Source organism: Hyla sarda, chromosome 6, assembly GCF_029499605.1.
Source record: "Hyla sarda isolate aHylSar1 chromosome 6, aHylSar1.hap1, whole genome shotgun sequence".
Classification (NCBI taxonomy): domain Eukaryota; kingdom Metazoa; phylum Chordata; class Amphibia; order Anura; family Hylidae; genus Hyla; species Hyla sarda.
In genome coordinates this window covers 225,976,848-226,048,936 of record NC_079194.1, presented here as the reverse complement: position 1 = coordinate 226,048,936, position 72,089 = coordinate 225,976,848, and the positions used below count along the sequence as shown (strand labels likewise).

General features: G+C 43.9%; 1 protein-coding gene across 5 annotated transcripts; it reads left to right on the top strand.

The window, feature by feature from the left end:
* The first annotated feature begins 24,086 nt into the window (after positions 1-24,086).
* Positions 24,087-51,580, top strand: RCN1 (reticulocalbin 1). 5 transcript variants are annotated; one of them, XM_056526636.1, is made up of 7 exons: positions 24,087-24,222; positions 27,028-27,276; positions 33,046-33,239; positions 33,420-33,598; positions 37,775-37,835; positions 49,837-50,036; positions 50,875-51,580. In XM_056526636.1, the coding sequence occupies exons 2-7, from the start codon at positions 27,056-27,058 to the stop codon at positions 50,980-50,982; spliced, it is 963 nt and encodes a 320-aa protein (XP_056382611.1). In that variant the 5' UTR covers positions 24,087-24,222; positions 27,028-27,055; the 3' UTR covers positions 50,983-51,580. The 5 variants fall into 5 exon arrangements, with proteins under 5 accessions (XP_056382611.1, XP_056382612.1, XP_056382608.1 ...); XM_056526637.1 differs by lacking the exon at positions 24,087-24,222 and adding an exon at positions 24,239-24,273; XM_056526633.1 differs by lacking the exon at positions 24,087-24,222 and adding an exon at positions 24,333-24,379.
* Positions 51,581-72,089: the final 20,509 nt, after the last annotated feature.

Genomic DNA, 72,089 nt, shown 5'->3' with positions numbered 1-72,089 from the left:
CCTTCTCCAGCTCCAGTACAGCCTCCCACTGCTGCAGTCTCCTCCGGAACCAAACTCCATCTGTCGCTTCCTGAAAAGTATGAGGGGGATTCCAAGTCCTGCCAAGGTTTCGTGACCCAGTGCTCCATGCACATTGAGCTCATGGTGGCCCAGCTGCCCGGGATGTCCTCGCTGTCCGGGAGTTGCCATCTAACCTGAACGAACTAATACAATTGGCATCCTGGATCGATATTCTTTTCTCCGAGCGACAAGAGGAGCTACGTCAAGAAAGGGAATCTGCACGACCTCGGTGCTTCCCTCAGTTGGCGCCAGTCTTCCAGCAACCACTGCAATCTTCTACGTTGCCCCCCGCAGTGGAGGCTATGAAAGTGGATCGGTCTCGCCTGACCCTGCAAGAAAGGACTCGCCAATGAACCGAAAATCTTTGTCTATACTGCGCCAGTGCAGACCACTTCCTTAAGAACTGTCCTCTGCGTCCTCAGCCACAGGGAAACACTCGCACCTAAGGATTGTTGGAGAGGCCTCCCTAGGTGTGAATTCTTCCTCTCCCCGCTTGAATATGATGGTTCAGCTTCTTCTTCCTTCCAAATTGAACCTCTCAGCACTCGCCTTCCTGGACCCTGGCTCTGTGGGAAACTTTATTGATGCCTCTCTAGTACATAAGTATCGTCTGCCAGTTTTACGCCTTCTGAAACCATTGTTCATCTCTACGGTCAATGGAGAAAAACTGGACTGTACTGTGCTATATCGCACTGAACCCCTGTTGATGCAGGTTGGAGTCTCCCATAGGGAGAACTTGTCCTTCCACGTACTCCCACACTGTACTTCTCCTCTCTTGCTTGTTCTACCTTGGTTGCAGCTCCATGCCCCACAGCTGGATTGGAAAACCTGAGAAGTCCTTCGCTGGGATCCGCATTGCAACAATCACTGCATTCACGTACGTGTGACCAAGTTGGAACCTTCGTCTAGACCTCTACCCGTGTTACCTTCCTTCCTCCAGGAATTTGCTTATGTCTTAAGTGAAAAGCAAGCAGAAGTTTTGCCTCCACATCGTCCCTACGATTGACCAATAGACTTGCTGCCCGGCACCACACCTCCTAGGGGCCGTATCAACCCCTTGTCTGTTCCTGAAACGCTGGCCATGTCAACCTATATCCAGGAGAACCTACAGAAAGGATTTATCAGGAAGTCCTCTTCTCCTGCCGGAGCTGGGTTCTTCTTCGTGGAAAAGAAAGATGGGTCCTTGCATCCTTGCATCGATTACCGGGGACTAAATAAAATCACAGTTAAAAATCCCCTTCCGTTAATCTCAGAGTTTTTTGACTGTCTGCGAGGTGCCAGGATTTTCTCCAAATTGGATCTTTGAGGTGCCTATAACTTAATTCGTATAAGAGAAGGGAACGTGTGGAAGACCGCGTTCAATACTTGAGTGGACATTTCGAATATCTAGTTATGCCTTTCTGACTTTGTAATGCTCCAGCAGTCTTCCCTGAGTTTGTCAACGACATTTTTCGGGACCTTCTCTACTCCTGTGTCATTGTCTATTTGGATCATATCCTCGTCTATTCACCCGATCTCCACACTCACCGTCTCCGACAAGTTCTGCAGCATCGCCAAGATAAACAACTCTACGCAAAACTAGAAATGTGTACCTTTGAAAAGACCAGCCTTCCGTTTCTGTTATATATTGTTACCAGTCAAGGACTACAATTGGATCCTAACATGTTATCTGCTGTACTGGAGTGGACTCATCCAATTGCACTGAAAGCGATTCAGCACTTCCTTGGCTTTGCCAATTATTATCAACAGTTTATTCTCCACTACTCCACCTTGGTTGCCCCCATCGTAGCTCTAACCAATAAAAGCTACCAATCCTAAGATCTGGTCTCCAGAGGCTGAAGAAGCCTTCAAAAATTTAAAATCTGCCTTCGAATCAGCTCCGGTGTTGTCAAGACCAGATCTGGACAAGCCTTTTACTTTAGAGGTGGACGCGTCTTCTGTGGGTGCAGGTGCAGTCTTGACACAAAAATCCTTCAAGGGTAAGACTATGACTTGCGGATTCTTCTCGAAGACCTTCTCTCCAGCGGAGAGAAATTATACTATAGGAGATCGAGAGCTCCAGGCTATTAAGTTGGCCTTGGAAGAATGGCGTCATATCTTATAGGGCTCTGTGCATCCTATAACCATCTATACGGATCACAAGAACTTGCTTTATCTTCAGACAGCCCATCGCCTCAATCCACGTCAGGCTGACTGGTCCCTGTTTTTCCCCAGATTTAACTTTTTAATTCATTTTCGCCCTGTGGAGAAGAATTTTCGGACTTATGCTCTATCTGGATCTTCAGAGGTACAAGACCCGGAATCCCATCTGCAACATATCGTTCCTCCAGATCGTCTGCAGCAAGTCTTCAGCGTATGCCCCCTGGGAAGACTTATGTTTCTCCTCGTTTGAGACTCCGGATCTTGAAATGGGGTCATTCTTCTCTGTTGGCTGGTCATGCCGGTATCCGTAAATCATTGCAATTAATTTCTCGACACTATTGGTGGCCCACTCTGAAACGAGATGTCATGGACTTTGTTCGTTCCTGCTCTGTTTGTGCCCGGGACAAAACACCACGCCCCAAGCCTGCCAGTCTACTGCATCCCTTGCCCGTTCCAGATCTGCCCTGGTCTAACATTGCTATGGATTTTATTACAGATCTTCCTTCTTCTAGCGGCAATACTGTCATCTGTGTAGTGGTGGACCGATTTTCCAAGATGGCTCATTTTGTGCATTTGCCTGGCTTACCTTCCACACCACAGCTAGCCAAATTGTTCCTTTCTCATATCTTCCGTCTCCACGAATTGCTGACACATATTGTCTCTGACCGAGGAGTTCAGTTTGTTTCTAAATTCTGGAGTTCACGACTACAAGTTAATTTGGATTTCTCCTCTAGCTATCACCCCCAGTCTAATGGTCAAGTTGAGAGGGTGAATCAGATTTTGGGGGATTATCTTCGCCATTTTGTCCCCGCCCGCCATGACGACTGGTCTGATCTTCTACCCTGGGCTGAGTTCTCATACAACCATAGGGATACTGAATCCACAGGAACTTCACCCTTCTTTTTTTTTTTTCAATAGTAAAGTTTATTAAAGATTTTAAACATACAAAGTAGTAAATGTGCAAGTGACCAAGGGGCCAAAATATGTGGTGCACATGCGCCCAAAAGAAATAGACAGGTAGTATGGCAAACAAGTCATATTAGGAGCTGTAACACTAGTCTTTTAGGACTCCAACATGACAACAATAAACACTTAGGCATACATGGCAGACAATAAAATATCAGCACCTAGTCTGGCACAAGTGTTCCTACAAGAGAACTTCACCCTTCTATGTAGTCTATGGACTTCATCCTCATCCTTCTCTACCTTTACCTTCCACCTCCGGTGTCCCTATGGCTGATGAACTGGTACGGGACTTCACCGCCAATTGGAAGAAGACTCGTCTCTCCCTTCTTCGTGCCTCGACCCGTATGAAATCCCAAGTGGACAGGAAAAGGCGTTCTCCTCCTGAATTTTCACCCAGGGACAAGGTATGGCTGTCTTCTAAATACATTCGCTTCAGAGTACCTTGCTACAAACTGGGACCACGCTATTTGGGGCCTTTCAAGGTCAAGGGACGACTTAATCCTGTGGCTTATTCGCTACATCTGCCTTCCTCCCTCCGGATCCCAAATTCTTTCCACGTCTCCCTCCTAAAACCCGTCATCTATAACCGCTTCACTAAAGAGGACATCACTCGCACTCCCATCTCTGGCACCTCTGATGTATATTCTGTCAAGGAAATACTGGACTCCAAGCTCATCAGAGTTACCGTATTTATCGGGGTATACCACGCACCGGCCTATAACACGCACCCTCATTTTACCAAGGATATTTGGGTAAAAAATTTTTTTACCCAAATATCCATGATAAAATGAGGGTGCGTGTGTGCGCGTGTATACCCCGATACAGCCCCAGGAAAGGCAAAGGGAGAGAGGCCGTCGCTGCCCGCTTCTCTCCCCCTGCCTTTCCTGGGGTCTAGAGCGCTGCTGTCGGCCCTTTTCACCCCCTGGTTATCGGCGCCGCTGCCTGTTCTGTCCCCCTGACTATCGGTACCGGCGCCCCATTGCCGGCGCCGATAGCCAGGGGGAGAGAAGCGGCGCCGACAGCCAGGGGGAGAGAAGGGGCAGCGGCACCCATTGCCGGCGCCGCTGCCCCGTTGCCTCCCCCCATCCCCGGTGGCATAATTACCTGAGTCTGGTCCGCGCTGCTCCAGGCCTCCGTCGTGCGTCCCCAGCGTCATTGCTATGCACGGCGCGGCGCTCTGACGTCATGCGCCGCACCGTTCAGCGCATAGCAATGACGCCGGGGACGCACGACGGAGGCCTGGAGCAGCGCGGACCCGACTCAGGTAATTATGCCACCGGGGATGGGGGGAGGCAACGAGGCAGCGGCACCGGCAATGGGTGCCGCTGCCCCCTCTCTCCCCCTGGCTATCGGCGCCGCTTCTCTCCCCCTGGCTATCGGCGCCGGCAATGGGGCGCCGGCACCGATAGTCAGGGGGACAGAACGGGCAGCGGCGCCGATAACCAGGGGGTGAAAAGGGCCGACAGCAGCGCTCTAGACCCCAGGAAAGGCAGGGGGAGAGAAGCGGGCAGCGACGGCCTCTCTCCCCCTGCCTTTCCTGGGGGTGTATCGGCGTATAACACGCACACAGACTTTAGGCTAAAAATTTTAGCCTAAAAAGTGCGTGTTATACGCCGATAAATACGGTAAATGTTTCTTTCTTGTTGATTGGGAGGGATTCGGTCCTGAACAGAGGTCTTGGGAGCCACAGGATAACATTCTGGATCAGGATTTTCTCCAAAAACTTCTTTAACCATAAAAGGAGGGGGAGACCAGAGGTAGGGGGGTACTGTAACATGCTGTGCTCCGGCCGCTGACTCCGGCCGTGAGCGCAGCGTCCCCGTGTCCCCGACTTCCGGCGGGGCCGGGATTTGCATTGTGGGACAAGCCCGCATGCGAATCCCAGCCCGTCCATTACCTCGTTTCGCTCCTGCTCCTTCCTCTCAGCCCTGGTGCACGCGTCCCCGTCCCTTAGGGCCCGCACGCCGGCCGGGGCTTTGAAATTTAAAGGGGCAGTGTTCTCATATTTGGTGAATGCACCTGCCATTATGTTATAAGCTGTTTGCACCTCCCACACTTCCCTGACGGATCTTCAGTGCTCATTGTTTAAGAGAAAGCGTTCCTATTGTGTGTTTCCAGACCTTCCTGCTATGTTTTTTGACTCTGAACCTTTGCCGCCTGCCTAGACCTTCTGCTACGTTGACTACTCCTCTGTCTCATCCTCCGGTACCTCGCTTTGCCCAGTTACCTGTGTGGTCGAGCCGTATTGGGGGTAGCGACCTGGGTGTTGCCTGCTGCACCAAATCCATCCTCCTTTCGGCCGGCTCTGGTGAAGACCAGCGGCACCTTAGACTCCACTCCCCAATACGGTCCGAGTCATCAGCCACACAGGTAGAGGATCCACATCCAGCTCTGTGACAGCTCGCATTCAGGTGCGTGACAATGATCCATAGACCATAATGGTACAGTCCAACATATATAATGCAGCAACCAGTAAACCGCCTCCTCTTTCTTTGATGGTATATGATGAGTAGTAGAATAAGCAAACAACAACATGTCAAGATCTAAAGAACAGGAATGATGGGGAAGAGATAACTTCTACTGTAGAAAAATCCACTCTAGGCTGAAGAGTATTAGATAACTGGAACTGAAATTCTGTTAAAAGAAAATATGCAAACCAGCTCTTTACACCAAACCTTTTCAGGTAGTGTTCCCTGGTATCAGCTTAGCTCCTGTTAAGGAATATGAAAAGCTAATCAGGATTTCAGCCAAGCCAGACTACTTCCCAAAAGGAAAGTTTCTACCCATCATGTTCACCTTGATGGAGTTCTGTTTGGTTAAAGTGGGACTCATTGTGACAGTTGAAGAAATTCTCTGCTCCTGTAATTGGCCCCATGTGCAGGACACTAGATGATTATATGAATAACTTGAAGGGGTACTCTGGTGGAAAAGTTTTTTTTTTTTTTTTTAAATCAACTGGTGCCAGAAAGTTAAACAGACTTGCAAATTACTTCTGTTTAATACTCTTAATCCTTCCAGTATTTATCAGATGCTGTATGCTCCAGAGGAAGTTCTTTTCTTTTTGAATTTCCTTTCTGTCTGACCCCAGTGCTCTCTGCTGACACCTCTGTCCATGTCAGGAACTGCAAGCAAATCCCCATAGCAAACCTCTCCTGCTCTGGACAGTTCCTGACATGGACAGAGGTGTCAGCAGAGACCACTGGGGTCAAACAGAAAGGAAATTCAAAAAGAAAAGAACTTCTTCTGGAGGATACAGAAGCTGATAAGTACTGGAAGGATTAAGATTTTTTTTTAAATAGAATTAATTTTACAAATCTGTTTGACTTTCTGGCAGTTGATTTAAAAAAATTGTTTTCCACCAGAGTACCCCTTTATTTAAAAAAAAAAAAAAAAAAGCCTCGGAAAAATAAAATGAGCAATCTGGTTGCTATGGGCAACTGGTCAACTTTTCCTCTGCACAGGTTTTGATTAATTTCCCCAGTAGTTTCTACACACGGAACCTGGCCTCGGCTTACTTTCTGTTTGCAGAGACTGCATTGCGCCACATTTTGGTAAGTTACACCCTCTGCAATCTGTCTATTAATGCAGGTACTACAGCTCCCAGCATGGAGCAGAGTGTGCTCCATGTTGGGAGTAGTAGTACCTGCAGTTAATGAAAGATCACAGCGGGAATCACTACTGACATCAGCTGCGATCATCCTATCTATTTCAGAGATGCGGAGCAGCTTTCTCCTGCGCTCGCATCTCTGCACTATACTCCGGCCAGCCAGTGATATGAATAGAACATCACTCATTCCTATTTCCCACTGAGAGCTGAGATTGGCAGCAACCATCCGGCCATTCACCACACTGGGCGGAAAATATGAATGAGTGATGTTCTATTCACATCACTGGCCGGAGTACAGAGCAGAGATGTGAGCAAGCGCTGTATAGAGCCGATCCGTATCTCTGCTATATTATGGACGATTGCATCGGGTGTCAGGAGTGACACCCGGGGCAATATGTCTCTTAGTACAGGTACTACTACTCCCATAATGGAACAGTCTGTTCCATGTTGGGAGTAGTAGTACTACCTAAAAAATATTTTGAGAAAAAAAGTGAAACACACACTTTATTAAAAATTAATTAAAAGTTCATTATAAAAAATAAAAATTTCCTTAACCCCTTGGGGGTTACATAGTTACATAGTTAGTACGGTCTAAAAAAGACATATGTCCATCAAGTTCAACCAGGGAATTAAGGGGTAGGGGTTAAGTCCTCCTATCCCGTCCTCCTATCCCGACCTCCTATCCCGACCTTCTATCCCGACCTCCCATCCCGACCTCCTATCTCGACCTCCTATTCCGACTTCCCATCCTGTCCTCATATCCCGACCCGTAATATGTGTACCAGGTATTGAAATATCTCTAGCCGTACGGAAGTTATATGGGAACATACATTTCCCATTGATTTGCATGGGACTTTAAACAAAAACCCTGACCCTCATAAATGGGGGTAGTTAAGGGTTAAATTAACTATTCTATATTTTAAGTGGACATATAAGTAACATGTGACCAAGTATTATCGAAATATCTTCAGCCGTTTGGAAGTTATGTAGTAACATATATTTCCCATTGACTTACATGGAACTTAAAACATAAGTCCCGCCCCTGGCAAATGGGGGTGGGTAAGGGTTAAATCCCCTATCCTATGTTTGTTGTTGACATATAAGTAACATGTGTGCCAAGTTTCATGTTAATATCTTTAGCCGTTTGGACGTTTTTGTGGAACATACACACATACATACATACACACACACGTTGAGTTTTATATATATAGATAGATAGATAGATATATGGCACTTTTTTTTACAGCTGTTCTGAAGTCATTTATTGGTTTTTGCTCATGTGTGCTAAAAAAAATGTTATTCAAAAGTGATTTATTGGTTTTTGCTAAATATGTCATACATAAGCAAAACTAAAAGCAAGAAAAAAATGCCTACAGAACTCGCTTACCAAAGCAACGATGATAAATCTCCCCCATTGTTCTTCTTAGCACTGGGGGGGCTGGGGGGCAGCAAAGACAGAGATGATGAAACAGGCTGTCTAGAAATGCCACGTCCACCACACAATGTTATTGTGGATGATTAAGAATCCACTGGACACCTGGCTCAAGTTCATATCCTCGAACTGTTTGCCCCCCTGAGGTGACCAAGACTGAGCCAACAAGTCCATAATGGCCATATTATCTTCTGAAACAACGCAACTCCTGGAAAAAATTGACAACTTTTACTTGCTGATGCAGCTACTACCACCAGGCACCTGGCTGCTAACTGTACTGGGCTTGGGTAAATGGGTGGTGCCCACAGTGCTGGTACTGCCACCACCATGCTTACTGGCAGAGGACAATGGCAAGTCCTCTTTCCTCTACCCTGTCCAACTATTTCTTTACCATGTTTTTTTTTTTTTAGGTGATTTGTCTCTCACCAACTAGTCATGTAGCGGAGAAACTACCAGTCAAAAGGCCTAGTTAATTTCTTGTTTCACCACTAAAAAAGCTTTATTTTTGTTTGCACCCAGATATTAGCTGTAAGGTAGCATAACAGGCCCAATAAACTTTTACTCTCACTGCTAGAAATGCGTGAGTGGTGGTGTGCCAGGCACTTGAGCAGCTCGGCTCTGTCTCCTTGACACTTAGTTAAAAAATAAAAAGTTGATTTTATAAATTTGGCAACCACCATCAGTTCAAGTTTGTTTCAAAGGGAACCAATCATCAGATTTTACCCTATATAATGCTTGGCAATGCATTATATATGGTAAAATCTTTATCCTCACCATCCCTGAGGGACGCTCCTGCCTGCGGGGATAAGAATATGAACTTATAAACTGCTTCCTGACGTGCCCGTAAGTAGTCCCCTGTGCGGGGAGCTCCTCTCACGTAGTCCTGTGTCTTCGGTCAGCAGCGACGCCCCCTCCGCAGGATTGATGGGCCGCGTCATTGCTCTGATCTCTGAACAGATGGAGCAGAGCGATGACGTGGCCCGTCAATCAAGCCGTGGGGGCGTTTCTGCCGGCCGAAGACACTATATGAGAGGAGCTCCCCACCCAGGGGACTACTTACGAGGCCGGAAGGGAGCAGTTTTTAAATTCATATCCTCACCATCCCCGCAGGCAGGAATGTCCCACAGGGATGGTGAGGATAAAGATTTTATTCTATATAGCGCTTTGCCAAGTGTTATATAGGGTAAAATCTGATGATTGGTTTCCTTTAACCACTTAACTCCTTAAGGACCGGGCGTTTGTCGGTTTTTGCTCTTTCGATTTTTCCTCCTTACCTTTAAAAAATCATAACTCTTAAAATTTTGCACCTAAAAATCTGTATTATGGCTTATTTTTGCGCCACTAATTCTACTTTGTAATGACGTCAGTCGTTTTATCCAAAAATCTACAGCGAAACGGGAAAAAAATCATTATGCAACAAAATTGAAAAAATACAGCCATTTTGTAACTTTTGGGGGCTTCCGTTTCTACGTAGTAAATTTTTTGGTAAAAATGACACCTTATCTTTATTCTCTAGGTTCATACGGTTAAAATGATACCCTACTTGTATAGGTTTGATTTTGTATTGCTTCAGAAAAAAAATCATAACTAGATGCAGGAAAATGTATACGTTTAAAATTTTCATCTTTTGACCCCTATAACTTTTTTTTTTTTCCGTGTTCAGGGCGCTATGAGGGTTCATTTTTTGCGCCATGATCTGAAGTTTTTGTCGGTACCATTTTTTCATTGATATGACTTTTTGATCGCTTTTTATTCATCTTTTCATGATATAAAAAGTGACCAAAAATACGCTATTTTGGACTTTGGAATTTTTTGCGCGTGCGCCATTGACCGTGCGGTTTAATTAGTGGTATATTTTTTTTAATCGGACATTTCCGCACGCGGCGATACCCCATATGTTTATTTTTGTTTTTATTCACACTGTTTTTTTTATAATTGGAAAATGACGGGTGATTCAAACTTTTATTAGGGGAAGGGATAATTTAAAGGGTTAATGATTTTTTTACACTTTTCTTTTGCAATATTATAGCTCCCATAGGGGGCTATAACATTGCATTTACTGATCTTTAACTGTGTTCAATGCATCTCCATAGGGATGCATTGATCAGGGTTTTCCGCGATTGATTGCTCAAGCCTGGATCTCAGGTTTGAAGCATTCAATCGGTGATCGGACTGCAGAAAGGAAGGTAAGATACCTTCCTCCTGTAGTACAGCTGTTCGGGATGCAGCGATTTCACCGCAGCGATCCCGAACAGCTCCCTGAGCTAGCCGGACACTTTTACTTTCACTTTTAGCCGCGTGGCTCAGCTTTGAGCTCACGGCTAAAGGGTTAATAGCGCGCGACACTGCGATCAGTGATATGATGCGGGGTCACCGTGGGACCCCGCGTTATATCACGGGAGCGGGACCAAGGACGTACTCATACGTCCTTGGTCCTTAAGAGGTTAAGGTGTACCCGTACGCCCCCATTCCCGAGTCCTTAAGGACTCACGGCGTACATGGCGGGGAACGGACCGGGATGCCTGCTGAAATCATTCAGCAGGCATCCCGGCACATCGCCGAGGGGAGTTCTGAGACCCAACCATGTCGGTGATTGCCGCAAATTCTGGCGGCGATTCCGGGTCACATGGGTCTCCAGTGACCCAGAAAATAAGACACCCATGATCCCCTTGAAGGGATAGAAGTGAGGTGGCAGGGGTGCCACCCCTCCTATCCCTGCTATTCGTTGGTCAGAAGCAATCGACCAATAGCAGATCGGGGGCGGGGGTTTAAAGTTCGGTTTCCCCGCTCTGCCCACCCACTGTAGTCCGGGCAGAAAGGGGGAACCGGCGGTGACCGATGCCGGAGGTCACTTACCAGCGGTGGGCGGTGATGATGTGTGGCTCCCTGGTGCGGCGATCCTACGGAAGACGGTGAGTTGTTGCCTAGCAACATCTGGAGGGCTACAGTTTGGAGACCCCTACACAGAAAGGACTTACCACATATGTGGGCGTAAAATGCTCTACGGACGCACAACAAGGCTACGGAGTGAGAGCACACTATGTACATTTGAGGCCTATATTGGTGATTTGCACAGGGTTGGCTGATTTTACAGCAGTTCTGGCATAAACTCAAAAAAATAAATACCCACGTGTGACCCCATTTTGGAAACTACACCCCTCACGGAACGTAGCAAGGGGTATAGTGAGCCTGAACACCCCACAGGTGTTTGACATATTTTCTTTTAAGTTGGATGGGAAAATGAAAAAAAAATTTGAACCAAAATCCTGTTGTTACCCTAAATTTTTCATTCTCACAAGGAAAAATAGAAAAAAAAATCCCCCAAAATTTGTAACCCCATTTCTTCTGAGTAAGAACATACCCCAAAAATGGAAGCAAAGTGCTCTGCGGGTGAACTACAATGCTCAGAAGAGAAATAGCGCCATTGGGCTTTTGGAGAGAGAATTTAAGGCCACGGGTTTACAAAGCCCCCATAGAGCCAGAACAATGGACCCCCCACATGTTACCCCATTTTGGAAACTACACCCCTCATGTAATTGTAATGTAATAAGGGCTACAATGAGCATTTACGCCCCACAGGTGTCTGACAGATTTTTGGAACAGTGGCCCATGAAAATGAAAAATTTAATTTTTAATTTGCACAGCCCACTATTCCAAAGATCTGTCAAACACCAGTGGGGTGTAAATGCTCACTGCACCCCTTATTAAATTCTGTGAGGAGTGTAGTTTCCAAAATGAGGTCACATGTGCAGGGGGTCCACCCGTTCTGGACCACGGGGGGCTTTGTAAACGCACATGGCCCCCGACTTCTATTCCAACTAAATTCTCTCTCCAAAAGCTCAATGGCGCTCCTTCACTTCTGAGCATTGTCGTGCGCCAGCAGAGCACTTGATGTCCACACATGGGGTATTTCCATACTCAGAAGAAATGGAGTTTCAAATTTTGGGGGGCATTTTCTCCTATTATCCCTTGTAAAAATATTTAAACATTTTTTTTCATTTACACATGCGACTTTAATGAAAAGTTGTCAAACACCTGTGGGGTGTTAAAGGAGATGTTCGGTGCAGACTTTTCCTATTCTATCCTGCCCGGGCTGCAAAATAAGAGAAAACAAACTTTCACTTACCTTCCTACGTTCCCCCGGAACGGGCTGTCTACTACCTGTCTACTACCTGTCTACTACCTACTTCCCTTAGCCCGGTACGTCACACGGCGCTTCAGCCTATCACCGGCTGCAGTGATGTCCTGCCTCGGTCGGTGATAGGCTGAAGCGCCGTGTGACGTATCGGGCAAAAGGTAGTAGGAAGCAGACAGCACTGCCGACCGATCAGCTGTTGCGGGGCTCCGGGGGAACATATGAAGGTAAGTGAAAGTTTGTTTTCTCTTTTTTTGCAGCCCAGGCAGGATGGAATAGGAAAAGTCCGCACCAAACATCTCCTTTAACCCCTCAAGGACCAAGCCCATTTTCACCTTAAGGACCAGGCCAATTTTATTTTTGCGTTTTAGTTTTTTCCTCCTCGCCTTCTAAAAGCCATAACTGTACTTTGTAATGAAACCTCTCATTTTACCATAAAATGTATGGCGTACATTTAGTGTACGGAGGAAATTTAAATGAAAACCCCAATTTTGCACATTTTGGAGGGTTTTGTTTTCACACTGTACACTTTACGGTAAAAATGATGTGTTCTTTATTCTGTGGGTCAATGCGATTAAAATGATACCCATGGCTAGATACTTTTATATTTTTGCACCGCTTAAAAAAAATCTAAAACTTTTTGTACAAAATCAGTAATCTAAAATCGCCCTATATTGACAACCTATAACTTTTTCATTTTTCCATATATAGGGCGGTATGAGGGCTCATTTTTTGTGCCGTCATTTGTACTTTTTATCGATACCACATCTGCATTTGTATAGGACATAGCACTGCTCAGTATTATCGGTGATCTTTTGCTCTGGTCTGCTCGATCTCAGACCAGAGCAGAAGACCCCGGGAGACGGTCGGAGCCAGGAGAGGGGACCTCCGGCCGCCATGCTGGATGATCAGATCGCCGCAGCAACGCTGCGGGCAATCCAATTATCCATTCAAAGTGCCGCACTGCCGCAGATGCCGTGATCTGTATTGATCATGGCATCTGTGGGGTTCATGGCGGACATCCGCGCGATCACGGATGTCGGACATTACCAGCGGGTCTCCGGCTGCTACTAGCAGCCAGAACCTGCCGTGTATGATGCGAGCACCGTTCCGATGCTCGTGGTCATACACAGGACTTAAATGTACGTCCTGGTGCGGGAAGTCCCACCAAACCAGGACGTATATTTACGTCCGTGGTCGTTAAGGGGTTAAGGCTCATTGTACCCCTTGTAACGTTCCTTGTGGGGTGTAGTTTTCAAAATAGTATGCCATGTGTTTTTTTTTTTTTTTTTTTGCTGTTCTGGCACCATAGGGGCTTCCTAAATGCAACATGCCCCCAAAAACCATTTCAGCAAAATTTGCTTTCCAAAAGCCAAATGTGACTCCTTCTCTTCTGATCATTGTAGTGCTCCCACAGAGCACTTGACATCCACACATGGGGTATTTCCATACTCGAGAGAAATTGGGTTACAAATTTTAGGGTGATTTCTCTCCTTTTACCCCTTGTAAAAATTTTAAAACTGGGTCTACAAGAACATGTGAGTGTAAAAAATGAAGGTTTAGAATGTTCTCCTTCACTTAGCTGCTATTCCTGTGAAACACCTAAAGGGTTAACACACTTACTGTTTTTATAATGGGGTCACTTATGGGGTATTTCTAATATGAAGGCCCCTCAATTCCACTTCAAAACTGAACTGGTCCCTGAAAAATTAAGATTTTTAAAATTTTGGGAAAAATTGCTGCTGAACTTTGAAGCCCTCTGATGTCTTCCAAAAGTAAAAAATTTCAACTTTATGATGCAAATATAAACTAGACATATTGTATATGTGAATTCATTAATTATATTTATTTGGAATGTCCATTTTCCTTACAAGCAGAAAGCTTCAAAGAAAAAAAAAAATCTAAATTTTCATAAAATTGTGGAATTTTTCACCAAGAAATTATGCAAGTATCAACGAAAATTTACCACTAACATAAAGTACAATATGTCACGAAAAAACTAACTCGGAATAAGAATGAAAAGTAAAAGCATCCCAGAGTTATTAATGCTTCATGTGACAGTAACCAGATTTGCAAAAAATAGCTTAACCCCTTAACGACAATGGACGTAAATTTACGTCATGGTGACGTGGTACTTAACGCATCATGACATACATTTACGCGCCGCCATGATCGCGAGCACCGGAGCGGTGCTCGTGTCATGCATGGCAGGTCCCGGCTGCTATCAGCAGCTAGGGACCCGCCGATAATGGTGGACATCCGCGATCTGATCATCTAGCATGACCGCCAGAGGTCCCCTCACCTGGAAGATCACCGATAACACTGATCGGTACTATGTCCTATACATAGCAATGAACAGTATTAGCATTCATATTGATTCCAATGTGAATAATCCCCTGTGGGGACATAAAAAGTGTAAAAAAAAAATTTAAAAAAAAAGTAAAAAAAATTTGAAAAATCCCCTCCCCCAATAAAAAAGTAAAACGTCCATTTTTCCCATTTTACCCCCCAAAAAGCTTAAAAAAACTTATTGATACACATATTTGGTATCACCGCGTGTGTAAAAGTCTGAACTATTAAAATATATTGTTAATTATCCTGTACAGTGAACGGCGTAAACGTAATTTTTTTTTTAAAAAGCTGCTTTTTGCCACATTTTATTCCAAAAAATGTATCAAAAATTTATAAAAACTAAAACCTAAGCAAAAGTGGTACTGATAAAAACTACAGATCATGGTGCAAAAAATGAGCCCTCATATCGTCCCATATATGGAAAAATGAGAAAGTTATAGGTGGTCAAAATAGGGCAATTTCAAACATACAAATTTTGTTACAATGGTTTGAGATTTTTTTTTAAGCGGTACAATTATAGAAAAGCAGATAACATGGGTATCATTTTAATTGTATTGACCCAGAGAATAAAGAAAACATATAATGTTTACCAGAAAGTGTACAGCGTGAAAACAAAACCTTCCAAAATTTGCTAAATTCCAGTTTTCTTTTCAATTTTCCAACATAAATAATATTTGTCTGGTTGCGCCGTACATTTTATATTAAAATATGTGATGTAATTACGAAGTACAATTGGTGACGCAAAAAACAAGCCCTAATATGGGTCTGTGGATGGAAATATAAGAGAGTTATCATTTTTAGAAGGCGAGGAGGAAAAAACTAAAATGCAAAAATAAAATTGGTCTGGTCCTTAAAGGAGAACTCCAGAATATAAAAATTGTCCCCCATACTGCCGGTGTGAGGTGAAAAATTAAGACCCGTCAAAAAATTGGACCGCCCCTTTCCGAATTTGACGAAGCTAGAAGGGGGAGGAGCAAGTGTGTCGAAGCTACAGCAGGGAGGAGCGAGGGCAGAGCAGGGAGGACCCGAAGGCAGAGACATGGGTTTGATTATTTCACCGCACGTCTGCAGATAATTAAGTCACGCCCCCGCACCCCCCTCCCGGAGGATTGAGAGCGCCAGAGCGCAGCTCTAATACAGGGGGAGAAGAGGACATCCACAGCCCCTACCTCCCCCGCTCTGTACACACAGGACCTAAGTTATCACGGGGAGGTTTGATGTTTTCATGGGGGGAAAACTCCTCCCCCCCCCCCCCCTCTGTACACACAGGACCTAAGATATCACGGGGAGGTTTGATGTTATCACGGGGAAACACAGAGCAGGAGGGGAGAGGGGACATGCACAGCACAGGATGGGGATTTGTATAGACTGCAGGGGAATAAATATTATACTGGGGATGATTTCTATGTGTGTGTGTGTGGGGGGGGGGGGGGGGCTACTGAATGACACATGCTGGGAGTTGTAGTCCCTGCTATGTGTGTGTATGCCAGTGTTTCCCAACACTGGCATACAGTAGTAGTTTTGCAAAATCAGTAGGCACCCTGGTTGGTAAACACTGGTGTGTGAACTACAACTCCCAGGAGACTACTGATACAATAGAGGTGTTGGTGAATTACAGCTCCCAGGAGACTACAGAGATACAATAGAGGTGTTGGTGAACTACAGCTCCCAGGAGACTACTGAGATACAATAGAGGTGTTGGTGAACTACAACTCCCAGGAGACTACAGAGGCAGCATGCTGGTGTTATACCACAGACTCAAGACTCCTGAATGACACATGCTGGGAATTGTAGTCCCTTTTGTGTGTGTGTATTCCAGTGTATCCCAACCAGGGCTGAGTTATATTAGTTTGCTGTGTATAACACTGTGTATATGTATATATATATATATATATATATATATATATATATAATTAGTGTGCTGTGTATAACGCAGGTTTCCTCAGGCTGCAAGGTGGAGGACAAACTGCACGGGCTGGTTTCTGCTTTTTCATGGGGTGTTCATTAGAAATGTACAGGGTTTGTACAGGCATGAACATCACTGTATGAACAGTAAGCATTCTAACAGCAACGTAGAAATGCACAGGGTTGATACTGGGAAGCAGAGATGCACAGGGTTCATACAGGGAAGCAGAGATGCATGGGGATCATACAGGCAAGCAGAGATACACGGGGTCCATACAGGGAAGCAGAGATGCACGGGGATCATACAGGGAAGCAGAGATGCACGGGGTTCATACAGGGAAGCAGACATGCACAGGGTTCATACAGGGAAGCAGAGATGCATGGGGATCATACAGGCAAGCAGAGATACACGGGGTTCATACAGGGAAGCAGAGATGCACGGGGATCATACAGGGAAGCAGAGATACACGGGGATCATACAGGGAAGCATAGATGCACGGGGATCATACAGGGGAGCATAGATGCCCAGGGTTCATACTGGGAAACAGAGATGCACAGGGATCATACAGGGAAGCAGAGATGCACGGGGTCCATACAGGGAAGCAGAGATACACAGGGTTCATACTGGGAAGCAGAGATGCACGGGGATTATACAGGGAAGCAGAGATGCACGGGGTTCATACAGGGAAGAAGATGCACGAGGTTCATACAGGGAAGCAGAGATGCACAGGGTTCATACAGGGAAGCAGAGATGCACGGGGTTCATACAGGGAAGCAGAGATGCACGGGGTTCATACAGGGAAGCAGAGATGCACGGGGTTCATACAGGGAAGCAGAGATGCACGGGGATCATACAGGGAAGCAGAGATGCACGGGGTTCATACAGGGAAGCAGAGATGCACGGGGTTCATACAGGGAAGCAGAGATGCACGGGGTTCATACAGGGAAGCAGAGATGCACGGGGTTCATACAGGGAAGCAGAGATGCACGGGGTCTATACAGGGAAGCAGAGATGCGCGGGGTCCATACAGGGAAGCAGAGATGCACGGAGTTCATACAGGGAAGCAGAGATGCACAGGGTTCATACAGGGAAGCAGAGATGCACGGGGATCATACAGGGAAGCAGAGATGCACGGGGTTCATACAGAGAAGCAGAGATGCAGGGGATCATACAGGGAAGCAGAGATGCACGGGGTTCATACAGGGAAGCAGAGATGCACGGGGTTCATACAGGGAAGCAGAGATGCACGGGGTTCATACAGGGAAGCAGAGATGCACGGGGTCCATACAGGGAAGCAGAGATACACGGAGTTCATACAGGGAAGCAGAGATGCACAGGGTTCATACAGGGAAGCAGAGATGCACAGGGTTCATACAGGGAAGCAGAGATGCACAGGGTTCATACAGGGAAGCAGAGATGCACAGGGTTCATACAGGGAAGCAGAGATGCACGGGGTTGATACAGGGAAGCAGAGATGCACGGGGTTGATACAGGGAAGCAGAGATGCACGGGGTTGATACAGGGAAGCAGAGATGCACGGGGTTCATACAGGGAAGCAGAGATGCACGGGTTCATACAGGGAAGCAGAGATGCACGGGGTCCATACAGGGAAGCAGAGATGCACGGGGATCATACAGGGAAGCAGAGATGCACGGGGTTCATACAGGGAAGCAGAGATGCACGGGGATCATACAGGGAAGCAGAGATGCACGGGGTTCATACAGGGAAGCAGAGATGCACGGGGTTCATACAGGGAAGCAGAGATGCACGGGGTTCATATAGGGAAGCAGAGATGCACGGGGTTCATACAGGGAAGCAGAGATGCACGGGGTTCATACAGGGAAGCAGAGATACACGGGGATCATACAGGGAAGCAGAGATGCACGGGGTTCATACAGGGAAGCAGAGATGCACGGGGTTCATACAGGGAAGCAGAGATGCACGGGGTTCATACAGGGAAGCAGAGATGCACGGGGTTCATACAGGGAAGCAGAGCTTCGAGAGAAAATCATGTTAGGAGGGACGTACAGGAGCAAAAACATACAGGAGAAATAACACAGTAGCCTGTACATCTTCATCCTGGAGAAATTGAGGAGGAAAAAAAAATTTTGGCGGCGGCCACCACATTAAAACTTCACTTGCAGAATTCTGCGAGTGGCGTTTGATTAAATCACTAACCTATCTAGGACCCTTGGTCCTAGATAGGTTAGTGATTTAATTAAAATCAAGCATTTCTGTTCACCACAGGTAACCGGGCGGTGAACTGAATGGGATGCCTGCTGAAATCGTTCTAACTTAGGTCCTGTGTGCCTCTTGAGACCCCCCCCCCTTTGTCAATTCAGACCAGAGATTGGCAGTGATTCCAGGTCATATGTGTCTCTGGTGAGGCTAGGTTCACACTACGTTTTGTACTTACGGTCCCGTATACGGCTGGGAGGAGGGTGGCGGGGCTTAATCACAGCACCCACACTCAACCGTATTCGGGAACCGTATTTAATGCATGTCTATGAGCCGACCGGAGTGAACCGCAGCCTCCATTCGGCTGCGTTTTCCCGACCGTAGGCAAAAACTTGGTCGACAACGTTTTTGCCTGTGGTCGGGAAACCGCATACGGCCGAAAAGGCAGCTGACCGGAGGCTGCGGTTCACTCCAGTCGGCTCATAGACATGCATTAAATACGGTTCCCGAATACAGCTCAGTGCGGGCGCCGCGATTAAGCCCCGCCCCCTCCTCCTCCCAGCTGTATACGGGACCGAAAATACAAAACGTTGTGTGAACCCAGCTTGACCCGATAAATAGGGGTGTTCAAGGCTGTCCAAGACAGCTTCAATCACCCTGAAGTGATAGGAGTGAGGTGGCGGGGGTGCCACCCCACCCATCTCTGCTATCGGTTGGTCAGAAGCGACCGACCAATAGCAGATCGTGGAGGTGGCACGAGGGTTAAAGTTCAGTTCCCCCGCTCTGCCCACCCATGGTAGTCTGGGCAGAGCGGGGGAACTGTGATGTGAGCATGTCCTCCTCAAGCAGTGACAGGTGGCGATCGTGCTGTTGACGGGAGCCAGGAGGTGAGTAGTTACTTGGCAACATCTGAAGGGCCACAGTTTGGAGATCACTGTGCAGTGGTCTCTAAATTGTGGCCATTAAGATCTTGCATAACTCCAACTCTCAGCATGCACGAGCAGCCAATGGCTTTCAGGGCATGCTGAGAGTTGCATATGTGCGCTCCAGTTGTATCTCTACAACTCCCAGCATGCCCTTCGGCTATCAGTTAATGCTGGGAGTTGTAGTTTTGCGACAGCTGCAGGCACACTGTCTGAATTGACAAGGGGGGGGGGGCTCAAGAGCCCCCCAGGCATTGGCACGGAAAGCCTTCTGAACGAATTCAGCAGGCCTCCCGTTCAGTTCACCGCCCGGTTACCTGTGGTGAACAGAAACGCTGAGGGCATACAGGTACGCCCTTGGTCCTAGACAGGTTAATGATTTAATCAAATGTGGCATTCGCCGCCAAAATCTGTTTTCTCCTTCTCAATTTCCCCTGGATGAAGCTGTACATGCTACAGTGTTATTTCTCCTGTACGTCCCTCCTGACATGATTTTCTCTTGTAGCTGCAGTACAATAAACGCTGACATGAAGACCTCTGTAAAAACCCCATGCATTTCTGCTTCCCTGTATGAACCCCGTGCATCTCTGCTTCCCTGTAAAAACCCTGTGCATCTCTGCTTCCCTGTATGAACCCCGTGCATCTCTGCTTCCCTGTAAAAACCCTGTGCATCTCTGCTTCCCTGTATGAACCCCGTGCATTTCTGCTTCCCTGTATGAACCCCATGCATTTCTGCTTCCCTGTATGAACCCCGTGCATCTCTGCTTCCCTGTATGAACCCCGTGCATTTCTGCTTCCCTGTATGAACCCCGTGCATTTCTGCTTCCTTGTATGAACCCCGTGCATCTCTGCTTCCCTGTATGAACCCCATGCATCTCTGCTTTCCTGTATGAACCCCTTGCATTTCTACATCCTTGTATGAACCCCGTGCATCTCTGCTTCCCTGTATGAACCCCGTCCATTTCTGCTTCCCTGTATGAACCCCGTGCCTCTCTGCTTCCCTGTATGATCCCCGTGCATCTCTGCTTCCCTGTATGAACCCCGTGCATCTCTGCTTCCCTGTATGGACCCCGTGCCTCTCTGCTTCCCTGTATGGACCCCGTGCCTCTCTGCTTCCCTGTATGATCCCCGTGCATCTCTGCTTCCCTGTATGATCTCCGTGCATCTCTGCTTCCCTGTATGATCCCGTGCATCTCTGCTTCCCTGTATGAACCCCGTGCATCTCTGCTATCCTGTATGATCCCCGTGCATTTCTGCTTCCCTGTATGAACCCCGTGCATCTCTGCTTCCCTGTATGAACCCCGTGCATCTCTGCTTCCCTGTATGAACCCCGTGCATTTCTACATCCTTGTATGAACCCTGTGCATTTCTGCTTCCCTGTATGAACCCCATGCATCTCTGCTTTCTTGTATGAACCCCTTGCATTTCTACATCCTTGTATGAACCCCGTGCATCTCTGCTTCCCTGTATGATCCCCGTGCATCTCTGCTTCCCTGTATGAACCCCGTGCATCTCTGCTTCCCTGTATGAACCCCGTCCATTTCTGCTTCCCTGTATGAACCCCGTGCATCTTTGCTTCCCTGTATGGACCCCGTGCATCTCTGCTTCCCTGTGTGAACCCCGTGCATCTCTGCTTCCCTGTATGATCCCCGTGCATTTCTACGTTGCTGTTAGAACACTTACTTTTCATACAGTGATCTTCATGTCCTGTACAAACCCTGTACATTTCTATGTCCTCTTTAAGGGGCTAATGAATACCCCATGAAAAAGCAGAAACCAGCCCGTGCAGTTCGTCCCCCCCTTGCAGCTTGAGGAAACCTGCGTTATACACAGCACACTAATATATATAAACACAGTGTTATACACAGCACACTAATATAACTCAGCCCTGGTTGGGATACACTGGAATACACACACAAAAGGGACTACAACTCCCAGCATGTGTCATTCAGGAGTCTTGAGTATGTGGTATAACACCAGCATGCTGCCTCTGTAGTCTCCTGGGAGTTGTAGTTCACCAACACCTCTATTGTATCTCAGTAGTCTCCTGGGAGTTGTAGTTCACCAACACCTCTATTGTATCAGTAGTCTCCTGGGAGTTGTAGTTCACAAACACCTCTATTGTATCTCATTAGTCTCCTGGGAGTTGTAGTTTACCAACACCTCTATTGTATCTCAGTAGTCTCCTGGGAGTTGTAGTTCACCAACACCTATATTGTATCTCAGTAGTCTCCTGGGAGCTGTAGTTCACCAACACCTCTATTGTATCTCAGCAGTCTCCTGGGAGTTGTAGTTCACCAACACCTCTATTGTATCTCTGTGGTCTCCTGGGAGTTGTAGTTCACCAACACCTATATTGCATCTCAGTAGTCTCCTGGGAGTTGTAGTTCACCAACACCTCTATTGTATCTCTGTGGTCTCCTGGGAGTTGTAGTTCACCAACACCTCTATTGTATCAGTAGTCTCCTGGGAGTTGTAGTTCACCAACACCTCTATTGTATCTCTGTAGTCTCCTGGGAGTTGTAGTTCACCAACACCTCTATTGTATCAGTAGTCTCCTGGGAGTTGTAGTTCACCAACACCTATATTGTATCAGTAGTCTCCTGGGAGTTGTAGTTCACACACCAGTGTTTCCCAACCAGGATGCCTACAGATGTTGCAAAACTACTACTCCCAGCATTCCCTGGTTGGGAAACATTGGCATACACACACATAACAGGGACTACAACTCCCAGCATGTGTCATTCAGTAGTTTTGTGTCCTGAAGCATTCTCACACTGCCGCTCAGCCTATCGCCGGCCGAGTCGGGACTTCACTGCGGCCGGTGATTGGCTGAGCGCAGTAAGACTCCTCCGACCACCAGGAAGAGGATCACGGCGGAGACCGGAGCGGAGGAAGGTATGTACATCTTTATTTTTTTACTGCCGGCAGTATGGGCGATAATTTTTATATTCTGGAGTTCTCCTTTAAGGCCAAAATGGGCCTGTTCCTTGAGGGGTTAAAGGGGTACTCCGGTGGAAAACTTTTTTTTTTTTTAAATCAACTGGTGCAAGAAAGTTAAACAGATTTGTAAATGACTTCTATTAAAAAAAATCTTAAAGGGGTTCTCCGGTGCTTAGACATCTTATCCCCTATCCAAAGGATAGGGGATAAGATGCCTGATCGCAGGGGTCCCGCCGCTGGGGACCCCCATGATCTTGCACGCCGCACCTCGTTTATAATCAGTCCCAGGAGCATGTTTGATCCGGGTCTGATTACTGTCGATCACGGGGCCGGAGCGTTGTGACGTCAAAGCTCCGCCCCCGTGTGACATCACGCTCCGCAACCCTAAATGCAAGCCTATGGGAGGGGGCGTGACAGCTGTCACGCCCCCTCCCATAGGCTTGCATTGAGGGGCGGAGCGTGACGTCACACGGGGGCGGAGGCGTGACGTCACACGCCGCCGGCCCTGTGGTTGCCGGTAATCAGACCTGGAGCGAACATGCATCGGTGAATGATTTTAACTGGGGTGTTGCATGCAAGATCACGAGGGTCCCCAGCGGCGGGACCCCTGCGATCAGGCATCTTATCCCCTATCCTTTGGATAGGGGATAAGATGTCTAAGTGCCGGAGAACCCCTTTAAGGACTCAGCCTTTTTTTCAACTTAAAGGAGTACTTTGTTGCAAAACTTTTTTTTCTTTTTGAATGGACAGAGATGTCAGCAGAGATCACTGTGGTCATGATGTCAGCAGAGAGCTGTGTTCCAAAAAGAATTTCCTCTGTAGTATTCAGCAGCTAATAAGTACTGGAAGGATTAAGGGGTCAATATAAGGGTATGTTCACACTGAGGAAATTCAGCAAGGAAAATGTTCTAGCTGAATTCCTGTGGATCTGCAATCTTCCTGTCCAGCAGAAATGATCCGGAGTCGGTGCTTATGTTAATGTTTAGGACTTTTCTGGTTGGAAGTTCTGTCACAGGACTGTGTGAACTGACCCATTGAAATCAGTGGGGGTGTACTGCAGGGCGGAATAAAATAACATTTCCCCTCACACCACTGAATAATAGACAGGCTTGCTCTTCAGAAGTCCTGGAAAGCTGGATGACATCCCCAGAAAATGTGTTCTAGCAGATATATCTATAGACTGTGGACTGTATCATTCTGCATGTAATCACCAGGACAGCTCTATATAAGGATTTACAGTCCAGATTTTAGTGGGAGTCAGTACTACGTGATTGAGTATGTTGGCTGCATGTGACCACCAGCACAGCTCTATATAACATTTATAGTACACAGTAATCGATATGACAGGCAGTGACCCCCTCCTTCCCGGCACCAGCTCCTCCAGTAACCCCTTGCCTGCCGGCTGCACGGGTCACACCGAACACTGTATCTCCAGGCTCCATTGCAACGTGGCGCGCTGGCCCCTCCCAGTCATTGAGTCTGTGCCGACCAATCAGAAGCTGCGGGCTGGCGGCGGCGGCGGGATGTGTCCGGGCTCCCCATTGGCTGAGGGCAGGATCCCATCCCTGCTCGGATCAAGTAAGTGCAAACCTCCAAATGCTCAGTATAGGTGTGAGGGTGCCCGACCGGGTGAGCTGCGGGGATGAGGAGGGGTCCGGGGGGCTTCTGGCTTCACCAGGGAAGGGGCTGCTACATGTCCTGCAATGCAGAGTGCTGGGCTCCTGTACTGCACAGAGTGAGTGTGTGCTCGGAAGGATGTGCTGAGGGCTGAATGGCTGATGGAAGGATAAGTATGCCTGCTGGTCTGTGCCAAGCTGTGCCAGTGGTGGTCTGCACCTCAGTATGGCTGGTGGTCTGCACCTCAGTATGGCTGGTGGTCTGTGCCCGTGGTGGTCTGCACCTCAGTATGGCTGGTGGTCTGCACCTCAATATGGCTGGTGGTCTGTGCCAAGCTGTGTCCATGGTGGTCTGCACCTCAGTATGTCTGGTGGGCTGTGCCAAGCTGTGTCCATGGTGGTCTGCACCTCAGTATGGCTGGTGGTCTGTGCCAAGCTGTGTCCATGGTGGTCTGCACCTCAGTATGTCTGGTGGTCTGTGCCCTTGGTGGTCTGCACCTCAGTATGTCTGGTGGTCTGTGCCCGTGGTGGTTCACACCTCAGTATGTCTGGTGGTCTGTGCCCGTGGTGGTTCACACCTCAGTATGTCTGGTGGTCTGTGCCCGTGGTGGTTCACACCTCAGTATGTCTGGTGGTCTGCCCGTGGTGGTTCACACCTCAGTATGGCTGGTGGTCTGTGCCAAGCTGTGTCCATGGTGGTTCACACCTCAGTATGTCTGGTGGGCTGTGCCCGTGGTGGTCTGCACCTCAGTATGTCTGGTGGGCTGTGCCCGTGGTGGTCTGCACCTCAGTATGTCTGGTGGTCTGTGCCCTTGGTGGTCTGCACCTCAGTATGTCTGGTGGTCTGTGCCCGTGGTGGTTCACACCTCAGTATGGCTGGTGGTCTGTGCCCGTGGTGGTTCACACCTCAGTATGTCTGGTGGTCTGTGCCCGTGGTGGTTCACACCTCAGTATGTCTGGTGGTCTGTGCCCGTGGTGGTTCACACCTCAGTATGGCTGGTGGTCTGTGCCCGTGGTGGTTCACACCTCAGTATGTCTGGTGGTCTGTGCCCGTGGTGGTTCACACCTCAGTATGGCTGGTGGTCTGTGCCCGTGGTGGTTCACACCTCAGTATGTCTGGTGGTCTGTGCCAAGCTGTGCCCATGGTGGTCTGTACCTCAGTATGTTTGGTGGTCTGTGCCCGTGGTGGTTCACACCTCAGTATGTCTGGTGGTCTGTGCCAAGCTGTGCCCATGGTGGTCTGTACCTCAGTATGTTTGGTGGTCTGTGCCCTTGGTAGTCTGCACCCTTAGTAGTCTGCACCTCAGTATGTCTGGGGGTCTGTGCCCAATGCTAGTCTGCACCTCAGTATGTCTGGTGGTCTGGGCCCATGGGGGTCTGTGCCCATGCTAGTCTGCACCTCAGTATGTCTGATGGTCTGGGCCCATGGGGGTCTGTGCCCATGCTAGTCTGCACCTCAGTATGTCTGGTGGTCTGGGCCCATGGGGGTCTGTGCCCATGCTAGTCTGCACCTCAGTATGTCTGGTGGTCTGTGCCAAGAGTTTGCCTGGTAGTTTGCACTTGACTTTGCCAAAGTTGCCTTTATAATCTTCCTCTGGACATGGTGGTCTACAGGTGGGTGGATTAGTGGTCTGAACCTATCTGTGTCTGAGTGTTCCTGGTGGTGTGAACCTTGCTGCCCCCTAGGGCCTGTGTATCCTCTTATGACTATATCTGCTGATGTGTCACTAGTAGTCTCCACCTGGCTGCCCTGGTGACCTCTGCCATCATTCTTCACTTCCATTTGGTGATAGGGGACAATGCACTGGTGGTTTGTGCCCACTAGTCTACATTTAGTTATGCTATGTACCTCAGGATCTGCCCTTTTTGTTATGCCCAGCATCCTGAGTGTGCCCGTAATCTTTTTACAGATGTTGGGACAAGTAGTGCAGATGGTGGCATCCCAGTCCTGATCCAGACGCTGCACATAACATTTAGGGTTAGGGCGGTTTTGCACAGATGTTCAGCAGGTGGCTTGGCCTGACCCTGAGTGAACTCACAGAACCATGAGGAGCTATGATGCTCTGAGTTTGGATCAGTACCCTGCAGTATTATAGACTCAACGAGGGAGATTGATCAAAACCTGTTCAGAGGAAAAGTTGCTGAGTTGCCCATAGCAACCAATCAGATTTATTCTTTCATTTTCCAGAGGCCTTTTAAAAAAATGAAAGAAGTGATTTGATTGGTTGCTATGGGCAACTCAGCAACTTTTGATAATCTTCCCCAACATGCCCGTAATACACTTGTGTAAAAGTAAGGGGGGGATTTCTGCTAAATTTGAGCATGTGTGACCGAGATGTCACCCGGGTGAAGATGTGGATATGACATAGTTCTTGGATCTGAACTATAGATCTTATTTTACTTCTTCCCTACTTTGTGTCACACCGATTTTAGGAGTGCAAGTGGGATTTACCAAGAAGGAGGTGAACAAGTACAGACAGAAGACCGGTGTGATGATGCTGGAGTGTAGTGCGGGGGTGGGGGGATGTGAGTGTGCAGACGTTGCAAGAAAATGAAGGAAACCCTTGCCTGTTTGAAATGTAGGACATTTATAGGACAGTGCCTCAGATATGTCTCTAAGACCATGAGAAGGGTGAACCGGACCACTAGAGAGCACCTCTATATCTGGATCCACCAAGAATAATAAGGGTTCTGTCTTTAGTCCCCTCATGTCCTATCTTACTAGTAATATGTCAATTATAACAAAGACCTGAATATTTTCTTCTAGTTCCTGTGCTGCTGTGAGGAGGAGGAAGATGGAGCCTCATAGACTTTTTTACCTCTTGCTACTGTGTGTCGGAGAAATCCTCGCCAAACCCACGTTCCGTAAGGAGAGGATCCGCCTTGACCCAGATCTCAATGCACAGGTCCACGAAGAGAACCAGAGCTTCCAAATGGATCATGAGGCTTTCCTTGGGAAGGATGAAGCCAAGACTTTTGACCAGCTCACTCCAGAAGAAAGCAAAGACAGACTGGGGTGAGACATCCAAGCCTTCATTGTATACAAGCTGATCAGCATGGCTGCTATTCCAGCCTTATAGGGCTTTTCTATATATACTGTGCAAGTTTGATATTTAGGAGGCTTGAAAAGCTAGTTTACAACTCCCCTGGGAACTGTAATGGGAGCCTTGTTTATTGTTACCAACCTCTGGAACCTTCACTGTTCACGAGAACTGGGGCCCATGTCTCCTTATTAAAAGGAGGGGCAGTTGGATGTGCATGCTGCTGCTCCATTCAACCAGGGGAGACTTAGAACCCCCATTCTCTTGATAGGTGGGGGTCCAGGCATTTATCACTTGTCATGCAGATAACGGATGAGTATTATGGGAAGTTCCCTTTTAATGGCCACTGTCATTATGAAAGAACTTTGGCATGTCCTAGCAACGTGTCAAAACTTTGGATCTGTGGGGTCTGAGTGTTCAGACCTCCTCCAATCAGGAGAATGAGCCAAGAGAAGTTCATGCCCAGCGTGTCCTTCTTCTCCTGGCTCTGTGTCACATGATCATCACAATATAAATCTATGAGAGTGTCTCGATTATGTGACACAGGGAGAGGAGCGCACGGCAGCGCAGACTTCTTCCACCTCATTCTCCTTATTGGCGGAGGTCTGGACACTGACCCCGCAGATCACAACTTTTGACATGTTGCTAGGACGTGTCAAAAGTTTTTCTTAATGACAGGTGCAATTTAAGGGTGGGGTCATACGTGTCGTATTCTGTTGTGTATTTGTTGCTGTGTGTTTTCCTACCAATTGAAGTCAATGGGTAGCAAAATCAGCTGCAGAAAATACGCAGCATATACACTATATATGATCCTACCCTTAGGATACATTCACAGGTGCAGATTTTGCTACCCATTGCCTTCAATGGGTAGCAAAATCAGCTGCGTAAAGTCTGCAGCAAAATACGCACCTGTGAATGTTTCCTAAGGCTGGATGCACATTGGGGGTTATTTACTTAAAGGGGTACTCTGGCCCTGAGACATCCTCTATCCAAAGGATAGGGGATAAGATGTCTTACCGTGGGGGTCCCGCAGCTGGGGACCCCGGTAATCTTGTATTCGTCACCCACCTGTTTGAGCTGCACACCGTGGTGCCAGCTCACAAACAGCCGAGTGGCGACCATGGGGCCGGAGTATCGTGACGTCATGACTCTGCCCCCGTGTGACGTCACCTTTTTTTAGTCTATGGGAAGGGGCCTGATGAGGCTGGCAATAGAGCTGCATTTTAAGTGATACCTAACTGGCCAGTAATTGTGTGGTCACTGCAGGACCATATACATCTCAGAGGGAGATAATTCCCCACTTTATAGTGTATTTGTAATAAAAGCCCACACAAAAAAAATGTCCACTCCACTCTTAGTAAATCAACCCCATCGTGTTGTATTTTTTTTCCACAGTTTTCTCTTTTAAAGAGAGACAAAAAATTGCAACACAATTTTCTGTAAGGGTGCTGTCACACTATGTTTAAGGCATACGGCTGCTAGATCCGGCAGGGAATTTTAAAAAACGGCCGCTGCCATATCCTCCATGCCGCATCCCATTCATTTTAATGACCCAGCTGGAGTCGGATAGTGACTTCGGTCGGCTAATTTTGCACCGTATCTGTTTTATTGCACGACTAAAAATCGGATACAGTACAAAAATGAGCCGACTAGAGTCACTATCTGACTTTGGCTGGCTCATTTATATGAATGGGATATGGTGAAGATACGGCAGCACCCATATCCTCAAAGATGTTTTTGGAGAGTCGTACAGGAGATTGCAGGGGGTCCCAGTGATTAGACAGGATTAGACACTTACCCCCCCCCCCCCCCAGGATTAGACACTTACCCCCTATCTTTTGGTTAAAGAGTACCTTCCACCATCTCTATTGCTTTATATTATCTTTATTACCTGCCTGCCGCAGTTTTTCTTTTTTATTTTCGCCATGTATTTCCTTCATAATTCTCTTTAAAAGCCTACTCACTGCCTGTCATCTTTCTCTTGCTAAAGGGGGCGTTACCCAGCAAGTGTGCCGTCAGATGAAGCCTGCGAGTTACACTTCCGCCCTTCCATGGTGTCATGTTATGATTGGGTAAACCCCCCTCTCAGCATACACAAAGGATTCTGTAGGTCCCCCAAGCTGTCTCAGGTACACTCTCAAGACACCTCATCATGAAGTAAGGGTCTGCCTGCCACAGGGGCTCCCCTCACACTGTGCCCCAATATCCTGTGCCTTCAACGGGGGCCACCTGGACCCTGAGCTGCAGTGATGGGCAGGTGACTGACTAGCTGAGCAGAGCCCACTGCGTATCCACCCCCTGCTCTTACTCCCCTCCCCGCCCCGTACTTACCAGTGATCGGTATAGGGGTCCCTGAACTCATCTCCTCTGGCGGGAGAACTCCTTTCCTCTGGCGGGGGAGCGAGCAGTAAGCCCAGCAGCGCACAGCGCTAGCTCCCATCTGTATGATTGACAGGCAGGGAGCAGCGCTGCGCTAGTCATGTGTCTGAGATTTCGGACTCATGCCAGGCCAGCATGAGTCCGAAATCTATAAGGCCGGTTTATGTAGGGAGAGCCCTAGTGGTGGGTTTTTCAAACTAAAATAACACATGGAAATAAAAAAATGTTTAAATCGCATACATTTAGGGAGTTGTTAGGGATATATTAATGTACAATATGTAAAAACTTTTTTTGATGACAGGTACTATTTAAGGGATTCATTTTCCTATGTGGGACTTCTCCTTTAGGCAATTTTCAAGTGCGTTCTTCAAAGCTGTTCTTTAGCTGAGACTTCTCGCCAGACATTTGTAATGTAACAGTTCAAGATTCTGCATAATAGTAATGTGTCCAGTACAATGAAGAGCTCTTGGCTTGAGGATCAGGCTCTCCTTCCACCCCATGAAGTTCCCCTTCAGTAAGGTGTCACATGACAGAGGAGTGTCTCTTACCATGCTGATAACGTGGCACAGACACTTGTGAAATTGTGAGTGTTGGCTGAGCATCAGTGAACTCCTCTCAATAGGAGAACGGAGGAGGGGGCTTGGTGCTAAGGTATCTGCAGGGCATCTCAACACTGCCAGCCATTCATTGTCCTCCAGGCTGGACAGTCCCGGCTGTAGCTCATCATGTGTTTAATGCAGAAGTAAATCTTCTTTCTTTTTTCGTTCTGAGTCTTGTATAAAAGGAACTGAGGGATTTATTAACATGGAGATTCAAGCATCATCTTTATAGTCTGCAAAAGTAAAACCTAATATGTGTCATTACTTTCTTTGCTGCGTTTACTAACCTTTCAGTTAGATTTTTTCCTAAATTTCGCACAGTAAAAAAAAATCACTGTCTTCCTGTTGACTCAGCGAGCTGCTGTTGAATTATTGACATATTTTTTTTTTTTCATATTGTCTTTGTCTAAAAAGGGGTTGTCCAGCGGAATCAATTGATATTTTAAATGAAGTGGGTAAAAATAAATTAAATGAGCATTCGGTAAGGCCACATTGAGAAGAAATTTTTGCAGGTAAATCCATGCCGAGTCCTGGATTTTGATGCAGAATAAGGGTGGGCAGCCCACACGTGCTGTATTTTGCAGCTGCATATTTTTCTACCTATTCACTTCAATGGGTAGGAAAATCTGCAGCTTCAAACACACAGCCAAATATGTCACGTGTGACCCTACCCTTTTTAGTGGATTTGCAGCAGTGGATTTGCCGTGCAGTGTATCTACTCCCTTAGTACTTAATTTGCTGACACTGCAGTTCCAATGCTCAGTGGGTCTCTATTGTGTGGTCACTTCTTGACACACAGGAAATAGGCCCCATTTACACCCGAACAGAATATATACGAGGAATTCTAAACAGATTATGCCTTGCAATGCACTCCCATTGATAGGGTGTTCTTACACAGTGCAGTTCTGCATCAAAAACCCTTGTATTTTTAGCTACACAACTGATTTAAAACAATTTGGAGGTCAAGTCAACACCTGGATCTCCTTGTCATGTTCCCCAAACCGTTCCTGAACTATTTTTGCAGTGTGGCAGAGTTGCATTATCCTACTAAATGAGACAATTGTCATGATGTCGTGAACTTGATCTTTACAATGTTAAGTGCTAGATGTCAAAGTGACCTCTGCATGAATTCCAGAACCCTAGGTTTCCCATTAAAACATTGCCCAGAGCCTCAGCATCTTTCTTGTCTTCCCCCATAGGGCATCCTGCTGCCATCTCTTACCCAGGTAAGTGATGCCCATGCAGGCACTGTCCATATGATGTAAAAGAAAACCAGTCCACCTTCTTTCATTGCCCTATGGTCATGTCTTGATGCCCATGTCCCCATTGTAGGCACTTATTCCTGTGGACTGGGGTAAGCTGGTGCACTCAGTCTATGCAATGCCCTGTGTGTTGTGACTCCTTTTTATCAGCAGTTTTTTTTTCTGAACTGTATAGTGGGAGTGGACTGTATACTAGGGCTGGGTGGTATGACTAAATGTGTGTATCACGGTATTTTTGTAACTTTTGACATTTCCACGGTAAATAACAGTATTTTCTCCTCCCCTCCGCCTCGGCCGGTGATAAGCTCAGCCCACTGTGATGTATGGAGCTCTGGCCGGCTTCTTACATGACAGTGGGCTCAGCCTATCACTGGCCAAGGCGGAACATCGCTGCGGCCGATGATAGGCTGACGGCTGTCCAACGTTCCCGTCCCCAGGAAGCAGATGAGGCCCGTACCGGACCAACGGGAGGTGAGTTAAAGTTTATTTTGTTTATTTTTTGCAGCCCGGGCATAGGTATACCGCACAGTATAGAGCAGTGGTCTTCAACCTGCAGACCTCCAGATGTTGCAAAACTACAGCATGCTGAGAGTTGTAGTTTTGCAACATCTGGAGGTCCGCAGGTTGAAGTCCACTGGTATGGAGTGTCAGCGCCGGCGGCCGCAACAAACAGGAGGAAGAGGAGGGCAGCGCTTGCGGGTGACATGTGAGTATTTACCTCGATGGGGACAGCGCTGGGCTGATAATTAAATGGGGGGGGCAGAACAGCGCTCGCTGGTCACATATGATTAGTTCCCTGATGTGGGGACAGCGCTGGGCTGATTCATTCATTCCCGAGGGGGAGGAGCCAAACCGGTATTGCAGTATGTGTTAAAATGCATATCGTGCAGCCCAAAAATTTCGGTATTCGGCATGAACCGGTATACTGCCCAGCCCTACTGTATACAATTTGTAATATTTTATCATTCTACTTTTTATTTATTTTTTATTTTTTTTATTTTTTGTTGTTGTGACACTTCTTCTTCCCTTGGCCACTGTACTCTTCCATACAATATCCAAATAAGAGTCCCAAACCAACTGTATACAGTGCCTGCATAAGCAGTATATTTATTGCAGCTATCATAGGGTGGCCATACACATTGGTTGAATGTTGGCTGAACCCTCCAGGACCTGATGTGCATCCAATATGTAAGGGGGTGTCACGAATCTCCCCTAACAGACGGTCTGTGTGATAGGAAGATCGGTTTATTGGATTTCAACACACCTAATCCTTTTGTTCTCTGGGAGATAAATTTATTTCAGGGGAGTCTGGCACCAGTTTTCTCCCTAGAAAGAACATATGCATGCTCGGCCACAGTGAGCGTGTATGGGGACGAGTAGCTGTAGGCTGAACAGCTATCTAGGGTGTATTAAGAGTTTCGACAAAATTAGTTCAGTGAAAACCTTTTATAGCTACAGAAAAAACATTTGTATCTTATATGTTTGTTTTTATTTATTTTCATAGCAAAATAGTTGATCGTATAGACAGTGACAGCAATGGGTTAATCAGCACGGAGGAGTTGACTGCGTGGATTAAACGGGTTCAGAAAAGATATGTCTATGAAAATGTTGCCCGTGTTTGGAAGGACTATGATGTCAATAAAGACAACCATATATCATGGGAAGAGTACAAGCAAGCCACCTATGGCTATTACTTGGGTGAGTGATAGTTTATGTTGTATACATACAGCCTGTGCTCTGCTAATGTATTAGGACATTTTGGGGTTGTCTGGTTCAGGTCTCCTTTGCGTTTGTCAAAAGTAAAGGGGTTGAATACTAGTGCTGGTCAGGGAACGTTTTTTAAAAACTGAATACAATTTAGTATCAATATATCTACAGCAAACCCTGAAGAGTTCCAAGATGCAGCCGAGCAATTCAGCTTCAAGAAAATGCTTCCCCGTGATGAAAGGAGGTTTAAACAAGCCGATATCAATGGTGATCTCGAAGCGAATCGAGAAGAATTCACTGCTTTCCTTCACCCAGAAGAATTTGAGCACATGAAGGACATAGTTATATTGGTAAGAGTACATCCCTGGTTTTTAGGCTTTGACATGTTGCATATTTCTTCAGGTCAGTGTCCTGTCCACATTTGATCTATTCTAAATTATTGTGTTTTTTCACTGTCTATATTGTGCAATCTTTTTTGCGCAATTCCATTTTTTTCGTGCTTTTGCAATTTTTGATAGAACTTTACAAGTGGAATTCTAAATCATGGTGTACAGTAGAGCTGATTAAGTGGTAGACATAAATTTATCAACTGCGTCTTTTCTCTTTACATGCACAAATTTTGCGCAAGTCCTGATTTTATTGCGCAAATATACACCAACAAGGAGGACACTTTAAAATGTTATAAGAATAAGTCCAGCAAGATGTAATACATATTTAGATTAGACTCCTGTACAGACTGTAGATCTGCAGAACTGTGTAAAAAATCAAACTCCAGCTGTTCTTGATGAGGGCAGGAGATTGCACCTGTGTAATGTAACCAAGGTGACTACAGCTATGAATACTACTGTATGTGCAGGGAGGAAGGAGGAAGTATGGCTGTTAGGTCTATGTATATGTGTGATCATGTGTATGCAGCAGAGCTGAGTGTGTGATCGTGTGTATGCAGCAGAGCTGAGTGTGTGCGTGGTCATGCATACACATAATCACACGTTCAGCTCTGCTCCATACACATGCTGCACACTCCGCTCTGGTACACGTACACAGTGTTTACAAACCAGGGTGCCTCCAGCCGTTGTGAAACTGCAACTCCAAGCATGCCAACCTTTGCAACACTTGAAGGCATTCTCGTTGGTAAACACTGATATAGAGGTAAGGGGACAGATTGTTTAGCAAAATTACATATTTTTTAAATCCGGACATTCTGTGTATTTTATAAAGATTTATGATTTTACTATTGTGTAGAGTTTTGTTTGGCGCACACTGCTGCTCCGGCACTTCTAGCTATGTGAGCAGTGTACCGCGGGAAAATGCCCCAACTCTGTGAAGTGTGAGGTAGAGAAGGAGTGCACGGTAAAGTGAGGGGGGGGGGGCGTTTCTATATTTGCACAATATTTATCAAAGGACATGCGCAACTTTTTGTAAATTTTGAGCAAGAGTGTAAATTAGGCAGGCAGTGTAAAGGGGTAGATCTGTGTCTACAATAGGCACCTAATGATAAATGTCCCCCATTGTGCCTATTATGTGTTCTATTGACAATCTTGTATGATAGAGACATACAGATATTACATTGTAAGGTTCTTCAGGACTATAACATTTCTGACCTATTCATAGCATTGGTTACCAATATTTGGATGGGTCTGATCTACACCAGAGGTTAGACCCCCACCAACTGAGCAATGATATCCTATCCTAAACATACTGACAGGGATCCCAATTCCTGTAACCCCACATGTCTTCAGCAAATGCCTAAATGACATGTTCTAAGAATGAATGAAGAGAACCATTGTATTCAGCAGGGATTGCCAAGAAAGGACTGAAATCATAGAGCACATGAAGCAGATTTGGTATAATAATGCACCTTTTATTACTCATTTAACTTGACATGTAATAATATCAGAGAATGTGGAGACCATAAGTGCCCAGGAACCATCAGAACAACAACTGCTGGGGATCGCGGCTAGCAGGATTGGCAGCCATCCAGAAAATCCTGAACCGTTTATACAAACAGGGGACTGTATTTTCGTCATTTATTTTTTATTTTTGGGGCTGTTGGTACTTTAACAGGTCATTATGATTTTAACAACTATTATTTTGCAGCTTACAGTAAATGCTGATAATGCTATATCAGTATATTAAAGGGGTATTCCAAGAAAAAACTTTTTTTTTTTTATTATCAACTGGCTCCAGAAAGTTAAACAGATTTGTAAATTACTTCTATTAAAAAATCTTAATGGGTTACTCCGCTCCCCAGCGTCCGCAAAATTCCACCTCACACACCGGAACATTGAGTTCCTGGATGCTGTGTGCGGGTTTCAGTGTTCAGGCCCGCCCCCTCGTGATTTCACGGCCTGCCCCATCAATGAAAGTCTATGGGAAGGGGGCTTGACGGCTGTCACGCCCCCCCCTCCCATAGACTTGCATTGGGGGGGCGGGACGTGACGTCACATGACTGGGCGTGACGTAACGAGGGGGTGGGCGTGAACCCGAAGCCCGCACACAACATTCAGGAACTCAATGTTCCGGACGCTGGGGAGTGGAGTAACCCTTTAATCCTTCCACTAATTATCAGCTGCTGAAGTTGAGTTCTTTTCTGTCTGGCAACAGTGCTCTCTGCTGACATCTCTGCTTGTCTCGGGAACTGCACAGAGTAGAAGAGGTTTGCTATGGGGATTTGCTTCTACTCTGGTCAGTTCCAGAGACACATGACATGCAGACACATGTCATCAGAGAGCACTTTGACAGAAAAAAAACAACTTAACTTCAGCAACTCATAAGTACTGAAAGGATTAAGATTTTTCAATAGAAGTAATTTACAAATCAGTTTAACATTTTGGAGCCAGTTGATTTTTTTCCTGGATAACCCCTTTAAAGCTATTGACGTGATTAAAATCTTTATGATTTAAATTTGTAATTATTTTCATTTGGCCCTTAAAGGACATCTGCAGCGTTACAAACACTTATCCCCTATCCTCAATATAGGGGATAAGTGTTTAATCGTGTGGGGTCCGAATGCTGGGGCCCCCGGCGATCTCCTGTACGGGGCCGCGGCTCTCCCGTGCAGGGGGCGTGCCAGCTGCAGCATGATGTTGCGGCTGGCCGCCTCCTCCATACATCTCTATGGGAGAGGCATTCGTGCATCCCCCATAGAACTGTATGGGGAGGAGACGGGGCGTCGACGCTACACGCCTTAGCGCTCACCATGAGCGCTTATGGCGGCGCCCCGTTAGGGAGATCGGGGGGGGGGGGGGGGTCCCAGCGGTCGGACCCCCCGCGATCAAACACTTATCCCCTATCCTGTGGATAGGGGATAAGTGTAATGCCACTGCAGTTTTCCTTTAAGGGGGAAAAAAAATGCCTGCTTCATTTTTGCATCATCATTTTTTTTTTTTTTTCTTCCTCGCCTTCTAAAATCCATAACTTTTTTTTTATTTTTATTTTTTCCATCCACAGACCCATACGAGGGCTTGTTTTTTGCAAGACCAATTGTATTTTGTAATGACACCTTTTATTCTACCATAAAATTTACGGCACAACCAAAAAATATTATTTTGTGGGGAAATTAAAAAGAAAACCGCAATTTTGTAATTTTTGGAGGCTTTCATTTTTATGCTTTTTTTTTAAATGTTTATACGCTTTACTAAACTTTTAAAAAAAAATTAGTATGTGATGTAACCAAAAAGCATTTTGGACTTTTATTATTTTTATTTTTATTTTATTTTACGTTTACATTGTACGGGATAATTAACATTATCTTTTGATACTTTGTACATGTACACATACGCCAATACCAAATATATTTATTAATACATTTTTATGCTTTTTGGGGTAAAATGGGGGGAAAAAGGGGCCATTAAAATTTTTATTGGGGAGGGGCTTTTTTTTTTTTTTTTTTTCTTTATGTCCCTAGGGGGCTATCTTATAGCAATCATTAGATTGGTAATAATTAGTATTATCGGCGATCTTCTTCTCTGGTCTGCCTGATGTCAGACCAGAGAAGAAGACCCCGTGATGAGGAGCAGGTGAGGGGACTTCCGTCCACCATCTTGGATGATCTGATCCCCATGGCAGTGCCGCAGGCCTTTCAAGGGACCTAGCGGGTTGAAGTGAGGAATGGCAGGGAATAGCAGCTGCTCCATTCTTCTTGTCAATGCGTATTACAGCTCTCACCTCAGCCGCTGTGTTAGCGCTGCTGTGCATTCTTTTTATTCTTTAACAGCTCCCCAGCTGTCCTCCTCTGGTTCCACACACTTTTATTCTTCTCTGGTCCATGATCCTCACTCTAGCCTACCTCTCTTGGATCACCACGTTACAGGTCTACTGTCTATATCCCTGCTCTGGGTGGCTTACATCTCTGGGCCGGAGTCAGAGACCAATTGTGTACCCATGGTCTGTCTAGTGTCCCTGATGCCCTGCTTTAGAGCATGAAACTATAAATGATCATTATTTTTTTTCATTGAATGCTGAATAGGCCATTTTGTTGCCACCACCATTGCTATCTCTTGACAATCTGCCATAAACTTTTGCAGGAGACCCTGGAAGACATTGACAAAAATGGAGATGGATTGGTTGATGAAGATGAATATATTGGTAAGCTTCCTTGAATTGCTGAAGGTGTAGCAATATGTCTGCCTTAAGGCTAGGTTCACACCACTGTCTTGCATTCTTCTTTTTTTCTCTGACATATAAGCAGAACAATAAAAATAAGGAATGTCTGGGGGGTGCCGCCAAGTCCCTCGTCCCTCACATTGCTCCCCTATTTCCTAGCACAAAGTGCTTCCTGTCCATAACATGAAGTCCTCTGGAGAAACTATGTGACTGATACACGCCTTTCTGCCTCCAATGTGTTGGGAGGCAAAGTGACTTGCGTCGGTCACGTCCTCCTCCTTAGGTCTCAATGTTATAGACAGGGAGCACATGGTAGAGCAGAGCTATGTTTGGAGACCCCTGCTTTAATGGAAGGCTATGATATATATGCCTAATGTGTGAGTATATTTATCTTTTCAGAAAAAAAAGACTTTATTTTTCTAGAAACAGTGCCATTCTTGCAGAACAAATATTAAATCGATATAAATATTAAAAGCAAGCTGCAATACCAACCAGTTAGTTAAGAGCGATGGGGTTTCAAGGAAAAAATGAAATACAATGATTTTTTTTTTCTGATCCTAAATAATCCCTTTGAGAAGAGTCTTTTATATTGGAGCCAGATCTCACACACAGACACACATATATAATATAAATTAATAACTAAAAATGATGTGTATGTATATATATATATATATATATATATATATATATATATATATATATACTTTCTCAGTATTTGCACGTTTCCTATTTCACTCATGGTACAGACTAAAGCCTGGTCATTCAGGTATTCATAGTTGCTATATTTGTAGACCTGCCCAGCGACAAACTTCATTCTGAATCTGCAGAAAAAAAATAAAAAATTTGCAACAGTATATAAAGTTTGGAACTGCTCCCCGGATCTGACTGCTCCTGCTGGGAAGTCAAACCTGGCTTTTCTTATATATATATTTAAATCTATATACATCTGATGTGAAATAATGCAGGTGTGCTTAAATTAGACCTATAATTGTGTCCCTTTGTATATGATGAAATGAAGCAGAAATCCATCTGACTATAAGAGCAGGCACACGGTCTCCCAAGATGTTTAATGGGCTTTTGGCAATTAAAATGTTTCTTTGGTCAAAGTTCTCTCTCGGCTGGTGCTTACCTACTGCCCTGCTGTTATCCCAGCGAGCGTAAAGTAGTACAAATTGTGTATATTGTTTTGTGTACAATGTCACAGTGCTATAGAAGTCAGCACCCCACTTGGTAATGACAGGATGTGTTCCCAAAGTGGTTTCAGTAATGGAGAGAGGTAAAGTAATTTAATTTAGGTGTTGATCAAGAATGTTGTTTTCGCAGCGGTAGAGAGACAAAAAAATGACATTCTGTTATTTGAGGTTTACACATTTTTTTTTCCTGCGGCCAAATCAAAATTGACATAATGAGACCTTTTGGTTCCTGTGTGATTTTCATTTCCAGACATACATGGCAGTGAACTTGATGCAATGTTGCATTTTTTAATGAAATTTTTTTTTTTTTTTTGTGTGTGCAAAGTGTAGATGGTTGTTACATTATATTGTCCTTGTTATCAAAATTGCCACTTTTTTTTTCCCCCTAAATTTAGACACTACTTATTACAACACCTTTAACTCCACCCAACAAGTAAGCCACACCTTAAATGGATTGCATTAGAGCAGGAGAACATGGCTGCTTTCTTAAAGAATTACTTATAGGTAGCTTGTGGTATTACAGTTCAGTTCAAAATGTTTTTCAGCCCTTAGGTTAGAATTCCACTGAGACTTTTGCCCTGCGATTTTTTTATTTTTAATAAAATTTTTTTTTTTGGCATAAAAACGCCAGAAAAACCGCCACAGTTTTTCCCTGCGTTATGGCATTTTTTTCTGGCGTTTTTACCTTTTATATGGAATTTGGCATTTTTTGGCCCCTTTGGCGTTTTTTTTTTTTTTTTTTTGCAAAGTAGTTGGGTACCAAAAAAATAAAAAAGGATGCAGTAGGGGGTGTAAAAATGTATTTAACTAAATGTTTATTTTTTTTTTATAACAAAATTTTTATACATTTATTTTTTATTTTTTATATAGCGTGTGTTTTAACTTTTATTTTTATTTTTTACACTGTTCCATGATGGGAGTAGTAGTACCTGTACTATAGACATATCACCCCGGGTGTCAATCTGATACCCGATACGATCGTCCCTTATATAGCAGAGATGGAGCGGCTCTATACAGCGCTGACATCTCTGCACTATACTCCGGCCAGTGATGTCAATAGAACATCATTCATATTTTCCACCCAGAGCTGTGATTGGCCGGATGGTTGCAGCCAATCACAGCTCTGAGGAAAATATAAATGAGTAAGTGGCTGGAATACAGGAATACAAGCGCTGTATACAGTCGCTCCATCTCTGCTATAGACAGGACGATCGCAGCGGGTGTCAGTAGTGATACCCGCTGTGATCTGTTCTTACCTGCAGGTACTACTACTCCCAACATGGAGCACACTCTGTCTCATGCTGGGAGCTGTAGTACCTGCATTAATAGACAGATCGCAGCGAGTGTAATTTCTGACACATGATGCGATCTGTCTATTAATGCAGGTACTACAGCTTCCAGCATGGAGCAGAGTGTGCTCCATGTTGGGAGTAGTAGTACTTGTAGTTAAGGAAAGATCACAGTGGGTATAACTACTGACACCCGCTGTGATCCTTCTGTATCATGTAAAGATGTGGCCGCTCTTCTCTGGTCCCCTGCACGGCCGTATATATACATATGTTCCTATTTCACACAGAGAGCTGTGATTGGCTGGAACCATCTGGCTAATCACAGCTCTCTGTGGGATATATGAATAGGTGTATATATACGGCAGTGCAGGGGACCATAGAAGAGCGGCGGCCGCATCTATACATAATACAGAAGGATCGCAACGGGCGATCTGCCTATTAGTACAGGTACTACTACTCCCACCATGGAACTGTGTTCCATGCTGGGAGTGGTAGTACTACCTAAATAAAAGTGAAAAACACACACTACATTTTTATTATTGTCGGCTACATTTTTAGCGCTTTACCCGCCCACATAAATTGATCCCTGTTTAAAAATTAATAAACATTTCGTAATAAAAGATACATTTCGTTAGGTACAATTTTTTTCCATCACTACTGTATCTTTTTAATTTTTTTAATGGTACCCTACGAAATTTGAATAAAAAAAAGGTATCTCCATCACTTTTTTGGATCGCTGAAGTCCAAAAAAGAATAAAAACCGCCTGCAAAAAAACGCAAAATTTAAAACCAACATGGCGTTTTTCTTGGCGTTTTTGCTCTCCCATAGACTTCTATGGGAGGAAAATGCCACGATTTCAGGCCAAAAAACGCCAAACTAGGTTTTGTTGGGCGTTTTGAAAATCCAGCCTCTGAGCCCGAAATTGCTGAAAAGGATTAAAAAAAAAAAAAAATTGAAAAACGCTAAGTGAATCTGGCATTTTGCAGTTTACTATTGACTTGCAGCTAACATCTGGACACGGCGTTTTTTTTCAATGAAAAAACGCAGTGCGGGAAAATTGGTGTTTTTGACGGCGTTTTTGCAAAAAAAAAAAAAACACTCAGTGGAATTCCAGCCTTACCAAAATAACGTGCTTCTTACTTCAGCGAGTATAGTCGCATTGCAGTCCTTATCACTCTCCCATGGCCTTGAGTGACCAATTAAAGGGTTCTCCCAAATTTCTCAGGATAGGGGTCTATCTTGAGGGAGCGAGGTACGTATGTATGTATTTTTAATTGTCATTGCCGCCCCAGCAACATATAAAAAATTCTGAAAACCAAAATACACCTTTATGGTCTATTCACACGTACAGTATTCTTTGCAGATTTTATGTGCAGATTTGGTGCACTCTTAAAGGTGTTATCCCCTATCCAGGGGTGTGGAAATTAAAAAAAAAAAACTACTTGTCCAAGCGACTAAAGCGGAACACAATCTACTTGTCCCTCAAGAAACTCCACTTGTCCTGATAGATGAAATAATTTCAACCAAAATAGTCTGATCCCCCCCCCCCACTAGACCACCAGGGATGGATATAAGATTCCTTCCTGCTGACAGCGGTGATCTAATGGGTTAATAGGTGATCGCAGTATGCCGGGATATTAGCGGTGGGAGAGCTGTAGATCCTCTTACACCCCAGACAAGCCCAGATAAGTCTAGATGTAACTTTTTGATCACCTTATAAAAAATTTCTCATATGAAGTGACCAAAAATGAACAATTCTGGACTATTATTTACATTTACACCGTTCACCGTACGGTTTAATTAACATTATATTTTAATAGTCTGGACATTTCCACATGCAGCGATACCACTTATGTTTATTTTTGTACATTATTTTTATTTAAAGAAAATTGGAAACTTTTATTAGGAAAGGGGCCTATTCGCATATATACACACTTTTTAAAATATTTTAATCACTATTTTTCAGTCTCAATAGGGACTTGTGTTACTGGGGGGTGTTCTGCTTCTCCAGTTGGTGTGCTGCATTTTGTGTCAGAAAATGCTGGAAGTTCCTAGATAACTACAACTCCCAGCATGTCCTGATGCAGCCTATGATTGTGTGGGTGTTGCAGCATGTTGCACTGTATAGTAGGACAGTTAAGGTTATTGTAGGACATGCTGGGAGTTGTAGTTTTGGTCCATGTCAGCTGCAGAGCCATAGTCTGTGTCAGGGTATACTGGGAATTACAATTAGTAACTACAACACCCAGCATGCCCTGATGCAGCCTATGGCTCTGCAGCTGACCCGAACCAAAACTACAATTCCCAGCATGTTGCACTTTATAGTTCTACAGTTTAGGTTATGGTGTAACATGCTGGGAGTTGTAGTTTTGGTTCCGGCGTGTTTGCTTATATCCGTGGGGCTCTTGGTCGTCGGGTGAGTATGAAGGGGGTGGGATTCTGGGGGTGTAATTTAGTGCGGGTGCCACTAAAAATAAATAAAATTAGATGGCACAACTGCCCTAATGCCTGACGTGACAGTCCGCTCCTATACAAAACATTCATACATACACATATCATACATGCACCAGCCACTGCCCCCATATCATACATACACCCCCCCCCCGCCACTGCCCCCCCACATCATACATTACATACACTCACACCATACATATACACCATACATATGCACACATCATACATAGGCCTGCTGCTGCCCCCCCACATATCATACATTACATACATACACACATCACACATTACATACACATCACACATAGACAGACATCATACACACATCACACATACACTCACACCATACATATACACCATACATATGCACACATCATACATTTAGTTTTGTAGTTTTGCAACAGCTGGAGGCACCCTGGTTGGGAAACACTGATATACACCATACATATGCACACATCATACATACACCTGCCGCTGCCCACCCCACATCATACATCACATACATACACACATCACACTTAGACATCATACACACATCATACATTACATACACATCACACACAGACAGACATCATACACACATCATACATTACATACACATCACACACAGACAGACATCATACACACATCATACATTACATACACATCACACAGACAGACATCATACACACATCACACATACACTCACACCATACATATACACCAGTGTTTCCCAACAGGGTGCCTCCAGCTGTTGCAAAACTACAACTCCCAGCATGCCTAGGGCATGCTGGGAGTTGTAGCTTTGCAACAGCTGGAGGCACCCTGGTTGGGAAACACTGATATACACCATACATATGCACACATCATACATACACCTGCCGCTGCCCCCCCATCATACATTACATACACTCACACCATACATATACAACCACCCTTCCTGCCGCCACCTGTATTCTCTGCCTCCTCACCTGAGCCGCCATGAGTGGACATCAGAGCTGTAGTCACCGCCGGTGTGAGGTGAGATCTCCGTCCTCCCCCTCACCCCCCCTGCTCTGTGTTTTCCCCGTGCAAACTAGCAACCTCCCCATGGTGGATTAGGTCCTGTGGAGACAGATCAGGGGGAGGGGTAGAGCTGTGTGTGGGGGATGGAGCTGTGCACGGAGCTGTCTACATCCTTTCTCTCACCCTGCTTTGTCTTCTGCGCTGCGTCCTCCATCCTCCGGGAGGGGAGATAAGGGGGCTCTGCAGTCAGCTGGAGGCCGCCTCCCCCTCCATACACTCTGAGTGCCGGTGTGAGGTGTAGACTTCCATCCGCTCCTGCGCCTCACACCGACATTAAAGAAAAATAAGGGGGAAGTCTGTCTGTCCCTGCTAGCCCGGTACAGGGCTAAATCTATAAACAATTCACCTGCCCGGTGCCCAAAACTACTTGTCCCGGGCGTCGGGCGATAGGATTTCCACATCCCTGCCTATCTATAGGATAAGTGGGTATCTAGCAAAATAGTGGGGTTCCATAATGGGTTTCTGCAGCTTTGCTCTCATTGAAATAAACCGGAGCTAAGTTGTAGCAACCTAGCTTGGCCACTACACAATGTACAGATTTGTCCATATCTATCTAAATGGCAGAAAGAGAGGAGGGGAGATACAGCAGCAGCAGCTTTTCTCTCCTTTGTGGTGTTTTTTTGAAGCAGAACTAGAGGGAGGGACTTGATTCACTCAAAGCAATATGCGCTGCAATATGGGACGTGTGGGACACCAAAGTAAGGGCATGTGTTTCCTTACAACTTTCTTTCATTCTAAACTCCTGAATTGTTTATCTGCAAGTCAGGATGTCTGATCATTCCGATTGATTGTGGATTGAAATGTAAATACTAGATATTCACACCTCAGGGGGTTGGTGCATGGACTTACTACATTCCAGGCCTTAATACAGTGTTTTAAGTGCAGTGCTAATTGTTTTACTATTTACTTTTTTCTAAGCTCCTCTAAAATCTAGCTTTGCCACTAAACAAGAAGGTCATGTTTTTGTTCACCCACTTATCTGGCCACTAGTGCTATACAAAGGAAAGACGGGGTTTCCTGACAGATCAAAATGAGACCACAAAGAGCTGTAGTCTGTGAGAGCACTTTATGCCCTATCATGGGCCAGTTCTTTATCCATTGGTTTCTAAGAATATAGTAGAAGATTTATCAAAACCTGTGCAGATAGAAAGTTGACCAGTTGCTGATAGCAACCAATCAGTTCCCTTCTTTTATTTTTGAGGCCTTTTTTTTAATTAAAGAAGCAACTTAATTGGTTGTTATGATAAACTTTTCCTCTCCACAGATTTTGCTAAATATTCCCCATAGTTTCTGTGTAGAGGGCAGGCCTGCATAGGTTTTCACCACCCAATAGCAAAGGAGGGACAAAAGAGGAGTGGACTTCCTGTTATTTAGAGCTCGGCAGCATTTGCCTATACATCCTGGTTGGCAAACTGCAAAAACAATTTATTAAAGGGGTAGTCCAGTGGTGAAAAACTTATCCCCTATCCTAATATTAGGGGATAAGTTTGAGATAGCGGGGGGTCCGACCGCTGGGGCCCCCTGCGATCTCTCTGTACGGGGGCAAGGATCTCCGGCCAGATAGTGGGTGTCGACCACCGTACGAAGCGGCGGCCAACACGCCCCCTCAATACATCTCTATGGCAGAGCCAGAGATTGCCGAAGGCAGCGCTTCGGCTCTGCCATAGAGTTCTATTGAGGGGGCGTGTCGGCCGCCGTTTCGTGCGGAGGTCGACATGCCCCATTCCCGCGGGCTGTCTTGGCTCCGTACCGGAGATTGCAGGGGGCCCCAGCGGTCGGACCCCCGCGATCTCAAACTTATCCCTTATCCTTAGGATAGGGGATAAGTTGTTCACCACTGGGTTCACCACTGCACTACTCCTTTAAATGAAAACCAAGAAACATAAACTTTTTACCCCATTCTCCTACATGTGAAAGTAAAGTTTCTGTAACCCATTCATAATGCTGCCAAAAATTTCCTTGGCGATTTTTGAAAGCATTGGAAAAAAGAAGCGGAAATGCCTAAATGATAAGGCTAATTTTTGTGCTGCTCACCCGTCACGTCTGCAGAGGAATAGGAGAACTTTAGAATACACTGGTCTATTTATAACATACATAAAATGGCCGGCATCATGCTGTTAAACATATTAAACCTAGTGATTTATTTGGGGCGTATAATTAGCATGACAACTGGCAGTTTTTGGAAAAATGCTGCTGCAGTTTTTGAGCCAAAGCCAGAATTGTATTCAAAAGGAATAGGACATATAAAGGAGGAACTTGCACTTCTCTTCCCTTATGGATCCACTTCTGACTTTGGCTCAAAAACTGCAGAGGAAAACTGCCAGAAAAATAAACACTTGAAACTTAGCCTTGAAGGAGTTATCCACCGTTACAAAAACTTAGCTACTTTCTTCCCAAAAACAGAGGCACTCCTGTCTTGAGAGCCAATCACAGCTTTCTGCAGGAAATATGAATATATATACGGTAGTGCAGGGGACCATAGCCGCATCTTTACATTATACAGGAGGATTGCAATGGGTGTCAGAAGTGACACCTGGGGCGATCTGTCAATTAGTACATGTACTACTGTTCCCATCATGGAACAGTGTGTAGTAGTAGTACTACCTAATGTAAAAAAAAAAAAAAAAGTTAAAACACACACTTTATTCAACACATTATTAAAAATACATTATTAATAAGTATAACAAAATTAGAACAAATATATAATTTTTACATTTAAATGGCTCCTTTCTAAAATGTTGTTATTGTCGGCTACATTTTTAGCTCCCTGCCCGCCCACATAAATTGATCCTTGTTTAAAAATTTATAAAAATGTCATAATAAAAAAAGATATTTAGTTAAATACAATTTTTGCCTTCGCTACTGTATCTTTTTTTTTTTTTTTTTTAAATGTATTTATTTATTTTTTAATGGTACCCTACGAAATGTTACATAAAAGAATAAAAACCGCCTGCAAAAAATGCCAAAGTTAAAACCCACATGGCGTTTTTTCACTCCCATAGACTTCTATGGGAGCAAAATGCCAAGATTTTCCGTAAAAAAAGAAAAACCCGCCAAAGTCTCAACAAGAGGTCATTTTTGAAGAACTGCCAAGGAGCCAAAATTAGCTGAAAAACGCCAAAAGGTTAAACAAAAAAAACACCAAACCGAAATGCCAAGTGGATATGGCATTTTGCAGTTCCCTATTTATTTGCAGGTAACATCTGTCTGCAGCATTTTTTTTTTTTTCACCCAAAAAAGCCATGCAGCAGAATGGGCGTTTTTATTGGCGTTTTTGCCCCCCCCAAAAAAGTGGAAACTTGGCCTAAAACAGACCTGTCCCTTCAGGATAAGATGTGTGATTACATGAGGAGAAGCACTATTTTTCTTCTAAGCTATGACTGATACCTTAACTATCCAGTAAGCAGGCCAGAAATCATCTCAATACAGAAAGCTCTGGGCACCTAAGAACCTTCCCTCTGGGCATTTGCAGCAGCTGGGACCTTCAGTGTTTATCTCAGCCATGCCAGACATCAGAATTGTATAGACTTTGAGGGGTATATATATATGAAGGCTTATACACAGTTTTTTTTTTTTTTTTTTTGTTTTGTTTTTTTTTTACTGTGTTTTGTCGCCATTTCCTTTTTATGTTACTTTTTGCAACAATTGGTTTGGAATTCGTTATTTATGACTTTTCGATTTGGCGCAAATACCTTCATTAAGGCGCAAATCCACACCAAAAATGACAGAGAAAATAGCTACAACAATAGAATGTAGAACATTTAAGCAGTGCCCAACCAAAAAGTGGAAAAAGGACCCTGAACAATAAAAGAAGCAACCTGATTGGTTGCTAAGGGAAAATGCAACACTTTTCCAAGGCAGAGGTGTGGATGAATATCCCCCCTAATGCACAAATTAAAAACAGCAAAAAGGCCCTGGCTGTGCGATCTGTACCTCTGTAAACCAGCCAAAGTCCCAAGGTCAGATTTAACTGCCACAATTCTGCCTGGAATTCTGGGGCAGGAGTTTGCGCCAAAATTACAAACTTGCGTGCGACAATTGGTAATTTTGGCATAACTACGCTCCATTTGACGCAAAAAAAATATACATAAAATCACACATTGCAACACCATTATTGACACTGTCACTGAAAATGACTTTTCATAAATCCGAGAACCAGTAATTAAATTCATTTAACATTAAATCCAGTAACATTCTTCTATAATGTAAGTTATATCAGGGTCAGGAGCCAAAAAATATGAAAAAAAAATATGAAAAAATAAAAGCCTTCTATGGCAGAATTCTGGGGTGAGTTGGATTCATACTTTGGGAGCTCAGCAGTGAACTGTGATTGTAAAGAGTGCCCCTTGGTGAGAGCTGTTCTGCACCTCCTTACATCCCACCCACAAAGAAGATGGCCATGACTATTATTAGAGATCCTCTCTCAGCACCCTGTAAAGGGGCATAAATATAACCAGCATTACCCACGACACACAGCCTACTGCACGAAATCAAGTACATTGTTATCTTGACCTCTTTAGATGTCACTTATGATGTTTAAAGGGGTTCTCCGGTGCTTAAACATCTTATCCCCTATCCAAAGGATAGGGGATAAGATGCCTGATCTCGGGAGTCCCGCCGCTGGGGACCCCCGGGATCATGCACGCGGCACCCAGTTTGAAATCAGTGCCCGGAGCATGTTCGCTCTGGGACTGATTACCGGCGACTACAGGGCGGGCGGCGTGTGACGTCACGCTCCGCCCCGCAATGCGAGCCTACGGGAGGGGGCGTGATAGCTATCATGCCCCCTCCCGTAGGCTTGTATTGAGGGGCGGAGCGTGACGTCACATGCCGGCGCAGGCGTGACGTCACATGCCGGCGCAGGCGTGACGTCACACGCCGCCCGCCCTGTGGTCGCCGGTAATCAGTCCCGGAGCGAACACGCTCCGGGGACTGATTACAAACGGGGTGCCGCGTGCATGATCCCGGGGGTCCCCAGCGGCGGGACTCCCGCGATCAGGCATCTTATCCCCTATCCTTTGGATAGGGGATAAAATGTTTAAGCACCGGAGAACCCCTTTAAAGGGTTCTGTGTATTCTGCATGTGTGTAATAAGTGACAAGAGTTGAAGTGTTGTCAAAATGTTAAAGGGGGTTATCCATCAGTCAAAAATTATCCACATCCCCATAGGATATCCAGCTAATCTGTGGGGTTTAGACTGCTAAAACTTCTTGTAATCACCAGAATGGAATGACTGGATTAAGGGTCTATTCACACGGCAGAATTTCCGCTTGCTGAATTCTGCCTCAAATTAAAGCCCATAGACTACGATGGGATTCCGCACTCCTGAATTTGGAACTCAACAAGCAGAAATGCAGAAGTGTGAATGGGGGCAGTGTACAATCCCATCGTAGTCTTTGGGCTTTATTTGAGGTGGAATTCTGCAAGCAGAAATTCTGCAGTGTGAATAGACCCTAACACAGCACACCACATATGCTATGCCAGTGGTCCATTCATTTATTTGGGACTTCTAAATATTGCTGAGCACTTGGGCCACAATACATCATCACAAACCAGGTCTGGGGTCATCCGTTGGGGTGTCCTGGCCTCTGTGCCGAATGATTACGGCATTGGCTTGTAATAATGTTTTCCAGTGTGTTTGACATTGGTGGCCCAAACAAGGTAGTGACTGGTTCCCTAACATAAAAAAAGTGCAAAAATGTAGATAATATTTTAAGAGTTACTAGCATTTTTTTTTCTTCCTTTTTTTAATGTATTTTACATCATATGGTGTAGAAACAGTAATGTAGACAGTTTTTTGACCAGACAATGGTTGTCCCAGCATAATTACGGTATAAAATTAGATATATGTAATGTAACAATGTTATTTTCTTTTCTTCTGTTTTGCGTTATTCTTTGTTTATTGTTTTAATCTTTAACTGCATATGCTGCATTATTAAAAAAAAATAATTTCTCTGTATTTATAACTGGGGACACTAAAATTTCACTGCTATTTTTGTCTGCAGAGGACATGTTTTCTCATGAAGAGGGTACTCCAGAACCCGACTGGGTAGCCACTGAAAGGGAACAGTTTTCAGATATTCGTGACCTTAACAAGGATGGAGTCATGGACAAAGATGAAATCCGACACTGGATCCTGCCTCAAGATTATGACCACGCACAGGCTGAAGCCAGGCATCTAATATACGAGTCCGATGCCAGCAAGGTATTCCTACAAAACCTAGATGAGTGCATACATTTGTGTATTTTTTAAGTGTATTTCTTTCATGTGTATGCTAGTAGGACCTTAGGAGGACAAAGCTACTGATCTATTTATTTCCTTGGGAGAAATTTTATATTTTGTAAAGTACATTCATTGTCAAATAAAATAATGCTGTTGAGTTGTTGGAATCCATGATATATATGTAAGGAATAACAAAATTGGAGCGCAAAAACAAGTTCCTAAAATGGACAGAGATGTCAGCAGAGAGCGCTGTGCTCGTGATGTCAGCAGAGAGCTCTGTGTTCCAAAAAGAAAATAATTTCTTCTGTAGTATTCAGTAGCTAATAAGTCCTGGAAGGATTAAGATTTAATAGAAGTAATTTACAGATCTGTTTAACTTTCTGGCACCAGTTGATATAAAAAAAAAAAAAAAAGTTTTCCACCGGAGTACCCCTTTAACTTCACAAAAGGTCTTCAAGGGCTTTATAGAGGTATGTCTAGCAGTTAGTGATCTCGCACAAAGAGGTACACTAACCAAAAGTAGCCTCTAAGTTCCATTTTATAGGGCAGCAGAAGACCTTTTTACACCACCTTCTGGCAAACCCCAGTGTGCATTAACGCCACACCTGGAACCATTTACCTATCTGCATGCTGAGTTTAGCAGCAATCCATTATTTTATATGTGGGTGCATGCATTATTGTGTAAAGAAAGTTTAGTTTTTATCATTTTTCCTATTCAAATTGGGAATCATTAAGGCTGTGATATGCCTTTTCAGTTCTTGATAAATCTATTATTTCTACATTTTATTTCTTTTACATTCATATTTTTTTCTTATTGCAGGATAAAATGTTGACCAAAGATGAGATCTTACAGAATTGGAATATGTTTGTGGGGAGCCAGGCCACCAACTATGGAGAAGACCTCACCAGAAATCATGATGAGTTGTGAGGAGATGAAAAGAACTTTGATCTCTACATATATATATATATAATTTTTTATTTTTTTTTCCTCCTTCACTTGACGTACTATATTTTAGTATTTGCACCATCACAAACTATACTCATTACCTCAGAATGGGTACAATTACCCAACATTTTAGTTTTGAAAGAGATCTATGAACAGATTTTAATGTGATTTAAAAGCAAGCTGTAGAGTTTTTTTTTTTTTTTTTTTTTTTGAGGGGGGGGGTGATGAGGTGTTTGTAAATTCTTTTTTTTTTGTGTTTTTTTTTTATTTTTTTTTTCTTCACTTAAATATAATGTGTTAAAGCAATAGTGGCAGTAATTGTGTTTTGTGAATATTAAGGTTAATATTTTTTTAATGCCTTTTTAGCCATGTACATAAATCTCTTTATAAAAGTATTGTCAGTTTTGCAGATATTTTTTTTTTTTCTGTTGCTGAATATTGCGGCCGGAGATTTGTACGTAACAATATTACATTAACACCAGTATTTTTTTATTAAAGTTTTTGTAAGAAATATTCTGCTTTTGTTCTTTACAAGGCGATGCAAATAACTTAAGAAGCTGGCAAAAAAATAAATGTATAAAACAAACATTTTTGATTTTTATTGCAATGCAATACTACTAAGAAGAGAGAAATGGCTGTAAGTACCTTACATATGATGTGGTTAATGGGTAACTCCAGTGGAAAACACATTTTCACCTTACCAGCTGCTTTATTCTCCAGAGAAAGTTGTGTAGTTCTTTCCAGTCTGACCACAGTGCTCTCTGCTGACACCTCTGTCTATGTCAGGAACTGTCCAGAGTAGAAGACAATCCCCATAGCAAACTTCTCCTGCTCTGGACAGTTTCTGACACAGACAGAGGTGTCAGCAGAGGGCACTATGGTCAGACTGGAAAGAGCTACACAACTTCCTCTGTAGGATACAGCAGCTGATAAGTACTGGAAGGATTAAGATTTTTAAAGGGTACCTCTCCTCAAAAAAACTTTTGATATATTATAGATTAATGTATGCAGAATAACTTTACAATTGCATGTTATTAAAAAATATGCTTCTTTCTATTTAATTTTCCACTTTGAAGAAATGACCACTAGGGGTCTCCCTACCAGTCTTGGCAGCAAGCATTTCAGACTCATCCTGGAGTCCTAAACACTACGACCTACCAGTCTGCTTTGTTCACAAAGGAGAACACTCAGAGCTGCCAGCCTGCTTTGTTCACAGCCTGTTTGGCTGTGAACAAAGCAGGCTGGCAGCTCTGAGTGTTTAGGACTCCAGCATGAGTCAGAAATGCTTGCTGACAGGACTGATTGGGAAAAATACAATAGAAAGAAGCATATTTTTCATTAACATGCTATTGGAAAGTTATTCAACATTCATTAATCTAAAATATATCAAAAGTTTATTTGATGAGAGGTACCCTTTAAACAGAAGTAATGTACAAATCTGTTAACGTTCTGGCACCAGTTGATTTGAAAATGTTTGTTTTCCACCAGAGTACCCATTTTAAAGGGGAATTGGAAAGATTGGACAAAACCTAGAAATAAAAGGCTGTAGAAATATTACCAACACCATGTAGGTAACAGATAAGTTCTATTCATGCGGGTAGGAGACCTCAAAGGTTGCCTTCATGTTTGATCAATTAAAATATTTGAGAATATTTTTAAAAAATCAATAAAAAAATCACTTTTTTTCTGTATTCCACAGAACACAGTAACACAGTTTAAAATAATTCATCCAGGACAGTACCTGTAGTTATGATTAGTGTGAACTCCCTGGTTAATGAGTGTGATGCAAAAACCACAAAGACGATTGGCACAGAACTGTACTAATGGGGATGTAACCTCTATAAGCATTTGTCTAAACTGGCTAATAATGATAATAATAAATGTCATCTCACACCACCAGAGATCATTGGGAAGCTAAAAACAGCCATGGTGGCTGTGTTGCGCAGTTTTGGAGTTGCGTAGCTACACAAGCATAAATTATAGTAAATGCAACAGGCTGTGCTGGCCACGCCCATTTATCATAAAGCCATACCCTCTTTGCCAAAGGAGGCAGGCTTGGTTTAAAGAGGACAAAATTTGTAATTTTTTTTGTGCAAAAAGGCAATTTTTGAAAAACCCTGCTGCCTGACAAATTCCCCTACACAAATATGGAAAGATGGTACAGAAAGCACATCACTGTCCCAGTCAGTAACTGGAGAGCCTATTACAATGTGGAGCTCAGACAAATTAACAGCACCGGCTTGGAAGAATTGCTAGTACATTCTACCTGAGGCAGACTGTAGTAGCAGAAGTAATATGGCTGGCATAGAGGTCTGACTGACTGGGCTGCACACACCCTCTCTGCCCATCTCAGGGAGCTGCGTAGCTTAGTTTTACACTAGTGTAGTGTAGTTATTGTAGCTAGCTTAGTTAAATAGGCGGATGGATCATAGTTTAGGGAGCACAGCTTAGTATTAAAGTGGAGGGTGTAGCTTAGTTTTACAGGCAGATCTTGTAGTTTTCCAGTAAAGGGACTACAACTCCTAGAATGTCCAGACAGCCAATAGTGATGAGCAGCAGGGGCCATATTCGATTTGCAATATTTTGCGAATATTTAGACAATTATACTACAAAACAGAGCAGGTTATACTGTGAATAAAAATAATCACCAATCTGAGTTGGTCAGGCCATCAAATGTTTAAAAATAACACCTTGTTAAAGAAGATACAATAACTGAATTATCTATTTTAATAAAAATTAGTATTTACCATAAAATAACAATTCTGAAGGATCTGTTCTTGGAGATCTCCTGTCATTCCTCCTAGATACATATGTTGTTAGTAGGGAATGTGGGGAGATTTATCAAAACCTGTGGAAAGAAGTTGACCAGTTGCCCATATGGCTTCTTTCATTTTTGTAAAGGCCTCTGAAACATAAGAAAATCAATCTGATTGGTTGCTATGGGCAACCGGTCGACTTTTCCTCTGCACAGGTCTTGATAATCTCCCCGTGTCCCTATAACTGTGATGTATCCTTTTACAGTGTGAGAAAAATGATCCAGAATTATCAAAAATATAAAATATCGCTGAGAGCCATTAATTCTATATGTGAAGCTTTAAAATAATGTTTAAAAGAGAACATCCTAATTTCCCATGCAACATCAGCTGCAGAATATATGCAGATGATGTCATCCTGTTAGGTCCTTATGATGTCATAAACGCATTGGGGGATATTTATCAAACGCTATGTAGAGCAAAAGTGGTGCAGTTGCCCATAGCAACCAATCAGATCACTTCTTTAGTTTTAAGTCTTGTAAAAAATGAAAGAACTGGTCTGATTGGTTGCTATGGGCAACTGCACCACTTTTCCTCTACACAAGTTTTGATCAATCTCCATTATCTTCTAAGACAACAAGTAAGGCTATAGAATGTGTCAGTCCTGCCATATGGGAGGAGGAGCTGATTTATTGTAGCAACCAGTTGATGTTGAAAGCCATTACTAATAGAGTCTTTGGTTACAACCAAACCATAATGTGTGGCTTACTAATAGTAATATCTCTACTGATCACCCCAAACCATCATTGCATAACCTGCAGCAACAGAGGGAAGGAGGCTGTGGAGAGGTACAACAATATTATACAGAGCAAAGTCCTAGAAGATACTGTAGAGGCTGCGAATTCCATACGAATGTCCGCCAACACGACAGAGGAGACCATCCTAAATTATCTTCAGGATGAAGTACAGACACTGGGTAATTATTTTCCTTTTATTACTATGATATAATTTATACTATTATGATTTCTGTGAATATTCAAAAAAAGAGATGAGGAATAATCGAAACTAATAATTATATATAAATCTAGATGAATTGTCTATAGACAATATTTCAGAATTTGAGAGTAATTGTAGAATTATTAATGTAGGCAAACAGAGATGAAATGACCTTTGTTTTGGAGACTAATACCTGTCATTATTATTTGTCTTAATGTATTCCAGAGGACCAGAATTTGGACACCATTGACCATGGATTACGTTGTCTGAAAGAGAAGATAGATGCCATAGTGAAGGAGGGAGAGACACATAAGTGAGATTTCTCCGTGCCTATACAGAACCAGAACCTTGTGATTCCATGAACAGTCTTCACCCGGTTGTTGGGGCCCTCCCCCCTGTCCTCTCAGCTGGTGAAATTGCGGGGTCCCAATCAGCTCCACTGAGCAGACAGGAAATTTTTTTTTAAATGTTATGAGGAGTGTTCGGCTTGGACTGTTAACATTTTTTCCCAGATTATGAATCTGATGATTAAATATTAATATCAATTTTTCTTCTGTCATTTCACAGATCCAGAGAACTGTGGTAAGTAGACTTTATATTTTTAATATATAGATAATGGGGAGATTTATCTTTGGTTTTCTACACCCTACACTCTATTCCCTTTTTGCTGTGGTAATAAATCTATTATCTGTAATTTTTTAAAAGGTTCCTGAGAGGCTGGTGGTCCTTGTGGCATGACGTAAAAAGCTGCTGCTCCCTGTCTCCGGACCCGTCCGTCCTCTGAGTTGAAGATCACTAGCCCTCTTCACAGCAATTTGAGTGGGAAGCCAAGTGGCTAAATCAAATCCCATATAGAATGTATGGATATCTGACTCTGTTAATTGATATTTAATATACAGTGGGGATCAAAAGTTTGGGCACCCTAGGTAAAAATTTGTATCAATGTACATGAAGAAGCCAAGGAAAGATGGAAAAATCTCCAAAAGGCATCAAATTACAGATTAGACATTCTTATAATATATCAACAAAAGTTAGATTTAATTTCCATCATTTACACTTTCAAAATAACAGAAAACAAAAAAATGGCGTCTGCAAAAGTTTGGGCACCCTGCAGAATTTATAGCATGGATTGTACTCAATCATCATCTGGGAAGACCAGGTGATGTCAATTTCAAAGGTTTTTAAATGCCCAGACTCATCTGACCTTGCCCCAACAATCAGCACCATGGGTTCTTCTAAGCAGTTGTCTAGAAATCTGAAACTGAAAATAGTTGACGCTCTCAAAGCTGGAGACGGCTAGAAGAAGATAGCAAAATGTTTTCAGATGTCAGTATCCTCTGTCCGGAATGTAATTAAGAAATGTCAGTCATCAGGAACAGTGGAAGTTAAAGCAAGATCTGGAAGACCAAGAAAAATATCAGACAGAACAGCTTTGGGTGAACAGGATTGTGAGAAAAACAATTCAAAACCCACGTTTGACTGCACAATCCCTCCAGAAAGATCTGGCAGACACTGGAGTTGTGGTACACTATTCCACTATAAAGAGATACAGTAGGTGGTACAGAGAAATCAACCATCCTTTGTTACCAACTATGCCTCCTTAAGCACAAAGGAAGTCAGGAGGCGGGATGAATCCGGGTGCATGGCCTGGGGCGTCTCGACTGGAAAAACATCTCAAATCACCTTCCCCACTAAATAGGACGCGTGGAAATAAGCCACATAGACCGGGCACCGCAGATGTAATTCCTTTTGATACGCTGCATTAGAAATGGAGATGGGGCAAGGACAAGAGGAAGAAGCTATACCTTCCCAAGTGCTAAGTGACATTTTATGTGAAGTGCAGAAGTCTAATCAAGCGCTTAAGGTTCTGTAATCCCAAATAGGGATTACTATACCATATTAACTACTGATATCTCCCTGTTAAGAGAGGATACTGTACGAGTGAAAGAAAGAATTACAAGCTTAGAAAATACAGTTCCCGATATAGCTAAACAAGTTAAAACATTGGATATCATTTCAAAATCCTTCCAAAATTAGTCTATGCAGAGGAAAAAGACAGATCTGGAGGACCGATCATGCAGGTCAAATATTCGCATGATTGGTCTGCCCGAGGGGTCCGAGCAGGGAGATCCAGTGTCTTTCTGCCAGAAATGGCTGACAGTGCTCCCACGGTAGCTGCTCACCTGCGGTTGCTGCTCCGCTGCCCCGTTCTGCCATCCGCATCCCCGTTCTGCCATCCGCATCATGGCGTCCTATAAAGGAGCATGTGACATACACGTCACTCCTCCTTCCTCCGTAGCGTTACACTGGGCGCAGAGGAGGAGGTGGAGTGACGTGTGTCACATGTTCCTCCATAAGATGCCATGATGCGGATGGCAGAATGGGGATGCGGACAGCAGAACGGTGCAGCGGAGTGGGGCATTTGATGGCCTCACTGCAGCAGGTATCGGTCTTGTTATCGGGGACATCAAACGAGTCCCCGATACCATGCAAATATCGGGTATCGGCACACACATTCGCTCCATAAGACGCACAGACATTTCCTCCCACTTTTGGGGGGGAGAAAAAGTGCGTGTTATGGAGCGAAAAATACGGTACCTATACCATGTTCTGATTGGCTACATACACTTACCTGTGTGAGCAGGATGTGATGCTCCAAGTGCGTTACGTCACCCATCCTGCAAAACTTTTTTCAATTATTTTTTGTATAAAGCATTGATTTTATGTCACACGTTGTCTATGTGAATAAAAAAACTAAAGCCTAATCCACGGTATCCGTGGTTCTTTGATACCTGCGGTGTGCACCCAAAAATTACCTGGTTTTCCCTCTCCATTCGGCAACCAGCCAGCGGTAACGCAAGCATCCTTCAGCCACCCCCTGCAGGTGGATCCGGGTTTGGAGGCAGCCCCGCACTGCACTTTCTACGCTATAATAGATGTTGAGCTCTGGGCCCAACATCACCAGGTACGTGAGGAATCGGCAGCACTGATTTACACTCTCACCCCTGGCAAAGGCACAGGGCAGCACCTTCCCTTGTCTGATATTTTTTGTCTCTGCATATTTCTTTATACATCCATCACAGTATCCCCCCTCAGGTCAGAAAGAAAATAATTGATCAAAAAGGTAGATACATATTTCTGTTTGGTGTATATAAAAATTATGAAACTATTCTAGGATTTGTCTACATTCCCCTGCCCTTTTGTCTGGGAGTTCTCTTAGATCTGGTAGAATTTGCAACCTGCTATCCGAATGCAGCTTTGTTTGTGAATGGGGATTTTAATGAAGTACTGGATAACATATTATATAGATACTCATTACGGAACATTATGGGGGGGGGGGGGCGGGGAATCCCTATTGGCCGGTTTTAGTGAAGAAATGGGGTGGGTGGATGTTTGGAGGCTCCTACATGGGGAAAAGGTGTTTTCTTGTTATAGTTCCTCTTATAAAGCCGCTTCGCGGATTAATCTATGCTTTGTGAACACTTTTGCGGTTACCCTGTGTAAAAGATTTTCATATAAACCGAGATCCATTTCGGATCACTGTTCAGTGGTGCTCGATTTGGAGTTTACTCAGGAAATTATTCACTCAAGACGGGCAATTAGAATAAACCCATTCTGGTTCTCCCTTATCGATAAAGAAGAGTTTATAGCCAGAGAAATTATTGCCTTCTGGGAAATGAATAGGGGCACTGCACAAACCAGGTAGTTTGGGATACCCTCAAAGCATTCAAGAGGGGAGTAATTTTTAAAGAAATTTGTTATAAAAAAAAAAATTTGCGGTAGAAAGAGGAGGAAATGAGGTCTAGAGTAGCTACATTGGAAGAAAATGTTGCTTCCACTGGGGCTATAAAAGATTACCATGAACTTAAAGGGGTACTCCGCCCCAGCGCCCCAGGACATCTTATCCCCTATTCTTTGGATAGGGGATGTCAGATGGCGGGGGTCCTGCCACTAGGGACCCCAGGGTTCTCGGCTGGAGCACCCTGCTTTCATTACTGCACAGAGCAAACTCTGTTTGTAATGACAGGCAATACAGGGGCCGGAGCATTGTGATGTCATGGCCCCGCCCCTCGTTACATCACGGCCCCGCCCCCTCATTGCGTCACGGCCTGCTCCTCAATACAAGTCTATGGGAGGGGGCATGGTGGCCATCACGCCCCCTCCCATAGACTTTCATTAAGGGGGCGGGTCACGAGCGGCAGAGCCGTGACGTCACAATGCTCCGGCCCCTGTATCGCCCGTCATTATGCACAGAGCGTGTTTGCTGGGGTGGAGTACCCCTTTAAAAGGATTCAAAAAGTATTGGTGGACTTCCTGGTGGAGAAGGCCCAAAATATAGGACAGTTTGTGGAAGGAGGTAAACCAACTAAACTTTTAGCACAGATAATAAAAGGTAATACAATTTAAAACACAATTGAGAAAATAAAACTTCCTTATGGCGGTTATATAAATAATTTAAAAGAGATACAGCAACAATTTGTCAATTTTATCTCAAAATTGTACACCTCTGAGCAGCCAGGAGAAGATAGAATAACTGAGTCTTTTTTTAGCCAGTCTTATAGTCTTCCAAGGATTTCAACGAAGCAAATTAATTTTTAAGGAAGGAGATAATGATTGAAGAACTAATAGAAGTAATAAATAACTCCCCCCCCCCCCCCCCCCCAACCCCTCAGTTCCTCTGCTGGTCCAGATGGATTGTCCTTTGAATTTTATAAAAGATTCTCCAAAGTATTAGCTTCTACTTTGCTTCAGGTTTTGGTGGAATCCTGCGTTCATTGGTCCCTACCCCAATCAATGCTTGAAGCAAATATTATCTTGATTGCTAAAAAAGGGAAAGACCCCACATTGGTGGCATCTTATATTTTTGTTATTAAATTCGGATACTACATTTTTTCAAAAATATTAACAAAAAGACTGGAGAGGGTGATACAGGATTTGATAGGAGCAGAACAAACTCGTTTTCTATCGGGAAGATCTTTATTTCATAAAATCAATAGGGTGTTGGCAGGGATGCAGGTACAGATGCATGGACCCCACTCCATTCTGTCACTTGACGCGCTCAAGGCGTTCAACAGTATGGATTTGGGGGTTCCTGTAGAAAACACTGGCAGAATTTGGATTTCATCCATGTTATATAGAGTTAATAAAAAAAAGTATCAAAAACCTATGGTGGCAGTTTTGATTGAAAGAGTGAATCTGAAAAACTTGCATTTTCTAGGCCCTAGGGGGCCATGTCAAGGCTGTCCCCTCTCTCCCTTCTCTTTGCTTTGTATCTAGAACCTCTGGCATGGGCAATTAGAGGGGAGGTTAAGATCCAAGGGTTCAGATTGAACGGTGAAACTGATAAACTAGCGTTATATGCACGATATTTTACTCTTCATAAAAGACCCTGATCAAGGGATCCCACAAGTAATGTCAATTATACAAAAATTTGGTTATATTTCAGGCCTTCAAATAAATTGGTCCTAATCCTTCCTTAACTATTCATCTAAATCGGAGGACTGTCCCTTTCAGATAGTGAATTCGGGGGAGTGTATCTCATATCTTGGTATAAAATTTTCCGCAGATCCTAGGTAGTATGTTGTTGATAATTTGAAACCATTTGTAGTGACATTAAAAAAAGAAAATAGCGTTTTGGACTAAATTGCCCCTTTCTATGGGTGACAGGATCGCCATTATAAAATGTCAATCCTCCCTCAATTACTGTACTTGTCAAATGCCTCCCCTACCTGGATTTCAATTAAATGGTTCAATCATTTAGATCGAAGGCCAAATTCGTGTGGGGTAGGAAAAGAGTTAGGTTAAAATATGAGATTTTAAGTTATTTAGAAAAAGATGGAGGATTGGCCCTACCTAGCTTTAGGTTATATCCTATCGCTAGAATTTTGCACAAACTGAAGCACAGTCACAGGTCTTCAATAGTAGATTACTGTTTGAAGCACACGGATGGTAAATTTAATAATATTTTTTCACTCTTAGAAACAGGTCATTTGTTGTGGAGTTTGGGGAAGAATTTCACATATGCGGAAATGTTCGCTAGAATGTATGGTAGTTTTGTTTTCACATCATTATGGTTCAGCTTGAATTTGCATGAATATAATAAAATTGGCCAGGAGGCTTTTTGGTTGGTAAGAGAAGTCTCACATATAACACATTTATATAAGGACATGGTTTTGAAAACACACTAGGAGATACGTAGTGAGTTTAATATTGAATACAAGTATAACTTTTGGTTGTTACAAGTAGGCCAAGCAGATAGGTATACTAAAGATAGGAAATTGTTTAAAGTTATTGAAAACCCCTTTGTAAATTGGTTGGTTAAACAAGAAGATACGGATAAGAGATATATGGTATGGATCTATAACCATTTCAAAGGCATGATGGGGAAAATGGAAAAACAAAACTTGAAATACGGTTGGGGAAGAGAAGGGGTCTCTTTAAATATGGTTCAGGTAGAAAGCGCCTTGAGAAATCTTAAAAGTATTTCAATGAATGTAAACTTTAGGGTCATGCAGTTTAAGTTTTTGCATAGGTTGTATTACACCTAAAAGATTACATAAAATGGGTAGTAAGGAGGACTCGAGTTGTCTGCGTTGCGTGGAGGAGAAGCAGGTTTCCTCCACATAATGTGGTTAGCTTGGCTAACCCTGGTTACAAAAATTAAAAACATTTAAATTTACTGGAACAGGACGGGGGAGAAAAGCTATTCAGATAAAAGAAATGTGGAAAAAGGGGTGAGAGTAAGGTGCCCTATAGTTTTGAGGTTGGTAGTGGTGGGGTGCTTATTATTATTTTTTTCCCTAGAAGGGTGAGGGTTGGAGTGGGGGGTATTGACCTTAGATGTGAGGTTTGTATGGTATTACTGATGTAAATTTGTCTTTAACCTCTTTCAAACCCCTCCCCAGGGTTTTTTTTATGTTGATGTAATACATTTTTGTAAAAAAAAAAAAAAAAAAAAAAAAAGATAAGAATTTTTTTTCAAAGTTCCTGAGAAAACACACAAATGGCTTTTAAGCATGCAGATGTACATCCCCTACCCTGCATGTCTATAAAAGTGCTCGACAAGGCATTTTCCACCTATATTCAATAAGACATAAAAAAAAAAAAAACTAGTTCTACTAGTGCTGCACTGAGAATGTAGGTAGTGCTTGGCCGAAAATCGAATCCAAAACTGACTTGCCGTGCCCACTTTAAAATAGAAAAAAAATTGGGCTGGATAACCCTTATTACCCTAACTTACTACAACTCCCAGCATGTCCTGACACAGCCTATGGATCTGCACCTAACCAAAACTACAACTCCCAGCATGCTACAAGTTATAGTTTTGCAACAGCTGGAGGCCCACATTTTGGAGACCAATGATTTACGCTGTAACAGATCCTTGCTAGAGCATGCTGAGGGTTGTAGTCAGGGCCGTCATCAGGAATTTTGGGGCCCAATACAGCTGAAGTTCCTGAACCCCCTCCCCCCCAACTAAGACCCTTTCCCCCGCCACGTTATTAACATCCTGATCTCAACATTATCAAGCCACTATTACTCAGGATCAGTACAGGATGAGTAATGTAATGTATGTACACAGTGACCTCACCAGCAGAATAGTGAGTACAGCTCCGGAGTATATTAAAGGATATAAGTCAGGATCAGTACAGGATAAGTGATGTAATGTATGTACACAATGACCTCACCAGCAAAATAGTGAGTGCAGCTCTAGAGTATAATACAGGATATAACTCAGGATCAGTACAGGATACGTAATGTAATGTAATAGCCTTAAAGGGGTATTCCAGGCAAAACCTTTTTTTATATATATCAACTGACTCTGGAAAGTTACAGATTTGTAAATTACTTCTATTAAAAAAATCTTAATCCTTCCAATAGTTATTAGCTTCTGAAGTTTTCTGTCTACCTGCTCAATGATGATGTCACGTCCCGGGAGCTGTGCATGATGGGAGAATATCCCCATAGGAACTGCACAGCTCCCGGGACGTGAGTCATCAGAGAGCAGTTAGACAGAAAACAACAACTCAACTTCAGAAGCTAATAACTATTGGAAGGATTAAGATTTTTTAATAGAAGTAATTTACAAATCTGTTTAACTTTCCGGAGCCAGTTGATATATATAAAAAAGTTTTGGCATGGAATACCCCTTTAAATGCAGTGTGAGGAAAAGGATCGATGAGGAACACCTTTCAGGAGCCAGGAATCATCCTGGCACAAGAGCATTTCACCCTTTTGGCCAGAATGAATATCATGTACGCTGGGACAAAACCGTAAAAGTTTTGTGGCGCTCCTCTTCTTCACACTGTGTTGGAGGCTATTACACGCTTGCCTGCAGACAGTGATGTAGTGTAGAAAGCTCCTAGCCTGTCAGTCATATCTGTGGAAGTGTGATCCCAGTAAATAGCGGTGACTAGTTTTGAATCCGCCCAAATGACTACTTGAGTAATTAGCATATGGTGAGCGAATATGGGGTGAGTTATTTTTCTGTGGATTGCATTAACAGCCTGCTATTCCACAGACATGGTAGGAAGGATTATTAAAAAGGCCCATAGCACTGTGTGAACTTATGAGGTAAAACCTGGGGATAGTTTCACTTTAAATATAGATCATATACACTCAAGCATCATACACACCACACATACTGTATATGCATGCATTATACACACAACACACATACTGTACATATTACATACTGTACATGCAGGCATCATATACACACAACACATAATGTACACATTAAATTCTATACATTCTTCCACCATATACATACATGCATCACACCTTACATACATACTCAGTTTATACAGATACACACATGCCCTTTATATATATGCATCCTAACACTCTCTCTCAGACACACACACACACACAAATAGGCACATTACCTAGACACACAAACATGCACACATACATATATATATATATATATACATACATATATATATATATATATATATATATATATATATATATATATATATATACATATATATATATGCAGGGACACTTACATTTTAAGGCCTCCAGTCAGCCACTATATTGTTTAGCCTTTCCTGGGCTCTCCCCTGCTTAGTCATCATGCTGTGGAGCCTTTCCCCTGCTCACACCAGCACTGTGCTTTTTCCTCACCCCCTACCCCTCCTCCACTGCAACAGTCTGAGAAAAAAGTCCAGGGCAAAGGGGAACATACAAAGTGCAACGGGGGGGGGGGGGGGGGGCTCAGTGAATGTTGTGTGGTGAAAATAGGGTCCTGCTGACTTGCAAAGGGCCCCTTCTTTTAACCACAGAGTACTGCAGGAAGTGCAATGGCGGGGCCCCCTAATGGTCTATTCACACGTACAGTATTCTGTGCAGGATTTTCTGCTGTACCGACAGGTTTGTGCAGGTGACACTGATGACAGATTTCCTTTATCTTTTGCGGTATATGATGTAACAGAAAACCACAACAATCTCAACATAAAAACCATGTAAAAGCCCCATTCTTATTTATTTTAATGGGGGAGGGTTAACCATGCAGAAAAAGAAGTGACACACCGCTTCTTTCCACCTAGTCCTGCTCTGAAGCTTCAGGACAGGACCCCCCCCCCCCCCCAACCCTGTGCTGACTTTGTAATAAGCTTTGGTGCATTCTAAGATTTTTATTTTATTTTGCCAGCCAGGTGAACCAGACCTGGCTGGAAGTAACAGATGTTCACTTCACACTGAGACCCACGCAAGTACGGTCCAGGAATGTTTAACAGCAATAAGGATGTAGCATGTATGCCAAACAGGCACAAAATTATTTTTTTGACAATTTTGCCCCAGCCAGGTGGCCCAGGCCTTGCTGGAGGTTGCATCATCAAGGATGATGGTGGTGGCATATTGGTTGACTAGTGTGAGTTGTAGTAGGCTGCATACAGCAGGATTTTAAAGAAGATAATTTTTTTCAAATATTGCCTCAGCAACCGTCATGTCATATTGATTCCAGAACGATCAAAAGTATAAAATATCTCTTAGAAATCCCCATTAATCCTATGTGCGAAACTTTAAAATAATGTTTAAAAGAGAACATCCTAATTTACCATGCAACATCAGCTGCAGAATATATGCAGATTATGTCATCCTGTTAGTTCCTTATGATGTCATAAACACATTGGGGGAGATTTATCAAAAGCTGTGTAGAGGAAGAGTGGCACATTTGCCTATAACAACCAATCAGATCGCTTCTTTCATTTTAAGAGGCCTGTGAAAAATGGTAGAACTGGTCTGATTGGTTGCTATGGGCAAATGCATCACTTTTTCTCTGCAGAAGTTTTGATCAGTCTCCTCTTTTATTTCCAAAGACAATAAGTAAGGCTATAAGATGTGTCAGTCCATATGAGAGGAGGAGCTGATTTATTGTAGCACCTACTTTATATTAAAAGCCATTACTATTAGAGTCTTTGGTTACAACCAAACAATAGTGGGGCTTACTAATAGTAATATCTCTACTGATCACCCCAAACCATCATTGCATAACCTGCAGCCACAGAGGGAAGAAGGCTGTGAAGAGGTACAACAATATTATACAGACCAAAGTCCTAGAAGATACTGTAGAGGCTGCGAACTCCATAAAAATGTCGGTCAACACGAAAGAGGAGACCATCCTAAAGTATCTTCATGATGAAGTACAGACCCTGGGTAATTCTTTTCCTTTTATTACTATGATATAATTTATACTATTATGATTTCTGTGAATATTCAAAATAGATGATGAATAATCGAAACTAATAATTATATATAAAACTATTCCAGATGAATGGTCTATAGACAATATTATTTCCGAATTTGAGAAAATATTGGATTTATTGGAGAAGACAGACCCTAGAGGTAATTGTAGAATTATTGATGTAGGTAAACAGAGATGAAATGACCTTTGTTTTGGAGACTAATACTTGTCATTATTATTTGTCTTTATGCATTCCAGAGGGCCAGATTTTGGACACCATTGACCATGGATTACGTTGTCTGAAAGAGAAGATAGATGCCATAGTGAAGGAGGGAGAGACACATAAGTGAGATTTCTCCGTGCCTATACAGAACCAGAACCTTGTGATTCCATGAACAGTCTTCACCCAGTTGTGGGGCCCTCCCCCCTGTCCTCTCAGCTGGTGAAATTGCGGGGTCCCAATCAGCTTCACTGAGCAGAAAGTCAGTGTTCAGCTTGGACTGTTAAAAATTTTCCCCGATTATGAATCTGTTAATTAAATAATGATATTTATTTTTCTTCTGTCATTGCACAGATGCAGACAACTGTGGTAAGTAGAGTTTACATTTTTAATACAAAGATAATGGGAGAGATTTATCTTTGGTTTTCTACACACTACACCCTACACCCTAGTCCCTTTTTGATAGTAGTTTACTTTGTAGTTTAAGTTTTGCTGTGATAACAAATCTATTATCTGGAATTTTTGTAAAAAGTTCCTGAGAAAATACACAAATGCCCTTAAAGCATGCAAATATACACCCCCTATCCTGCATGTGTATAAAAAGTGCTCGACAAGGCATTTTATTCACCTATATTCAACAAGACATAAAAAAAAAAAACTATTTCTACTAGTGGTGCACTAAGAATGTAGGTAGTGCTTGGCCAAAAATCGAATCCAAAACTGACTTGCCGCGCCCACTTTAAAATAGAAAAAATTATGTAGCTGGATAACCCTTAACCCCTTAAGGACTGGGCCCTTTTTCACAATTCTGACCACCGTCACTTTAAGCATTAATAACTCTGAGATGCTTTTACCGATTATTCTGATTCTTAAGATAGTTTTTTCGTGACATATTCTACTTTATTTTAGTGGTAATTTTTTGTCGTTACTTGCATCCTTTCTTGGTGAAAAATCCCCAAATTTCATGAAAATTTTGAAAATTTTGCATTTTTCTAACTTCGAAACTCTCTGCTTGTAAGGAAAATTGATATTCCAAATAAATGTTATATTGATTCACAAATACAATATGTCTACTTTATGTTGGAATGATAAAATAGACATATTTTTACTTATTAAAAAAATTTAAGGGCTTCAAAGTATAGCAGCAATTTTCCAAATTTTCATGAAAATTGCAAAATCTGAAGTGACAGATGTTACAGAACTACAACCCCCATCATTCCTGGGCAGTCTTGGCATGCTGAGAGTTGTAGTTTCGCAATATCTGGAGAGCTACAGTTTGGGCACCACTGTAATAGTGGTCTCCAAACTGTGACCCTCCAGATGTTGCAAAACTACAACTCCCAGCATGCCCAGACAGCTTTTGGCTGTTTGGCAACCACTAGAAGGGCAGCAGTAAAGATCGCTTCCCCACGGCATCTTGTCCTCAGGTATCGGCCACCATCTTCTCCCCCCGTTTCTGCCTGACATCCAGGGGTGGGCAGATCGGGGGGTTTCCATGGCAACCCCCTGTCATGCGCTGCCATTAGTCAGAATTCATTTCTGACTAATGGCAGGGGATAGGAGGAGATCGCACCACTGCGACCTCACTCCTATCCCTCAGGATGATCAGGGCTCTGACTGACAGCTCCGATCATCCCTATTTTCCGGGCGATCAGGAGTTTATTACCCGATCAGCCCGGAGTAGCAGAAAATCCCATGTCTGACTTGACATGCGATTTCCTGCGATCGCCGACATGGGGGGGGGTCTCAGGACCCCCCTTGGCGATGTGCCGGGATGTCTGCTGAATGATTTCAGCAGGCATCCCGGTACGGTCCCCAACCGGCTAGCAGCAGGGACCGGAATTCCCACGGGCGTATCCATACGCCCTCAGTCCTTAAGGACTTTAAAACGTGGGCCTATGGATACGCCCGCCGTCCTTAAGAGGTTAATACTATAACTTGGTATAATATTCATACCAAAACTACAACTCCCAGCATGTTACAAATTATAGTTTTGCAACAGCTGGAAGTCCACTGTTTTTAGACCAATGCCTTATCCTGTTACGGCCCCGCCCATTTGTTACATCAAGCCCCGCTCCCTCAATGCAAGTCTATGGGAGGGGCATGATGGCTGCCACGCCCCCTCCCATAGACTTGCATTAAGGGACGGGGGCGTGACATCATGATCCTCTGGCCCCTCCATCGCCAGCCATCAGCACCAGATGACGGGTGCTGCAGGAGAGATCGCAGGGGTTTCCATCGGCGGGACCCCTGCGATCAGACATCTTATCCCCTATCCTTTGCATAGGGGATAAGATGTCTAGGGGCAGAGTACTCCTTTAAAGGAAATCTGTTATCAGTGTTGCCTGCACTAACCTGTTGGCACAGACAGGTGGCACAGACCCTATAAAATTAATCCGTTGAAAGATCCATTATAAACGTCCATTAGAAAAGCTTTAACCCCTTAAAGACAATGGACGTACTCCTACACCCCCGTTTCCGAGTCCTTAAGGACCGAGGATGTAGGAGTACGTCCTGTCCATTCCCGGCCCCCCGCCCCTAGCCGGAGGGGAGCTGGTGCCCGATGCCTGCTGAAATCGTTCAGCAGGCATCGCGGCATATGGCCTAGGGGGGTCATTATGCCCCCCCATGTCGGCGATGGCCGCAGATCGCTGGACAATTCAGTCCAGCGATCTGCGGCGATTACGGGTCAATTGGGTCTCCAGTAACCCGGTGACCCAGAATTACTGGCTGATCGGGGCCGTCAGAGACGGCCCCAAACAGCCATAGACAGCAGGGGTGAGGTGGCACTGGTGCCACCTCACAATCGCCCTGATTCGTCGGCCGGTTTACCGGCCGACCAATCAGGGAGCCTGCTGCGGGTGTCACTCCCGCAACCCGCTCCGCCCCTCTTCCTGTGGACGTGAGCGGGTGCGGGACGTGCACCCCGGGTGCTGGGGACCCCGATCCCCGGCGTTACTGTTGGGATCAGGGCACCAGGAGCGGCGGCGGCGGCGGCGAGGGACTGACCTGATGCGGCATGGAGCAGCAGCAGGAGGTGAGTGACAGCCTCCTGCTGTTGCTTAGCAACAGCTCCCAGCATGCAAAAAGGGCATGCTGGGAGCTGTAGTTATGCAACAGCAGGAGGCAGACAACCACAACTCCCAGCATTCCCTTATGGGCATGCTGGGACTTATAGTTTTGCAACAGCTGGAGGCACATTTTTTCTATGGAAAACTGTACCTTCAGCTGTTGCATAACTACAACTCCCAGCTTGCACAATCAGCTAAAGTGCATGCTGGGAGTTGTAGTGGTGCATCTGCTCGTTGCATATCTACAACTCCCAGCATGCCTGTTGGCTGTCGGTGACTGCTGTGAGTTGTAGTTTGCAACAGCTGAAGGCACACTGAGTTAAGTAGCAAACCAGTGTGTCTCCAGCTGTTGCATAACTGCAATCCCCAGCATCCCCAGCCAAAGTAGTATGCCTCCAGCTGTTGCATAACTACAAGACCCAGCATGCCCTTCCGCTGTCCGTACATGCTGGGGATCGTAGCTTTTGCAACAGCTGAAGGCACACTGGTTGCAAAACACGGAGTTTGTTACCATACTCGGTGTTTCACAACCAGTGTGCCTCCAGCTGTAGCAAAACTACAACTCCCAGCATCCACTGATAGACCGTACATGCTGAGAGTTGTAGTTTTGCAACAGCTGGATGTTCCCCCCCCCCCCCCAATGTGAATGTACAGGGTACACTCACATGGGCGGAGGTTTACAATAAGTATCCGGCTGCAAGTTTGAGCTGCGGCAAATTTTCTGCCGCAGCTCAAACTGCCAGCGAGAAACTACTGTGAACCCCCGCCTGTGCGACTGTACCCTAAAAACACTACACTACACGAACAAAAAATAAAATAAAAAGTAAAAAAACACTACATATACACATACCCCTACACAGCCCCCCTCCCCTCCCCAATAAAAATGAAAAACGTCTAGTACGCCACTGTTTCCAAAACGGAGCCTCCAGCTGTTGCAAAACAACTACTCCTAGTATTGCCAGATAGCCACTGACTGTCCAGGCATGCTGGGAGTTTTGCAACAGCTGGAGGCACCCTGTTTGGGAATCACTGGCGTAGAATACCCCTTTGTCCACCCCTATGCAAGTCCCTAATTTAGGCCTCAAATGCGTATTGCGCTCTCACTTTGGAGCCCTGTCGTATTTCAAGGCAACAGTTTAGGGTCACATATGGGGTATCGCCGTACTCGGGAGAAATTGTGTTACAAATTTTGGGGGGTATTTTCTGCTATTACCCTTTTTAAAAATGTAAAAATTTTGGGAAACGAAGCATTTTAGGTTAAAAAAAATGTTTTTTTTTTTACATATGCAAAAGTCGTGAAACACCTGTAGGGTATTAAGGTTCACTTAACCCCTTGTTACGTTCCCCGAGGGGTCTAGTTTCCAAAATGGTATGCCATGTGTTTTTTTTTTTTGCTGTTCTGGCTTCCTAAATGCGGCATGCCCCCAGAGAAAAACTTCCTTTCAAAAAGCCAAATGTGACTCCTTCTCTTCTGAGACCTGTAGTGCACCAGCAGAGCAATTTTCACCCCCATATGGGGTGTTTTCTGAATCGGGAGAAATTGGGCTTCAAATTTTGGGGGGTATTTTCTGCTATTATCCTTTTTAAAAATGTAATTTTTTTTTTTTTTTACATATGCAAAAGTTGTGAATCACCTGTGGGGTATTAAGGTTCACTTTACCCCTTGTTACGTTCCCCGAGGGGTCTAGTTTCCAAAATGGTATGCCATGTGTTTTTTTGTTTTTTTTGCTGTCCTGGCACCATAGGGGCTTCCTAAAGGTGACATGCCCCCCAAAAACCATTTGTCGCTCCTTCCCTTCTGAGCCCTCTACTGCGCCCGCCGAACAATTAACATAGACATATGAGGTATGTGCTTACTCGAGAAAAATTGGGTTTCAAATACAAGTAAAAATGTTCTCCTTTTTACCCCTTGCAAAAATTCTAAAATTGGGTCTACAAGAACATGCGAGTGTACAAAATGAAGATTTTGAATTTTCTCCTTCACTTTGCTGCTATTCCTGTGAAACACATAAAGGGTTAATACACTTACTGAATGTCATTTTGAATACTTTGGGGGGTGTAGTTTTTATAATGGGGTCATTTGTGGGGTATTTCTAATATGAAGACCCTTCAAATCCACTTCAAACCTGAACTGGTCCATAAAAAATTGCGAGTTTGAAAATTTTGTGAAAAATTTAAAAAATTGCTGCTGAACGTTGAAGCCCTCTGGTGTCTTCCAAAAGTAAAAACATATCAATTTTATGATGCAAACATAAAGTAGACATATTGTATATGTGAATAAAAAAAATTATTTGGAATGTCTATTTTCCTTACAAGCATCCGTACAAACGTCCGTAACAGAATCCCATTCAGTCTATGGGATTTTTTGATTATCTGTTATGACCCGTTATGAATAACGGACGTTAGTTTTGACAGAAGAAAAAAGAGCACATGCACTAATTTTTCTTACGTCACAAGAAACGGCTAAATTAACGGCCGTTATTTTTAACATTGAAGTCTATGGCAAATGGATGAGCATTTATGTAATCCGTTTGCACCTGGTTTATAATATCCGTTATTAGTTCTGAGCATGCTCAGAAGAGGTGACATCAGCAGATACTTGGAGTGCTGAGGGACTACTACTACTCCCATCATAGAACAAACTTGTTTCTATGATGGGAGTAGTAGTTCCGTGGCTGCGGGAGTCTGCCGGTGGCTGGGGAGGCTACATTAGTGTTTTTACTACAACCCCCATTATGGAACCGACTCTGTTCCATGATGGGGGTTGTAGTACAGGGGCTGAGGGATTGATCGCACCGGGTCTCACTTCTTGCGACCCAATGTGATTAGACGTTATTAAACAGGGGAGCAGAAGAATACAGAAGCCTATAAATACTAGAAGGATTTAGATTTTTTAATAGAAGTAATTTACAAATCTGTTTAACTTTCTGGCACCAGTTGATAAAAAGAAGAAAAAAAAATACCCCTTTAAGAAGAATTATTTTTTTAATTAGAATTTTTCCAGCTAGGCGGCCTAGGCCAGACTGGCTGGAGGTTGTAACAGCAATGTCATGGCATACGGATTTACTGGAGGAAGTATAGAAAAATGTACAAAAACATCTCTTATAAGTAGATACAAAATAATATATATATATATATATATCTAAAGACTAATATATATTCCTTATGGGAAATGGACTTCAATAGATGGATGGAAGATTGCACGATACTCCGGTCATGTGACCGTCAGTGTCGGCGGTCAGGTTAGGACCACAGTGGTATCATTACTTAGGATATGTGTCATATGATAACCTTAGAGTGAAGTTGCAGCCATTGATTGAATAAAAATAGCGCATTGTGATGACATTATTAGGACATCACAG

Coding starts and splice junctions, on each gene's coding strand:
- RCN1 (XM_056526633.1), top strand. CDS start 24,348: ATGCAGAGTGCTGGGCTCCTGTACTGCACAGA. Junction 24,380..27,027: donor GGGCTCCTGTACTGCACAGA/GTGAGTGTGTGC, acceptor ATTTTCTTCTAG/TTCCTGTGCTGCTGTGAGGA. Junction 33,240..33,419: donor CACCTATGGCTATTACTTGG/GTGAGTGATAGT, acceptor ATATATCTACAG/CAAACCCTGAAGAGTTCCAA.